Below are 72,089 nucleotides of genomic sequence, written 5' to 3' on the forward strand. Positions count from 1 at the left end.
TATCTGAAATCTCATTTATATGAAATATAATAATGGACACAAACTTCCTCTCCCCCTCCTTCCCATTCAGCACGCACCCCTTAACAAACACGTACATGAACTAATGCCATTTGTGCCGAGCAGTACTTGACATTTCCTCACATTAGTTATACTCCCAGTACTTTTCCATTGACTCATGCATGCACTTTGCCTGAGCCCAGAGACCCTTCACTCCTTCCTCCCTTCCTCCAAGCATGTTTAAATCTAACGAGGCCATGTTTTACACGTTTGCATACCCACACACACACACACACACACACACACACGCACGCACGCACGCACGCACGCACACGAATAAGTTGGAATGCTCCTCACTTTTGGATCGTAGCATCTTGTACAGATGGCTCACCACAGATGGATTTCTACGACATTTCAGTAAAGTTAGTTTTCTTATTTAAGAGTCTGGATACAGGAAATGACTTCAATGGTTCACACTATGGTTCAGTGTTTGCCATGTCACATACATTTCATTGATTTGGTTGCAAAAACTGTAAATAGCTTTCATTCATCTACCTATACCTCTGGCTGCAGGTGATCTTCTATTATTGCTTTGAATGAAAAGAGAAAAATGAATAACCTTTTAATCCTCATCTGGGCCTATGTCAAGGGGCACCAACAATACTTCAGGCCAATGTGAATTACTGCAGTCAAATGGATGTCAACTTGCTGATATTACATGATCAAAAACATTGAGCGATCCTGGAATTGTTGGCAATTCATTTTCAGGCAGACTGAAAAAGTGAATGATCCACCTGGGACTTCAATAGAATTGACTGACATCAGTGATTCATTTTGGTTTCTGTCCTGTAGTTTCTTTTTCTTCTTCTTCTTCTGTCTCATCCTAAAATGGTTTCAGAAGTAAAAGAAAGTGATCTGTGGTTCGGGTTGATAGCACAATAATAGCAAGTTTATTTTCAATCGGTCATGCACTCACACATGAAACTGACTCAGAGAGTCCTCACCAGCCAAACTCAAACCGCATTTCCAGCTCATCAGTTGGTAGCAGCTGATATTATTAGTAGCTTGTTTCATTCCCTATTTCGTAACTGACAAATCTCATCAGGTTGTGTTATTCAATCTGATCCTCCTGCCAGCTCTCGCTTCTTCCTCTGCAAGCAGCACAACAACACATCTCCACTCCCGCTGCTTTTAATGCTCCATCTGACTTGATTAATATCATTTCTGTTGTCATGGACGCCTGCTCTGTTTTGTACACAAGGGGTAGGTGGGGCGTGGGGGGTGCTGTGCTTCTCCTGCTTGCGTTAGATTTCCCATGCTCACATGGGGGAGACAGAGGGAGTTGCAGAAAGGAGTCGCTATATCAGATCTAATTATTCGTAAATGAGGATTTAACTTTCTTTCAAAATACCACCAATGCCCCAAATTTACAATGCTGAAAATGTGCATCTGAAAGTAGTTCCATTCTCCTCTGCTGTAACAGGAAATTAAAAAATCAACTTAGATTAAATTAGAACAGAGGAAATTAGAATTAAATAAACGTGTGACCAATTACTTCATTCATTTATGTTTTCATTAGAAACAAATGGGCTTGTGGCATCGGCGGTCGTGCGGTATATTGTTAAATGAAGCTCTTGCAAAAGTAAAATCAAGGAGGCTCGTGGTTTGCACATTTGTATATCTGTTGTTGTTGTTGGAGACTGCCAATGTAGACATCTAATAGTCACATCTGTGCCATTATAATATTGTGTAACACTGAGTGGGTAATAGCCTGTAATAGCCTGTACTAGATGGTAATGGAGTTAATAGTACATCAATAGGCAAGAAGCCAAATACTTTCTGATTAATCTGACAAGTTGTTTCACAAATGTTAGCAACAAGGATTGAAATCTCTGTTGAAATCTGCGTAACTTGGATTGCGGCACAGGTCTCTTCATGCAAATACAGTATCTAGGAAATGAATACCAATGAGAAAATAATGAAAAAAGTGATAAGTAAAATCAAATAACACACAAGAAAGGGGTAGCAAATGGACGGTAGCTTTGAATGTATAATAAAAAAAAGCTATTCAGCTATTCTTCTTTGCACCTAGCAGGTCACGCAGGCTACATGATGAATAGTGAAATAGTGCATCAATGCCAGACAAAATAGGCAGGAAACTGCTGATGACTGCAATAAAGCACAATTACCTTCCATCCGTGACATATAACCGCACACCGACCGACCCCAGTATGCTTACATCATGGCAAAACACTTATTTTTAAAACCTGTTTTTAGCCAGAAACAAAGTGAATGCCATGGTAATCATCATATGTCATTTGGCATCCTGCAGTTAGTGGCTTCCTTGAATGCATTTAGGTGTATTCTCCTTTGTACGATTCTTTGACCATAAATATATGTATTTAAATTCAGAGTTTTGGGGTATACTAATATACATTCAGGATTTGTTTATTTTTATCATTCAAATGTAAGAAAATATCTGTTTATGCATTTTGAATGCCCAGACTTCACAAATAAATCAGACTAAATTTACATTTTTCTCCATTCCTGCCGCTTGATGAAACCATTGCTGTGAGAACCTGCTCAACTACTACTTATGCAGGTTTTTCCTGCACGCCTAGCCGGTATCAATGTCACCTTTCAGAGGGTCTGAGCATGCAGCACACCCAGCAAAATGATAGCAACAAAGGACTCTTTCAGGAGGGAGCCTTTTCTCCATGCTGACCTAAATCTCCTCCTTCCCTCCTCGCTGTTTTTTAGCAGCTACTGAGACATTCAGCCTTCATCCAAGCTTCACAGGGAGCAGAAATGTGTGCCTAGTCAGGGAATCAACCCTGCAGGGTAGAAACGTGGACCTCAGAGGTGGAGGACAAGTTCCTACAGGCTGTGGGTTCTGAGAAGTAATGGTTTGATGGCAAGGCCAGAGCTCAGTTGGTCGTTTAAAAGTGAAGTAGGGATCTAAAGTTTAGGATATACTTTAGAGGATTTTCTTCGTATTTAAAAGTTGGTCATATTTAATTAAGTTTGTTGCAATTATGCATTTTGTTTCTCTAAAAGAAATGATAGTGTCACATAAATGAAAACAATATTCATGACACTAAATGTGACACTAAATAGTCACTTCTTTCTGGAGGATGATAAGCTCTCTTTGGGCACCACCCTCGATCCATCCCCCTCTACTCCGTAATCATCCTGACATCCAACCATCAGGAAGTTTCCAAAGCACGCACACGTACACACAGTTCTTAAAGTAAACTGAACTGCATCTGCACTGGTGGAAATCATCACACCACACCTAAACACGTCAGTGCTGCTCCCAGCAAGGCTCCTCCAGGACAGACCACGTCCGTTTTTAAAAGTTGTGTTCAGAGGAGAATAACTTGGAGATTAATTGTATAAACTTATCATACAATTGAAGACTGTCTGCTGTGTTGAATGATTATTTCCAGACGTTCCTTTTCTTCTGCCAGCAGAGAGGACTTCATGCTGAGTTGTTGATTATGTGATGTTACTACTTGTGGAAAAGTATCTAATGAAAGGCTTGTACTTTAAATTCAGCAGCATTTTAAAGATACAAATAATCACCAGCATAACAAATGTGTTTTGTTTAAATAAAGATTTTTTTTATTTATTTTGACAATAAGTTAAACAACTTTGTTGGTTTTTGGTTTCAAAGTCCATTCACACATCTCTCAGGAAAAAAACAAACAACCATTGCAGTGAAGCTTTAGGAAAGAAAAGCAATAAGACCAATTTTCATTAGCAATAAAGGACAAAAAAATAATAATTACCTTAATTCAAACAGAATTCATATTAAAGTCTGCAGTCATGTTTTTCAATCCAAAAATAAATGTATTTTTCTTTTTGGCAAACTTTCATTTAACTGACATCACAAATCTGATCTTATGAAGGCAGAAAGACAACTGCCACCCAATAATGACTTAACAAGAGACTTTGAACTTTAGAAGTGGTATTGTTTGTGTACTTATCGATGGTTAGTGTCTTATTTAGAGTAGATAGGAGATGAAGATTCCTTTTCTATTTCTTTCAGGTGGCCAAAATCTGAGTTAATGCACTTACTATGGATAAGTGCTTCAAGCAAACCCACTTCAAAATACCCAAACTATTCCTTTAAATCTCCTAGGAAGAAAAATATGGATTATTGATTAGCACCAGTCATTCAAGAAATGACAGTTTTACAGGATAACGGAGATCAGTGATATTTTACCTGAAATACAATGAATCAGCCCAGGCCTCAGGTATCTACATGCCGCACTGTAGGTGGTAGCACAGCGGCCTGTTACCATAACAGTGTTACTTGATTGATCAAGATCATTCCTGTTAGGATGATGTTTTGCGTGGAGAATAATTTGCTTTTAGTGGATGCAGGAATGAGACTCCTGCCAGAAGATACTTCTTTCTTATTGTGCCAATTTGCCACTTCCCTTTTTACTACGCTCTGTTTGACAGAGAATATTTCACAGCAATCTATCATTCTTCAAAAAGCAATTGCTTTTAAAATTCATCTGCGTTGGCAAAATATCCGAGGCACGAGGCAAAGGACAAAACAAAAATCAGAATGACAAAAAAAAAAAAAAGCAAAGCAAAGCCAAAACACTTGAAAGTTCAAGGGTCGATGAAGGACACTGCAATGTACCGGGTGCCGTTGGTCGTGGGCAAGCCTTCGTGGAGGTGAGTCAGACGTCCTGGGTGCATGAAGCTCCATCCCTTCCTTGGTGAATCTATGGAACAGTTATACCTATGGAAACGGCAACCTCCACCCTAATGAGGAATAAAATGAAGAATTATTTGACGTATTGTCTTTTCAAGAAGTCATAGAGTCCATAAGACTATGAAGAATATATTTCAAGAAAAAAAAATTGTGATGGCATACAGATTCTTCATCTTCTTACCTGAAAGTCTGTGTCTTTGCTGTTGAGGGCCACATTGATGGTGAAGGTGGAGGAGTCGTGATGGGGCCTCAGGTATGCTTGCCTCTCAGGTGTGTATTTTACCACAAAGTTCATCACAGCATAACCCTATGATAAGAGCACATGAACACATCAAGTTACCTGACAGTGAGTCATCCAATCGATGCTACATCTCACATTTCACAGAAGAATGTCTCGTGCCGTACGTGTGAAAACAGGCTCCAGAGAGAGAGGCTTTTTCTTCAGTTTAGCTTTTGGGCAAACATGATTCAAATATAATATATTGCTTTTGCTTCTCTGTGACTTCGGGCTAACCTTGGTGTAGTATCCAGAGAAAACCTTCAGTGTGATGGGAGATATGAACTCTCGGATAAAGTGCAGCCACTCTTTATCAAAGCCGATTTGCTTCATATGAATGTCATCTGTAGGCACGGTCTCGTAGCCGCCGGAGATCCTCTTGTCCTGACAAAAAAAAAAAAAAGGAAGGGGAAGAATACAGTGGTGTGATTAACGACGGAACGAATGACCCACCACCATCGCTGTGTGTGACCACAGTTTTCAAGGTGATGATGACAGTGGTGCTTCTGCCAGAGCGTGTGCAGGCACATACGTGTCTTTAAAAATGGAGGGTGCACTGTTGTGTGCCTATGTGGGGCTAATGACCCATCCAGCTTCAGCAGCAGAGTTCTTCAAAGTGTGTGTGTTTGTGTGTGTGTGCATGTGTTTGTGTGTGTACGTTGGGGCTCATGAGCAAACTTTTCGACATGTTGCTTACCAATTTCAACCTACATAAAACAGGCCACATGAATTAGACACCACAGACATAAAACACAACATCATAACCATTTACTTGGCTATATTTAAACGACCTGGAGAGGACGGTCATAAAATTAACCATGTGTGTAAAAGTACTATCAGTACCTGTCATGTTTGTGTGTGTGTGTTTGAGGGAACAAATGTATGGCATATAAATTCAAAAAAAGTTGCTTATGGAGGACAATGCATTTGCATCTGGCTGACATTTGACCTCCCCCCACAGAAAGGTGTTAAAGGCACTTAAGTGTAACAGCTCATCCAGCCATCAAAGGCATGTCTGTTACAGTAAAGTTTATGAGGCCATACTGAGTAATTATTTCCTTATGTCCATGTCTGGTGTCTGGGTTTGATTAATTAAACACACAGAACACACACTCGGCAAACACTTGAGACATGGAAGCCATCGTCTCTGTATTAATTTACTCAGTAGTTATAGCATAGCAAACAGCTTCAGCTTATAAAATGAGCTCCATGTGCAGCCATTGCTGGAAATGATGCCAACCTCCTGTAACAAACCTGTAGTGTTATTTCAAACAAAAATAATCGCTGTATTGAGAGACTTATATTTAGCTATGTATTGTTAATCATGTTATGGAGAGCATGTCACGTATTAGAATATCTATGCAAAAGCTGATCCAGTTTAGGTGGAAGTAGCTGCTGCACACCACAACATTTATATGACGTCATTCAGACTGAAATTAGATGTTAGCCATGGAATCCATAGAAATAATTGGTTAAAGGCTATCAATACAACTACAAAAAATAATCCATATGCAACATAATCTGATAGATTAAGAACCATTGTTTCCCTAATGAAACTAACAAGCAATTATAATTTAATTGAATTAGAGAGTTTCACACCAACTAATCAGCCCAAGTGACCATGTTAACAAGTTTATGTTTCAGTTAAAAGTCCAACAAAAAAAAGTTCAATGATAGTACAACTAGCAATATTTCCCATCAATAATGTTACTCTTACCTTCATCAAGATTTGTGAACATAACCACGATATAAAAAGTGCAGTGTCTGCAGTGTGTTGATGACAGCATGGGGTTCAGTGAAACTATGCTAACAGTACTGACCTCATGTTTACCTCCGGACCACGATCCATAGTGTTCCATCTCCTCCACTATTTCATCACAGGCCTTCTCTGTGAATATTGGGAACCAGAACACATCTGGACAAGGCTGCAACACACACACACACACACACACACACACACACACACACACACACACACACACACACACACACACACACACACACACACACACACACACACACACACACACACACACACACACACACACACATACACAGAGTCAGACCTGTGAGATTTTGGACTGCACCGTCACCTTGAGCAGTAATGGATGTAATGTAATACCCATATGTGTATAAAAACAGATGTTGGGATTTTCTGTCCGGTCTTACGTCATTCTCTGTCTCAGTCTCAAACACAGACACACACTTTTACAGACCTCCTCTGTGTAGTCCTCTGTGAAGATTCGGCTGTAGTTCGGGTGGATGTATTTCTCCTTCCAGTCCTACAAAGAGAGAGATTTTCAGATTAGAGGGCATTTTTGGGACTGCTGACCTGCATACCTAACAGCACTAATTCTCTTTTCCATGGGGGCAAGTCCCAACATGTTGTATGTGGTAATAAAAAGAACTTAAATCAGGAGTCTTATCACAGAAAGTCTTTACATCAGGTCTCTGCCAGCCTGTCACTATGGCTAATAACCTTTACAGGAGTTATATCCGCTAGTCAGTAATAAGAACCTTTTTTTAAATCATAATAACAAGGGATCATAATGACTTACCACAGGGTTTTCAAATATCTGCCACAAGTCATTGTTGTAACGGGATATATTATAATTGGCTGTGGAAATAAGCCTTCCAAAGTCATGCCGGTTTGTTATGTACATGAAGACTCCCTGCAACAAGTAGGAAAAAGTTCAGTCAGTTTCACAGAAACAACGCTTTCAACCATAACACAGTCAGATTTACATGACATAATTTCACACATTGTAAATGGTAACTATGGAGGCTGTTAATGACACAAGCTGCTCATGGCAGACTGGTTAATTTTATCAAAGTGAAAATGAAGTGTGATCCAAGTGCACTTCAACTCACTGAAATCAATTACATTCTACCTTGGATAGAGATGTAGGTACCGTATAAATAATCTCAGATTATTTATGGGTTGTAGGCTGCAAGGGGTTGTCGGGTTGGGAACAGGAAGGGGTGGGGCAGAGAGGTGAAAGTAGTGGGAGAACAGGAATGGAGGGTTGTTTGGGATAAAGCAAATCCAGGAATGATATTCCTTCTACAGTGAAGCAAAGGGAGGGAACTGTGTGGGGGCAGGATTTAGACTCTGTCAGACTAGGCTTTGGTGATGACCTCAGAAAATTTATAAGGATTAGTTTTTGCAAATTCGATCCAACTTAGTAATGAAAAAGGTCATAAAAGTTCTTATTTAGACCAGATGGTTCAGATGCATGAAAAAAATATTGTTGGAGCCTAGTCTGAGATCAGTCAGTGTGTTTAGAGGGAGCAGCTGGTTACGTATGTTGTCTCTAAAGGTTGGCTGTTCGAGGTAAAGCATCAGGACAGGGGACTTGCATGTGAACTGACTCTTCAACCATCTTTCTCCTCCATGACCTCCTCTCGGAACAAATAATAAAATTAGGACAGAAAGTATATCTTTCTCTGTCTAGCTGCAACACGAATCTCCTTCTAAACTGAAACTCAAGCAAAATGTCAACATCAATTTCCAAAGAGCTGCCTGAGCTCTTTTTTGACAACATCGGCAGCGACTCAGAGAGTAACTTGGTGTTAAAATAGAGCTTATGAGGCCAAAATTCTTTTGACTTCTAAGACAAATTCTAATGTGAAATTACCTCCAAATTTACAGGTTAATACTCAGAACTGTGTAAAAATCCTAAATAAAATTAGGCATAAACTTTTGAACATTTAAAGGAATGAGTCGAATTGACTTCTAAATGCTAACCCATTGGAAATGGATGTTTCATAAAACAGAATAATCAAAAACAAATGGAAACCTTTGGGGGCCTGAGCATATGGAATGATTCCGGAGAAGGAGAGTCTTTTTCTCTGTGACTGGTCTAAAATAAAGGAGAAGCATCATGAAAATATTATAACATAAATAACTGTTTCAGAATAAGACATGGTGACAGTTGACACGTATAAATAAATAAATAAATGTCACATACATAGCAACTTAGGAGGAGAAGAAATGTGCCTGCATGAAAAAAGAGGCAAGGTTCCCTCTGAAACTGATGTTTTTTGTGGGTTAATATGGGAGCTAATGCATGCTAGGGCAAAGGTAATAGCAGGCAGAAGCACATCGAGCGTGCTAGTAGTGAGTGCAGCTGTGTGGTGACGCGTCAGTGATATGAAACAGAGACGGATGAACAGTTAAAAAGTGGAGAGGAAGAACAGACAACATGACTTTTTTGTTGGCTAATAACACAGGCATGAAAATGGATCCACTGAACTTTAGTGATGTGGCAACATGGATGAGAAAAACGAATGATTATTGGATGATGAACCTTAAAGCACAAAACAGCGACCATAAACAGAGCAGGATCATGCCTGGAGGAAAGACAAGGACATTTCAAACTGCTTATACTTGCCAGTGTTCAGATCCCGTTGAGCTGTTGACTTTTGTCAGCGTTATGATACATTGAATGTTTTAAAAGTTGATCTACTCAATCTTTTCCATGTAAAAATGCAGATTTTTTTTTTAAAAATTGCCTAAAATATTAAGTTGTCATGAATCCAGACTACTTCACTACATGTTTACTAAGTCGTGAATCGCTCAGAATGGGGGCTGGGCTGTTCTTACCATCTCTCTGGCATTTCTACAGAAAGCCATGTCAGGGTCAAGTTTCTCCAGAACAAAGTGGTTCTTCTCTTTCAGTTCATTCCTCAAGGCACTACCCTTGACAAGGTATACATGCGCCATGTAGGGAATGTTCCACACACCTCTGGAAACAACAGGACACGAATGAGAGGAAGGAAGCGTACATGACCTCAGGTGTGTTGTAAAAGGTGTTAGTGGAGGCGAAGCCAAAAAGGACAACATGGCAAATTGGGTAAAAGATTGTATTTATCTGCAATTGGACCAATGTCTGGTTGATGATGATTGGGTTAAACTATAAACTACATAACTTCCAGAGGTTTTAAAAGCCTGTCTTTCCTCACAGATTAGTTTTATTAAACTTCGTCTATTATACCAATTACGTTTCAATTTCATCCTTTGTTTTGGAGGGTTTTTTTGTCTATCTACAGATCTGAACCATCTTTTTGGACACACCCTGACACGGCTATAATTTGTGCTACCAGAAAGACCTGATCCCTTACTGTCTTCCTGCCACAGGTCCACGGGTGATTAATCCTGGCTTTCTTCTGTGGTGGGTGCTTGTTTTTTCCTTTGTACCATCTGGTTACCATTTCAACTTATTTTTAAACGCTTAAAAAAGTGGGCAGGTCAGAGGGAGGAAATGAATTTGACTCTTTTGCCACCCACCACTAAATCATTGCTCAAATGTGACTTTAATGATGGCTTATAAATTTATTCTAAGATTTAGGTCTTAATGACTGCATTCTTGTTGTTTATGGCTGAACATGGGTGATAACTGTTTCAGCCCAATAAGAATCATTTTCATATTGGACATGAGGTGCAATTAAAAGTGTATTTTGAACCATCAAGGTGAAGCCATTTCTGCATGCAGCATTATTGCACTTGTTACTTACACTCGTTTTCTCTGGACAATGTCGACATAATCTTCAGAGCGAGCGTAATAACCATCCAGGCTCAAGGCTCCCCAGAAGTTGGACCATAGCTTGTTATGACGGGTGACAAGGGGACCAATTATTTTTCTGTCAGGAAGCAAAAAGAATGGAGATGGTTATTCTGTTACAGCACATGCGACTCAGGGACATGTCGCGCACAGCCAACCACCAAATGTGCCGGATCTCTGAATGGTGAAGGCAGAAGGCACATTGAAGACATCCACCTCTCTATGGAAAGATATGATGATTGCCAAGTTGCTAAAAGATTGTACGGTATACAGCATAAAGCAAACCAGACCCGTGAGTCATACTGGACTGAAGTTGGATAAGTGTAATGGCTTACTGCAAGCGTCTGCTATTCTAAACCCAAAATCTGGTCTACTTCTTAGAATTTGCATAAATAAAGGAACCATATTTTTCCACTGCTGCTCCCTTCGTCTTGCAAAGCAAACCACGATGAAAGGATTGTTCTCCATTATGTGAAATATACTTGGCAGGTTGTAAAGAACTGAGCCATAAATCACAGTGTTGGTTGATATGGATGTACTACAGGACTATATACTAATACAGAATTTTTTTTGGTTAACGTATATTGTCATTTTGCCCCCACAACGTCAGCGCCAGCAGAAAGTTCTCATACTTGTCTTTAAATATCTGAGGAAAGATATTTCCTTTTTATGCCTTTACCAGATCATAATACCATACACTAGCCACAAAGACATGCAGTTCATGGGAAGGTTTCTTGAAATTCACAAGCTGGCAAAAGGAAAATGGTTTGTTTTCCTATAACGCAAAGTGGCATGTGAAGGTCGAGGCAATAGAGTAATTCTGTGTTTCCATGTGGCACAAAGACAGGAAGCCAGAGAGGCTTATTTTTAAACTTTCGTTCAATCTGCTTTAATGTCCCTGTGGTTTTTTTGGCTGCTGGAGGGATAAATTCAACAGTTCAACAATCATAACATATTCCAGTTAGAGAAGCTTTTTGAACATGTGATTTCTGTCCCATACCTGTTCTGCTCAATGAGAAGCTTCAGCGTCTGTCTGTTGGTGAGCATCACGTCTGAATCTATGCTGAAGTAATAGTCGCATTTGGCATTCTGACGGCAAAGATCCCTAATGAAATAACACAGCACAGGTACAGCAGGGGAAGAAGACATCATTCCATCCAGACCTGATAACAGTCAAAGAAATGCTTCTACTGCTAGATTTTCACTCACGGCATTTAAACTTCTAGTGCATTATGGGATTTTACCAACATTAGAGACTGCTAATAAACTGTAGACATCTTAATTATAGGGCTGTCCTGACCAAAGCTTTTAGGTATGCAGGGTTTCTCATAGGATCTCTGTGATGAGGCCTCAAAGATGAAATTATCACCATGACAACAGAGTAACACAGGGCTATAAGTGAAATGGCACAACATTGGGGGAATCCTGGAGAAATATAGCACCTGTCATAGAAGAATTCTGACAGCTCCAGCTGAAATGAGGCACATTACCTCATGTCTGGAGAGGAGCCTATTGAGCTGGCAGTATTGAAGTCATTCTACAGATGCGTAAAACATGTTGTTTGACATGTTTATATTGTGTTTCTGTTTTAAACCAAGGGATAGTGATTGATGGAGGAGTTTAGAGAGGAGGGATCCATACATGCCCATGTTCCTGGCCTCTCCTTGGCTAAGATTCTCTTCTGGTCCCACAACCTTGAAACTGTGGAAGGTATTCCTATTCTCTTCCCAGAATTTTTGAATGTGCTTCTCATGATAGACCTCCTAAGAAAAGAACGAAAATGAATACATTAGAGGCCACATATGTGGACCCATGCTTCCCAGAGGTCTACTATAGCACTAAACCTAAATGCAGCTGCAGATGTATTCACTCACATTATTGTGGACAAAGAGTTTGATTTTATCCTTGGGGTAATCCAGAGTCAGCAGCTGCTGGAAGAATTCAGGAAGAAATGGAGTTGGCTGCTCAATGAAGACTCCAACCAGCACATTGGGATACTCCTGTTTATATTAAATGAAAGATAAATGAGTACCTTTTTAAACAAAAACTGCTTGGTCATGAGCACTGTTTAACATAAATCACCAATTATTTGACATTTCCCATCAGACATAACCAAATGTTAGTTCAGGCATTTGCATTAATGTCACTGACTTGCTCTTATTAAACTAAGGTGACATGGGTAACCTTCTCTTCAGTCCTCCTGAGAAAATGATGCTTTAATAAAATCCTAAGTGTTTACATTGAAAACTTGTATAACCTGTGCTTATAATGAATAGTCAGCTATGTATAACTCTGTTCAGGGACTGTCCATGTAGAAAAGTAATCCTTTTAGGCAAGGATGATATAAAGAGGCATAAAGGAAAAAAAAAACACAAAAAAAGAGATGAGGAAACATTTTCCCATGACACTCCAGCTCCAGCCCACACAGCTCTGTCTGCAGCCCTGATCCTCTTGACCAGTTCAAGGGAAAGGCCTGGATCAGGGATGAAAAGGGATCCATGGAGAACCTTCCAATTTGCAAGTTCCGCTATGGTTGCTTTTCAGACTCGAGAGTATTCATGCATGTCGACAGATTGAGTTTAAATTGTTACAGACATACAGAGGACAGACGGCAGCAGGAAATGATGTAGGGAAGTATGACGAAAACTTTTATTAAAGTAGACTGAAGCGACAACTAGACTCTGATTCAAAAACAAGAGACCAAAAGAGGCAGTGGATGGTCTGGGGAGCTCACAATAGGGCTTTTTGGTGAAAACTCAGTGTCTTTTTAAGACCTGGGCTCAGTCCCAAAACCAAAGTACACAAATAGCGAAGCTAGACTGCCAGTGACCAGGGTTTACCACAGTGTGACCAGCATTTTACAGTGGAATGAAATATCGTTACCAAGTTGCACATTATTGAGAACCAGTGTTTGATCTGCAGACGTTATGGAAGGTCACTGAGAGCAACTTTGACAAATATGGCTTTCATTTCACTGAAGCACAATAATTCACACAGCTTATATGGTAAATCTGGATGTCTCAATATCACATATTGTGAGAGACCTTGTGCTGTTTGTCAGTTTGAAGACCTTGAATATTTGTATGTTTGCCTTCTCTACCCAAAAAGAAAACAGCATTTGGTGGGAATCCTGCCAGATAGACATTCACTGCCTAGTGCCTGCCATTCCTGCTTCCCCTACGTCACCGGAGTGCCTGAACTCCGACAAATTTTCAGCATAACCACTAAAACTTTTGTGGGTAAAACCAATACTGAGAGGCCCACTAAAAAACAAGCTGGTCAATGGTGACGCCCCTTTAAATGAGCCTTTCTGAAAACCCCAGAAGCCATATCTTGCACCACAGCAGTGCAGCACTTCCTTTTCCCCTCAAGTAGTTAGGTTGATACACAGATAGTTATCCAGTGAGTATAGAATTGTTGCTGTTGGAAATGTGTCCAGTATCAAGAGTCTTATCTGTTGAAATAAGACCAGGAAGCTCCATTTCTCTTGTCTAGACAGAAGTTAAGCTGGCGGACTAATGTGATGGTTCCTACAGTATACCCAGAAGAATGTGCCTGAATACATTCCTCATATACACTTTAAAAGTGAACCAAAGACAAACAGAAGTAAAATGAATGCAGTTCAAGCACACTTACATTTAACTGAGACAAATCGATAAGATCTTCATCACAGTGTCCACAGCCATGTTCATAATTCCATGCATTGGGGACATAGTTGGCTAAGTAGTTCAGGTACATCTGTAAAGCAAACATAACAGCAGGAAGATTAAAATGAGCATATGCAGTACCTCCTTTTCGCACTTACAGTAGAAAAACATTTTCCTTTTACTATCCTGATTTGCTGTTGAATGTCTAACTTTGGATTTAAACTGTTTAACTGTTGCAGATTTACTGCAGAATGTAAGATAAATATGCCCAGTAGAATCATTTTCAAACTGAGGGGGGACTATAATAAATACAGAATCAATAAATTACACCGATTATACCCAGTGAATAAAGACACTGGCGACAGTGTCTCTCATCACAGACATAATTATTTTAAACTGTGTGTACATTTGTACCCATATTGAAGTTGGAATGAAAACTGGAAAGAAGGAAGTTCACTAGAGCTCATACTTCTGCCAAAGTAAAACAATCCTACATAAGTTGATTTAGGTTAGCGGGCCATTTTCACTTGATACCCTCCTCATCAATTTTTGTGGAGGGGTTGTAATATGAAATCTGAGTAAGTTGGGAAAATATTAGTAAAAAGACAAGTAAAGATAAAGATAGTTGAAGACAGTGGAAAATCTTTCCTTATATCTAGACCAAATCAAACTTTAACAGTGTTTTCCATGGTACTTCTCAAATCCTTTCACCAACATGGATAAAAAACATTTACAATGTTAAAACAAGTGAAAAATTATCCTTTTCTCCTCATCCAGCTTGAAATTGTTTAGCCCAACCCTCCCACCAAGCTTCTCCTGCAGATGGTGAAGCCTTTGGGAAGAATGACTCAACAGTTTGGCAGATTTGGTTTGTTACCAGAGAAGAGCAAAGACAGACGGTTGGTGGTGAACCGAGACTTGTAAAAAAAATGGGGAAAAGAACAGGAGCAGAACTTTCAAAATGGTGGTGGTTTTGTGAAGACATCCTGCTTTTCGTCTGGCTATGACCATTGCTCTAATAAACAGGGACTAAGGCCCGAAATTAATAGGAGACATCTGGGCAGATGAATTATAAAGTGATTTTGCCTTTTGACTTCTTCCCTGAATTGAATAATGATCTGACTTCTGTGGCCAAGGTTAGTAGAAAGTATCACGAAAACAAAATACATGTATTTCATCTATTAAATCAGTGAAACAAAATCTGTCATAATTAATTTTAGCTGAATAAAAGTCTAAAAAGTGTGTGGAAGCAGAAACTTATCTGGATATAGGAAAGATGAGTTAAATAACTCAAGCCAAAGCCTGTGTCCTTGATGAAAATGATTAGCTTAAAAGTGTGAGCACGCTGTGGTAGGTAAACCCAAGGAGTCCACTTCTCACTCACTTTGGTGTACACGTTGCCATGGACAACCACTGGCAGAGAGTCATACACAGTGTTTCTGACTCTAACACGATCAGTTCCAAACTTGAGAAGCACTTCATCTGCCAAAAAAAAAAAGGGAACAAGAAAAATTCAGGCCAGGTAGTGAAAATCGCTTTACAGCATGGATGAGAGCTGTACAGGTTTACCACTCCCAGGTTAAACACAGATAATGCTCTTCTTATTCCTTCTGTCTTAAATTGAGAAGCCTAATACTATAAAATATTAAAATTTGCAATGAACTGGATCAGCAGTGTTAAATTCTCACCAACAGCCCCATTCAGGTTCTGGAAAATCTGGCACTTATGGTCCAAAGTCATGTTAAGAGATTGCTGTGAGACATGGACACATGTATTTTAGCCATCTGACATATTTTTCTGGGTTTGCATTTTTACACAAGTTTTAACACAACATACTTACTCGCTTTAAAGGATCTAAATATATTTTAGTGTAGAAGAGCTGGTCGTCATCGTTGTCGTGGAGGTCCCATTGTGAAACAACTCTGTTTATGTATGGAGCATAGCCCATTATACCTGCAAGTAAACAGCATGAAACACATAGTCAACACTTAAAGTACAGGTTTTGGAGATGTTTACAAGCAGGATCATATAAAACTGCTAGACTTTTGGTGACAATTATATTGCATCTGCTGGCTCCTTCCTGAAGCGTGAATGCCTTCAAATGACTGAGAATTTTGGCCACAAAAACCAAGGACTTTCTCTTCCTAAAGGTGGTTCTGGAGCAGTGTGTGACAGTACTGTATTACAGCAGGGTGCAGTGTCCTCTCTAAGTGCAATCTCTCCAAGTTTCCCCCACCTCGTCTTTTTTTTTTTTTTTTTCTTGCTCAGTGAACCTGACCACTAAAAGAGATTGCAGGGTTTGGCTTTGTTGGTTGTGTGCACCACTTTGCATCTCATCTCTAAAAAAAGCCTTAGACACTGTAAACAAGTCAGTGGAAAGACCTGACGTAACCGTGACGGGTAGACAAAAAAAAAAAAAGTTGACAGAAAATCGCAACGTTTTTCTCACACTGATAAATTATTCACAAAATAATGGATTTAAGAACAGATTCCTGTGATCTAACACCTGCAGGATGCTCTGCTGGAAAACACAGTCTGTATTACTCTGAAAGTTAATTTGTTAGAAAAAAAACACTGAGCAAAAGAATAATATGCATCTGTTTTGACAGACAGTTTAAAACGGAGAAAGTTTTTTTTAATTTCCCTATACAGTACGTCAATATTGGGAAAGTAGCAATTCTATTATCTTGGCTGTGAATTGAACATGAGAACGTACCATTCCTCTCCTTTTGCAAAGAAGGCTTGCATATATTCACTGTTCTTTGCCACATAAAAAAGATTTTGCATTATTGACGTCACAATATACCAAGAAACATTCTGATATACAGTATAACGCCCGCCAGAGACAACTTGAGGAGTGTGATTGCTGAAGTCTAGGGCGTTCAAAAAGGACTGTGTCTGTAGCTAAAGTTAAATGAATGGGCTTCTGTCACCCACTGTCTGCAGGAAATACCTCAATGAATCCAGTCCTTAATGAAAATATACTTCCAACTTACAGATAGTGGTAACAATGAAGGTCCTGTGGTTTTATATTTTAAAACAAACACCTGCCTGTCATTATTCCTTGAAGCTGCTCCAACTCTTTAACCCAACAATGCTGAGGCCTGGCTGCTTGAATTCCAGACAGTGTCGACTCTTCTGTTCATTCAACTGATGGTGGAATGTGAACCAGTGTGCAACCCATTTAATTTATGTGTTTAGCATAGCAGTAGCTTCACTTCTTCATGTAAATATCCACAGGGTGTATTCAAATTGTATATTAGTGTACGTTGTCCAAAGATCGACATACACATATTCTAAAACAAAATCATAATTGGATCTTATTTTGTATTTCTGGAACTCACCTCCAGAGTTGAGGTAGCGTTTGCCACTCCGGATTGAGGGGTACTTGTCAGCTAGCCGTTTATCTGGCCATACTAGCCCCTCAGCAGCAAAAAGCACTTTGTGATTGGCTTGTTGGAACTTCTTGAGTATCTCCTCAGGCCCAGCAGCAAAGATAAGATCATAGCTAAGAGGAAGGAGATACGACAAAATGTGATCATGAATTTTTTTTTTTCTTTTGAGGCATTCTGTTTTTGCATGTGCTTTGCCTGTCATCATCTCACATCTTCACAAACTAGGCTGCCACTTGCTTGAGGTAGATATGAATCTAAATGTAAACACTGAAACAGGAGGACATTTGTACAGGCAAGCATTCCTGCCTCACATTGTAAGGTATTTCCTAAAGATTCCTCTCTTTTCCAAGCAGAAACCCATAAAAACACACAAACTACATTCATCCATGCACAGACAATGGAGTTCTGAGACAAACCCTTGAAGTGAGTTGGTGCTGGCGCATTCAAACTAATACTCTCATTCATGGGGCAGATAAATTGTGGATGTGGAAAGTCTTTTATGTTTCTGGTGATTTTGTTTTATTGGGTAAAGTCATAACAGTAAAAGAGCTGATTCATTATGGTCACACCAATTCCACAGAGTCATTGACCATAAAACAGCCGATTCCAGATGCAACTATGATTCTGCAGTCCTCTTCTCCATATCGTTATCTCTGCACTTGCAGACAAAGGGAGATAACCTATCCCACCTCAGCCAGGCATGTAATGAAGATATTCTAATAAGAGTAAGGAACCCTGTAAGCCCCACAATATCCACATTTGGCCCACATGTGTTCACACAAGTACAGCATTTCCCTATGTTGCATTAACTCATTAATTACAATTGTAATTATTGCTGAAATATAAACTAAACCCCAGACCATGATAAAACACTCCGGGCAAATTTTTACTATGTGAAAATAAATTGAAGACTAAGTTAATCTGGGAATTAACTGGTTTTACATTCGCGTTGTGGGTTTTGGTTATGTTACCATTTCAGATAATTAATTAGAGTTTTCTGCCACTGACACGCTGTTGCTCATAACGTCTCTTAATGGGAAAAAAACACACCTGTTTCATGGGTGTGATAAATTTTCTCTGCAATTATATATAACATTATTCATGTCAGGTTGTGCATTCAGAACAGTAAATATTGTTTTATCTGAGTCTGCAAAAGAATTGTTCCTCTAAACCACTGAGATTGTCTAAGAATGACTTTCCTTCTCTCATGGGATACTGAAGGGGATCACTGAAGAAGGACTAGTATAAACTTAGAAGGATAATGGTGAAATAATACTTCCAGATACATAATCATACCTATCCACAGAAAGGACAACAAGATCCTCCTGGTGAGCCAGATCCTCCATGGCCTCCTTCAGTAGTCTGACTTTTTGCCCTCCGCCAATAGAGCGGCCCACATCACCACCCTTCCACGCTTCTCCCATTCCTAACACCTGAGGCAGAACACAAGGAGACAAACCTGTAGAGTCAAACATGAACCGGCTTGACACAAAACAGCCAACAGCTTCATCACACATTTTCCTTTTCTATGTCTGAAGACCAGTCAGCCAGCGGGAGGATACCACTACAGTACGTTAGATCTTTATAGGTACTTTGCAAGTCTTTGTAAATCGGTTAAAACACAGTAATTATTTATTTATTGCTGAAGTCTCATTATGTTCTTTCTACAGATATGGTTGTACATAAATCTTGGACAACATATTAATAAACTAATTTAAACAAGAATCTCCTTGGGGTCCAGAAGGCTTGCAAAATAAATCACAATTTTGTACCTGCAGGAAGTGAAATGCAAACTGGTGTAGAATGCAGACGTACTTTTTACAGCTGTCTTAAACCAAAGAGGGAATTATTGACCCAAAGTGAGGAGTGCTCCTTTAAGACCAATATTTCTGTAGCTTGCAGCACTTTGCTTTCTTTAACGGGCGTGCGTGCATGTGTGTGTGTGTGTGTGTGTGTGTGTGTGTGTGTGTGTGTGTGTGTGTGTGTGTGTGTGTGTGTGTGTGTGTGTGTGTGTGTGTGTGTGTGTGTGTGGTATAATTTACCAGGATAAACTGCACATTTAGGGGAACAATTTTCAAACATGAGAAGCTCTCACCTTCACAGTGTAGTTGAAATAGCTCGCAGACTGCATGAAGCGGAGGAAGCCATCTGTTTCCTCTGTTGCTACAGTTAGGACGAGCAACTTTTCTGAAAAGAAAGGGAAACACGTTTACGCAAGTTTTCAAAGGTCACAGGGATGTCAGGAATATACTCCTGCAACTAAAAACTTTACTTTTTCTAATTATGAAGTGAGAGATTTTTGGAATGTTTTCTTGTTTTTATTGAATGATATCCACAATATGTTATTGCTGTGTGCATAAACACAGTACTTGATACACTCGGTTCAGCAAAGAACTTTGCCGTGACTGTGAATATTATAATTCTGACGCTTATCATGATTTAAGTGAGAAGCTGAAGCACATTTTGGAACTTGAATGTAATTCTTCCTGGTTTGAGGAGGGGTGAGACCAAATTAGCTCTACAGCCTCGTGTGAAGCTCAAGATATGCATACCAAACACACCAGGCTAATTTCCGTTTGTTCTGGGGTTTTTTAATAGCCAATTTTGATCTGTGAGTCAAGATAGGAAGTATGCAAATCTCTAAATCTGGCTCATCAAACTCTATTTTTGCATCAAAGGAGAATGATTGTTCATTTAAGGCGTCGTTTCAAAATATTACAAGTTATTCTGTGCTAGTAAAGATGTTCACCAGCAAGTTAAAGACACTTTAAAGTGGTTCTAAGGTACCACTAGGCCATTAATCCTGCTTTCCATGTTTCAAAATCTAATCTGTCTTCTATTCAACAAAGAGCACAATGTTCCATTAAACCCAGTAAATTCTTTATTGGATATTTTAGCAAGAGGGACTGGAAGTGTGAAAAATAATCTGAATTTCTCTCCGTCCCTGAACACATGTTAAGAGCTGTGAGACTCTGGAATACAAAGTTAAAAAGTATTCAATGCGTCATTGTGGAAAAAATCCTTTTAGGCTGGTTTTGATTTTGTTTTGTTTTTGGTTTTTTACTTCGCTGCAAACCACATTGTAAATATTCTGACTGAAAGTATACGAAGCATATGCATCTCACCTGTAGTTATCATACAAGCTACAGGCAGACTGATTGATCGGTTTGGCTGATTGATCTGTATCATCAGCACAATTTGGCTCTGATAGTGGCAGATCGCTGCACAGCCTCTAAAGAAAATGAACTTCTCATCTGGAACTACTTAACATCTGGGAAAGCTGTATTTGAAAAGTGAAAAATGCTGTGTTTCAGATTTTGCAATAATATTACTTTGACTTTGGCGTTCAGTGATGCATAATTATTAGTTTATTGACTGTTATTTGGCCTGTAACGCAAATCTACTGCGGTTGCATTGAAAGGCCAAAGAGATCATGGTGATATGAACAATCTCATTAAAGATCTTGACATTTTCTATTTGTAATCACTTTTCACACTGGTGACATAAACTAAGATAAAAAGAGGGAACACAAAATCTTTGTCCTACTGTATGCTGAACCATTATTAAGAGTAAAATCGACATGAGAATTTTCCCATCCAGTCACCCTGACTCCCTTATGCTACAAGCAGCTCTTTTCCATGCAATCCTGTCGTCGCTGTCAGTAAGCCATCCTTCTATTCCTGTCTAGTCTTAGTCATGTCATCCCTCTAACAACCAGTCCAGAGCTGTCCTGTTACAGGTAGGAAATAGTTCCCTGTCTGCCTCTAACCTGGCAGGATCAGCTGAAATACGGGACAGGACTGTACAGATTCAGGGTGTATGAGAGGGGAGGACACCTAATATATCCACAGTTGTATCCTTGTCCTTGTTCTTGGCTGAGAGGTAGAAGATGATCACGAAAAAAGCAGGATAGGGATGTTTCGCACATTTGGAAAACACATTTCCCCTGCAGGTTTGTAGAACAAGAGGTTTTCTGATGATAGGAAAAGGGACAGAACCACATGGTAAAGTAAAATTCCTGCTCTGGCCAATTTGTTTCAAAAAAATTACCCTCGCCCTAACCCTAATTCAAAATTTCTTTTCCCTCAATTTCTGAATTTGGCAGCTTATTTTGTAGCTGCTAAATATGGGACACTCTTTTAAGAGCTCACTCCTGGAAACAATTCAGAAAGCCAAAAACAAGCGCCTGAGAGATAAGTTCATAAGCTTTCATCATTTGTTTCTACAGCTGGCCAAATTCTGTTTGGAGAGATTGTGAGTGTCAGATTGTTGGTTATAGAAAGGTTCAGATATTTTTCTACACAACTCCATGCAATATTAGAAAAGCGTAAAAAAGAGTGGAGTTCTGAAGTCAATGGACCATTTGATGGGTGTATCTAACAAATTATACCGACAGCATCTCATTTCATAATGTTGTGATTATAGCCGGACACATGTTCCGTATTTCTCACAATTAATTTTTATATACAAATAAAACCCAAACTCATCCTTTTTGTTTGTTTTCATGAAATCCAGCATCAAAGAACATATGGTGGTCTCTGCTCTGTTGATTTAACACAGCTTACTGGCTTACACCAGTTAACTATTTGTGACTTAGCCATGACCTTATGGAAACCCCCATTTCCTCTTCTTCACACAGTCACATTTCCTTGCCATCACGCAAGATTCTAGTTAAGAACAAACTTAGGATTCAAACCCCCTTCTGTTTGAAAGATAGACATTTTTATTTTCTGCATTACAATTGTTGCTTTAACAGTCACCAACAAGTCTCATCACTTTTCCATCAACAATCCATGAGGGAAGAAAATCCATCAGGACTTACGATGACCTCAAGTGAAATATATTTGGAAACCTTGGCTGGTAGCTATGATAGTATCTCCAAATACAACAAGAAGGAAACATTTGGATCTTCTTAAATTGTACATCTAATGGCACAGAGGGAGTAACCCTGCACACATTTTGATGATGGATGATGATAATAAGGACGTGTTTAAATTACTTTATTAGGCCAAAAAAAGTAAAATAAAAGTTGTAATTGTGAAAGCTTGAGACCAAAGTGGTCTTATTAAGAACTGTGAGTGTAACTGAAGCATGACTTGAGTAGGGATACCCCATATGTCTCCAATGATCAAGAAACAAACAACTTACTTGGAACTACAACTAATTTCATTCATCAGTTTCTCCTGACAGAACTGTAAACATAATCGCATTGATAATAAACTGGTAACTGAGGAACAGACAGCACTAAACAGGTGAGATTTTTACAGCCAAGATTTTGAGGGCTGAGTGTCCAGTGAGAGCAAACACTAAACACTTTCATGCGAGATCTGTGAGACTGGCCAGCAAGAGAAGATGAATATACCTCATAAATTCCTGCTGCAACTTCTCCAAGAAAGGCCTGGATACTCAGTGGTCTTGCCCTTTCCCTCTGTATTTGCATTACATAAGGTTCAGGCTTCCAGGCAAACTTTCATACTTCACTGAGCAACAGTTCTAACAGGATCACAAAGCTTACAGGAGGAAAGCATTTCCTAAAGAATAGAGAATTTTTTCAATGGAGTGTTGGTTTGCCTTTCTTGTACGAAAAACAGGATATTTCCCCATTGGAAAATAGACAGAGTGTACATATGTGTATCTATTTTAGTCATCTCAAAAAATAAACAGTTCTAAACAAATTCAGAATTTGTTTGGAAAGAATGAAGCGATGGTAGCTCAGTGAATAGTGTACATTCCTTTGTCTTTGCATCTGTTGAACTGATCTCTAGGTGAAGAAAGGACACTATAATAGGCCAGATTTCGACAGCCATGAGAGAGCAGCAGAGTGATATTTTGTTCAGTTTTTTTATTGGAACTTTATGTGGCATTCCCAAGTATAACCACAAAATGACCTTACCCACTGGTTTGTGGGCAAGCCTCGAATTTGGCATTGTCACACTCTTGGTTTATGAAACCAGAGGCAACCATGTGTGAAAAGGTCTTTGGCTGCTTATTGTTGTCTTCATTCTGACTGGATCTAACAACGAATCTGACGAGAAATGTCAATCACAAAGAAACCTATTTGTTTTTGCTCTAAAATGAGCATCATGTTTTACCGAGGAAGTGTGAATGAGTCTATGAACACATATTTCTTTTCTTTTTTTTAGTGGAGCCCCTTCTGTCCATCCACATTAATGTTGAATTGAAGCTTTGCTTCACTTTTTCAATATAGCAGCTCCTTCCACCAAACACTGTACAGTGGATGAATATTTCTTTTAAATCTACACACTTCATCAACTGACCAGGGAGCAATTTAGAAAGACTATAATTAAATCTTCTAAAAGCTTTTTTTTGTGCACTAGTGGGCAGGAAAAAGCACAGCACTGACACATCATAAACTTCTGTGAACTTGTTAGCAAAACAGTTTATTGTTGCACATCAAGCAGTTTCAGAGCTGCTAAATGCTCCACTACATCCACCAGCCGGTCACAAACTGTCTGTCTGCTGGTTGGCGCTGAGCAGGTAGAACACAGCAGGTTTATAGAGCAATTGGAAACAGCTGCCTGAATATGAAGCCACAATTCTATAGAGTCATCGCTTCAAGTGACCACTTTCAGATTTTTGCATGTTTTTCATTATGTCACTTGATATATTCTTATGAAAATACCAATTGCAGCTGCTTCACAGTCTAGGGGATGATTATTCAAAACAAGCGACAGAAGCAGGTGTGTAACATCTGGCTGATCACTGTGTGAAATAGGTACGAATGTCTGGTTTTTGGTTTTGGAAAGTTACAGAACGGCTTGGCCACGGTCTTTCACCCTCCCCGCTCTAAATCTGACACTGGAAAAGTGCGTGGGATATGAGTTCCGAAAGCTGTTTGACTGCTCAACACGAATTCTCGATGAAGCATATTACAAGTTTAAGAACTGTATTCTACAGAAGGACAGAAGAATACATCTGTCGTCTAATTTTTTCTGACAAATAGCCCTCACACATCTAATTTGCAATGAATTAATTCTACAGATTCCTGTCTAAAAACTTGTGTAGTCACCATATTAGTGGGATGGATGCTCAAGTGACAAGAAGACCGAATAATATAACAGGCTGGTTGGTTCAGTTGCCCACAACTAAAATAAAGTTATTTTCTTTTCTTGAGTTTTGGTGCCACCATAATTGACAAAACATACCGTACCCATAATGAAAGAATCCTGCTGGGCAAGAGCAGCAAAAGGATGTGGTTCCAATTATATACGTCTAACCACAGGTCCTTCAGCCTTAGGATGTGGCATGATGTCATTCGATCTGAGCCAGGAAACAATGTTGTAGTCCTGTGTCATTTTGAAAAGATTATTTACTTTAACCAACAAAAACCAATGCATTGTTGAAAAAATAACTAATTTAATCTGATTTGAATCCTGCGAGGTTTAGTTCGGTGAAACGATCGTAGTTTAGATAGAACTTGAAAAAGCTGCATTAATAGGGTTTTTCGTAAAATTGTTTTTTTAAAAATCTGGATGTAATCTAGAATTCACATAAATCACTAAATAAAAACAATAATTTTAATGAACATTTCATCTCCAAATCAAAGAAAACAGAAAGAAGCCCATGTGTCTCACTAGGGGTAAGCATAAGACTGAATATTTTTAGCCAGTAAAGCTAACATTCAAGAATTAAAACTGCACAATTTCATGCTGTTTTATTAATACACTGCAGTTTTTCAAAGATTAACAATCAAACAAACGTTGAAGGACAAAGGAATACATCCCAAGTATTTTAATCACATTTTAGCCACACACTATTAACTGGAAATGGAGCCTGTTTCTCTACATAGAAAGTGAAATGAAAATGCTTTAAAGCATTGGCCAGTTTTTTTTCCTTTTGGGGACATTGAAGCAAGCATGAAGAAAACACATGTGGTAAAGTTGAAATACAAAATAGTCCTCAGATCCAAGGTTTCTTTAATTGTCTGATTGTAACTCTGCCCACTTTTCTCAAACAGTGAAATATAATTAATAAAACTATTGCAACCCCTCAAAGCGCATTTGGTTGCTCATAAAAAGACCAAATGGCACCTAATCCAATAATAACCTAGAACATTTTTGGATTCTATCAACTTGTTTCTGCCACTTCCAACAATTGTAGGATGTTTATTTTAGAATAATCGTTCACATCTAAAAGCTGGTTCATATTGTTAAGTTAAAGTAAATATTCCTATATGTGTGTCTATTTTCGAAATTATTAACACATTGTCAAACAAAGGTTTTAGTTTGAATGATATTGAGTTTGACAATTTCCCGACTACACCCTGTTAGCTTTTATAAGAAGAGATGCAGCCAGCTTGGTTCTTCGTTGGGATAAACAGCTGCTCAGTTCCCATAGTGAGACAGCCATCATTTAAAATGACTTGCTAGTTGGAACAATGGGATATTTTTACTATAGCCATTGCCTTGACAGAGCTAAACTGCCCTCTGTCTTCAGTAGCACATTAGAGGAAGGCTTCATGAGAACTGTCAATTTGATGTCCTGCTTTTTTGGCAGGGTTTTCTGGCAGAAAACATGTCAGGATGGAGCTTAAATAAAGAGTACAACATAAAAAAAGCAGTCCACAAACAGCATATGGCTAGAAACAAGGAAAGGATCCAGCCTTGTGGTGATATAGTGACAAAGTTCTAAGATGTGATTACAGGCTTGGCCTGGCAGCAGAGCTTGCACTATTACACAGGAGATAGGACAACTTGAGGTGGAGTTTCCTTTTCTTCTCTACAAAATGTTGTCTGCTGACACGTCACTGACGTCTGGGAAAGGTCTACACAGGCCTATTCCACAGCGCAGCAGAGCGGGTCATACTGAGTGATGGTGTTAATCATAGTCTCCCACACAAACACTCACCACATTATAACCAAGAGTACCAGCAGTTCATTTAGAATGAAGGGGGTCACGCACTCACATATCTAGAGGCTCGGATTCCAACACAAAAGCTGCTTATTAAAATCAATACACAGATCTGTCAGAGGTGTTGTTCACACAGTCAGTCAGAAAACAAAGTGAAAGGCCTCTTTCACACAACCAGACTATGTGTGTGTGTGGGGGGGGGGGTCTGCACCGGCAGGCTTGGGCAGCATTCCAAAACTAACTAGCCAGCAGCCACGTCTGCAGTTCACAGTACCAGCCAGGTGCACATAGGTGAGAAGGTGGGCAGAGGTCTGCATTCCTATTTCTTCTTCTGATATTCTTTTTTTTTTTTACTGCTGAATCATCACATTAATCTGAACCAACAGAGGAAGAGTTCCTACAGCGAGACTCTCACAGCTGGAATTCCACACAAATATTGCAGGAAAACCTGCACACTGCATATAAATCCAGTTATTAGTTCCTTACCAATCATTTGTGCCTTGCTGTAATGTTTTTGGGGTTTGTTTCGGGGTGGGGGGTTCAGACTGAGATACAGTTGGGGTCATGCTGACCTCTTGGGTCTCACTCATCAGTCCCGCCTTGTTATAATGGTTAGCATGTTGGCTCCTCTACAGGGAAAATCACTCCAAAACATTTTGTGCAGTTTCTTGAAACAATCTTGTTAAAAATGTGAATATGCATGTCGACTCTATTCAGCATTTCTTCCTTCGAATGAAAAGTAAGAAGAAATTTTGCTTCTGAAACTGCAACCAGTCCACAAAATGGCCGATAACTCGTGGACTAAAGCGTTTTATTGTTGCAGTACGGATCTGTCAAAATATACGTGGCATTAAAAAAACTTCTGCAATAGAACCTTGACATTCATAAAAAGTTTCATTCTGCAAGTAACATCTGGAGTGTAACAGATCTTTCAAAAATAAAACATACTCTAATCATGATCACATTTTGCTCTTTGTCACACTGAGAAAATTTTCCCCGGAAATATTTTTGGTAATCATTGATGAAAGTCATAAATAATTTACTTTAATAAAATGTTATTTTGACAAGTGAATTGCAACCAGTTTGCATGGTCTCTTTGCATCCCAACAAGCTGCATCACTTGTATGTAAACCCCTACAGCTGAACTAACAAGGCTTTCATAAGCAAACATTTTACCCCCCCCCCCCCCCCGTAAATCTGGCCACTGTTTGAAAAACACCAAGTAAACCCCCATAAACCTGGACTATGTTTGAAAGACATCCAGTTAAAAATACCAGAGCATGGGACAAAACAAGCGACTTACTGACTGACTGCAAAATGTATCATTAGAAAAACCTCTGGTTTAACTTAAATAAATCTATTATCACACCAATGCTTGTATAAAATAGACATTTACATCCACTTATGTTGTTGTTTGCAAGTTTTTACAAGGTGTGTGTGTGACTATAAAAGGAGCTGTGTTTTAAGTTAAATGCTTTTAAAGCAACGCAGCCACAACAGCATACTACCAGGGAAAGATCTTTTCAACAAGTCAATAAAACCGTAGTGTGGGGGGGGGGGCTATTGGGGAGAATAAATACATACTTACACTGTATATAGGTTGTTTGAGCACTCAAACAGGTTGTATCTGGCAGTGATCCATGCAGCTCCCATTATAACAGGTTTACAGCTGCATCTCGTTGCGTAATTGAATGTTTGCTTTAACATTAAATGTATTTCTGATTCAGATCTATGGTAATTCGGGGCTAATGTCTGTATGATTACCTTTTTTTTCCCCTTATTATTATTAAATTCAAGTCTGAATGCAGAGCGTGAGAAAAAACTACTGAAACCATCAAAGCCTCGCCTCCGATTGCTTTATAATTTCTCGCACCGTCGTTTCACAGCCTGACATCTGCGCGTAAAAGCAGAGGCTGCACGCAAACAAACAACATGAAATAAAAGCAGGATTGCGAGAAACCGCAGACGGCTCTTGTGCGTCAAGCACTATCATTTGGGTGGATGCTCCAGTTTGTGCAGGGCTGTATTCACTGGCATGCAACAGTGACACCATGTAAATCTTTAGCAAATGACATCATAGAAGACCCAAAGTTATTTGCCTACACATTTTAATCGTGGGGTCAAAAATGTAAAATGTGACGATTATTACGGAGTAATAGAAACAGGGATAATAAAAAATTATTTTTTTTAAAAACGTATTTACCTTTGGGAATAGGTGCAGGAGCCTGAGTTGTTTCGGTGAAGACAGAATTTGCAAACTTCAGCCAGCATGAAAACACAAAACAAAACTTGAGGTACTCCATTGTGCGCGTTCCCGGTGGCCGACTGTCCCTTTACCTCCCGGAACCAAAGACGCGCTCAGGACCAAGGCGTCCTGTCGCGATAATAAAGTAATGAAATAATAAACAGGTTACAAAGCAGAGGAGATCGCTTCTTCTGGACTGTCAGCTCTTGAAAGTTCTCCTTCGCTTCGGGCGAGGGGGTGTATAAGTAGTGAAATGCAGGGGAATTAGTGCGCAACAGGCGTGGTTCCTTAATTGCAGCCGCTCGGGCTCCCGGTGAAGTCACAGCCCATGAAGGAGAGCCGCGGAGGGCAGATAACGGTACCATTCACTCCCTGACGTCCAAGCGAAAGTGTGACTAAGCAGAGCTGTATTTGAGCCCCCTCCCCACCCACCCCAGGCGCCTGCACCTCCCCTGGTCCCCTCCCCCTGAACTCCCAGCGCCTGTATGACCACAACGCTCTCCCTCCACTCCCTTCCCTCTCTCTCCGTTCAGATTCATAGGAAAGAAAGGAACTGATCATATTTTATACACGGACACATTCTGGAAGTCTTTATATTCTCTTTGCATGGATTGATGTGTTGATTTTCCTCAAATCACAAGCTGCTGCTTGACTGTTTCACCAAGTATGGTGATAGAAAAATGCCTCTGTGTGCAGAGAAAGAAGCAAAATGCCTTACTCAAGTTAAACTAGAATTACAACTGCAAAATGGATAAGTTATTTAAATAGTAATATTATACATGGAAATGACTTGAAAACCCTTTTTCCTCTTCTACAAACTCCAGTGTCTCGTCACCGTCTAGTATGGTGAGAAAGAGAAAGAATGGGAATACGTTCTCCACCACTGACAACACGGAAGGATAAAACACTATTCATTTAGAATGTTAAATAGATAAAACTGTAATATGTTAAACGTATAGATTATTAATTAATCTTTAATTATCATCTATACATGTCATGGTTTCCAGGTTTCATCTGGTGTTGATTTGAAAATATTAACTGAAGCTGCAGATGTTGGAACCATTCCTGCTTACAATCGATACACAAATACACTCACACACAGACACACAGACACACACACACACAAACACACACACACACACACACACACACACACACACACACACACACACACACACACACACAATGGAGGAATGGAGGAGGAAACAGGAACCAGATATAAAATCAAGTTCTCATTTGTCATGAGCTGGACCTCTATCTCTCTGGCCCAGAAAACAGTGTTTTCTGTCACTTCCATCCATGATTCTTTATTTGCAGTATTAGACTTGCCCCTGGTTAAAAGCTATTCCTGCCTGGCGTACACTGTGGAGAGCAGTCTCGACGGCCGCCAGTGCCCAGATTGTTTCACTTAATGACATCACCGGGTTCATGGTTTTCAACACTACCGGAATAGAAGCCAAGCTTCTTTATGGGACCCAAGTGAGGCCCCCGGGGAACTCCGCAAACTTGAATTTCAGTCATTTTTTAAACTAGACTGAGCACTGAGCAGGGACATGTATGGAACATTGGGTGGTGAGAGTTGACTCTAAAGTTGCAAAGGTGTCGATCCTTATATTTCCAATCAAATGGATCCGTGGCAAATAATTACCAGGGATTTTCATTTTTTCACCACGAGGTTTTCTGAAGGAAACTGCTTTCATCTGGAAAATATAAGCGCCTACAGCACAGAGCCTCATGTTGGATCTTGGCAGGATATGATAGAGAATATGCACTGTCTTGCTTCAACTGGCTCAAGTCGCAAACACTCACCAAACATTTGGAATAGTCGGTCAAATGTGCTCTGGATTTGATTACAGCCTGACAAAATGTTCAAAAGTTATACGAGCGCTTTAATATCCCATCAGAGGCCTCTGCTTGGAGACCCTGGATACTAGAATGTGATGGTGTTCAGTCTTTAAGCTTCAGGATTTGGAGAAGTGTTTAAGTTTTAAGCCTCCATTGAGGTGGCAGTGGTGCTGACAATTAAATCGGTATGCATGTGGTCTTGGTGAGAAAATTACACTTAATTGCACAGAAATTGGCAGATACAGGAGCTGGGAGACACACGGATGTACAGCTGAATGCAGCTGATGATCAACATTAAATGCAAGCACAGACTGCATGGAACCTTCTAACTGCCCGAGTGGGGTACTCTTGAGCTAGCTGTTTCATTTTGGCTTATTCTTGGGCCAAATAAAACCCACTAGACTCCAGCCAACATCTTGCTTATGTTGGTAAAAGACTAAACAGTGTTGCTTCACAATGAGGCCAGACTGTTCATAGTACAGACAGTGGGTGTTTAGGTACAGTTTGAGTTGAATCAGAATGCATGATTCCTTAGTTAGATACAATAGAGAAGCTAAACAGTGAATGGAAACATTAAAAAGAAACGGGACATGAGGAAAAAGACAGCTTCAGCCCTCCTGTTGTGTTTCTTTTTAACTATTTTCTTGTTCCCTGTCAAAAATTACTAATCTATTGTAAATGATTACAAATCCATAGTCATATCATCACCTAATATTGACTGGAGTTCCAACTCATAGACTGGAGCTAGTTCAAGTAATTTCTTGGTTTTCAATCAGGATGATACAATTAAAATATCGCTTTTACTGTGAATAGAAGTAGTCTTTAGTACTTAAACAGGAAGTAGATCACCAAGGGAAGCCATCGACTGGATTAGGTCTTTCCAGTATGAATGAACCCAGGAGACTTGGGTTGAGATAGATCGGGTTGCAGATCGTGCCGTACCGGAAATGACAGATGAATGACATTTTTAGAGTTTGATAGCTTGCAAGTCATCGGAAAACAGGAGGATGTGACAAGTTGTATCATGTCCGGTACTTCATGTGGTCATCACATTGAAGCAGAATGAACTGTGAGCAGACCAGACATACCAGAGTTGTGAGAAAGGTGTTTGTATCATTGAAACATTGTTGTGTGTGTTTTTGACAATTGCCAACAGGTGTGTTTGTCATAGGATTGGAAGCCATTAAGGGTGTGAGATGAATGTGTTTGTGTGTTGAATCAGAGAGATTTGGAGACTTGGTACTTAAACTTTATTATATATTTATTATTCTTAATATTCTTATTGGATACTTGGTACTTGAACTTCATTATGTACTTCTTATTCTCATTGTTCTTCTTATTCTTCATATTCTTACTCTTTTATTCTTATTATACTTGATCTTGTTGTTGTTATTATCTTTTTCTTCTTCGTCTTCTTCTTTTTCCTCTTATTATTATTATTGTTGTTGTTGATAAAATGGTGCCGTGTTCAATGAAACTTTAAAACTTCAATTCAATATAGCTGAAATAATCCTCTGACATTTTTCTTCTCTCCTTTATTTCTGATTCATTTGTCATGTGACCCTCTTTCGTGGCACAACTGAAAAGTTCTGCAGTCGCATTTGTGAGTCACTTATTCCTCCTTATCCTGCTTGAGAACCCGCAATTGTACAATGATTGTAAAAGAATGGGTTTTTATTTTTGGCCCATGCTTTGATCGCTCCATATAAAATGTAATTACTAGTCCAGATCAATGAAAAGGGCAAAGATCCTTTGTAGCGCTCGGCTCGTCTTCACGAGAACTGATCTTACGTCATCCTTTGCTCACTCCTTATGAGGCCACAAGACTACCATTGGTCTAGGGTGTGGCACAGGGGGTTTCTGGGAGGGGGAGATGGAAAAGTGTTTCATCAGAAGTGCATTTAATCATAGACTAAAGAATTTTAACAAGCGCAGCAAATTAATTCACCTTGACTTATCTTTGACTTCGGCCCATCTTTCATCTTTGGTTCAGACTGAGCCTGAGTTTACTGAGAAGAGCTAAGCAGTTTTATAAACATATTATGTAAAGTGGAAGATATTTTCAATTTTCAGAGTTGCATGAGTTCAGTCCTTTGAGTTTCTGCTGGATAGACTTTTTAGGGCTGTGCTCCTTGAAAATTACACACAATGACTTTTTTTTTTTGCCAGCCTTTCATTTGACTGTCATCATTGGGTGGCTTGTTAACCACAAGCCTTCAGCAAGTTTCCTGAAGGAGTGGATTGAGGCTCACATTAATCTCATTGCAGTGCCACCTTAACGCCTTAAAGGTCCCTTCCCATTCAAAAATCGGTTTCTTTTCCTTTCCTTGAGTTGAATTTCGTGTTCAATCATTGAGTGAACTGTTTGCACTTTCAAATGCTAAAAGTGGAACATTTGCCTTTACTTAACAGCTTACTAGCATGATTAGTGACATCACAGTTAACTTTAAAGTCACTCCTGATGCAGTATGTTAAAACATTGAGAATTTACTTCTAAGTTAAATTCTGTGTTGAAGAATTAAACAATCATAACTTCATATTCATTTTGTTTTTAGAATTTTAATGATGTGGGAGGAGTCAAATTAATTTAAATAATTTTCAGTTAATTAAACTTCTGTAGAAGCTATAAACTATCACGTTTTAAAGTTTACTGTATATAAACACACTGTAAAACCGTGCACACATTGTCTCAACTGTTACACTACTACATTCCCTCAAACTCACATGGCTCAGCACACCAGTGTGTGAAGGCAAACAATCATCCCCCTTTTTCTGGTTTGTGTGTGCTCCCTTTCTCTCAGTTGTCTATTTTTCACTGGCTTTATTTGGACATTTGTTTCTTTAGCCATTTGTTGGTCAAAGAAGAACTAAAGCAAAGATACCAGAAATTCCAGCATCTGCTTTCTTTAGTAAATCTTTGTTTACCTCAACATTAGTGCCGGGCTCCAAACGTAATCAGAGAAGTTTGCTTTTTGTTCCATTTATGAAACAGAATTTATATACAGGTAGTTTCCTTGACACAAACAGGGACCTCACTCAACATCTCCTGAATGTGTCCTGACTGCATGACAATACATGGCTGGTGGCTAACGTGTCGTTGTTGGCACTTGCGATATTAACTGTGCGTGTGGAAGACACGTTTCAATTGCTGCAAAACAATGTGTTGCATTATCACAAAATAAATCTCAATGGAGGAAATATCTGTGCTCTCTCTACAGCAAACCTCATCTGCAATGAAGTCAACAAGACAATTAATGCCTGGTTTAGTTTTAATTCAAACCAAATGGAAGAGAATTTTATGTAAACATGTTTTACGATGAGACAATTTCTTTATACAAAAATAATACAGAATAACCATACAGGGGCAATTCACTCACTAAAAGGAGTTCCTACAGAGTCAACGGTTCATCTTATCTTTGCGGACAAAAGATGTTTCTACATACTGTACTTTTGTTTGGAGAAAGCTTCCAGTGTCTTAGTAGAAGTTTGAGGTCAACAGGGGTTCAAATGTACCCACCAAACACCAAACCTGTTTGCTGTACCTACATTACAAGACAGTGTAGAAATTGGGGATCAAGATACATTTCTACATTAAAAGTGCAGCTTAATTTACTGTTTTTTTATATTAGAAAACTGTAAAAATAGAGAAGAAATAAGAAACTTTTGCTAAATACTCATGGCACGTTTAATGTCATGTATATGTATATTATAATGTTTTGCAAGTACAATATTTACTGCATTTGTCATCTTAGTTTAGCATATTAGCATGCTATCATTTGCTGATACAAAACAAAGAGCAGTGTAGGGTTATGATATAACACATATTTGATTATAAAAGTCAAAACAAATTCTAAATTAAACTTAATAATGACCGAAAATAGTAACTCAAAGCTGGACAAACACGAACAGCCGACTGACTGTCACGGTCTTGCCTGGAGCCATGCTGCTTCTATTAGTGAACTGGGAAAATAAATAAATAAATAGATAGATAAAAATAGAATATTATTCCATGTCCTCCCTAACCCTTCTTGGTTAACACTGTTTTCCAACCAGGGTTTTATTAGATATAATGCTGCTGCTGCATAGATTCAATGCAGCAGCTCTGGATCAATCAGGGTAATTATAAAATCAATCATTATGGCAAATGTGATGTTTACTGTGAGTCATAGACGTTCACATCTTAAGGCTGTCTGATATCAGCCCCACTTAAAATGTTGGAAAACTTTCCACAGTAATCTTTTTTTTCTGCGCTGGTGTTTATATATATATTTATTTGTGAAAAACTGTACCACTTCCACCAGAAACAGCCACACTCATTGACACCCCCCCCCCCACACACACACACACACACTCACATACCCTTAGTCACTCTTTCCTTCAATGTGTGATTTAAAAAAGCTTCAAAGCCCATTTTAAATGTGAGTTCTCTCAGTTCCATCCAAGGTTAGCTTCAGGTTAATTGCTTACTTGAAATGGGTGATTATTAAAAGGTCTTGTTTCACTTTTCATAATATCACTCAGGGACATCTTTGCTCAATATAACTGGTCAATCCAATTAGTGTAAGAAAACACATTTACATATCATAAAGACTGTTTGAGAAAAAGGCTTTGAAGGCTCTAAAATGACGGCACTTTTCAACTTATTTTACCAGCAAGGCTCACTGGAATTGCATGACCAATTTACAAGGTCTGGCCACCACTCCACTCATGGTCAGAAACTGTACTGAATGGATAGCAGACCCTGATAGCAAGAGCTATGGATTTTTTTAAAAAAAATTTAAAAGTATTTTGTGTTTATTTCCCAAAAGCCTTTCATGAAAAAATGTCAAACAAATTAAACACATCACAATGATTTTTTATTGAAGTGTTTCCAAGGATTATTTGCACAATTTAAGCTAACTTCACAGAGTTATTTGCATTCATTGCATGACTACATTTTCTCAGTTCACAGTATTAGTGCAAAAGTAGAAGAATAAGTACTTTATTTTCAATATATGTGATGGAACAGCTAAATTCCCCTCGCATCACGTTCTAACTTTAATATTTGGCTTTGAAACACAATCATAGAGCCAGGATGTAGCACCAGCATCTTATACTAGCCACAAATTCAACCAAACAAGACGTGCCAAGGATCAATTTAATCTAATGGCTGGAATGCAATTCAGATTTGCCTAAATTGTACTTTGTAAATAACTTGAGCCATGAAAACAGAACATACTTATTAAACATCCAACTTAAATACTTTATTGTGTATTTAATCTTTAGATCAACTGCTGCTCGAAAAGAGAGAGATAATTCCACTTAAGGTAATTCCACAAACAAGAGTCGATATATTAAAAAGGCGGAGAAAGCACTGCAGGCGCAAGAAACTTTAACTTAACACTGGAGACATGAGTTTTTCCGACTAGCAGCAACAACACTTTCTACAAAAATAAAAGCCTCTTAGTTTATATCTGTTCAAAAAGGCTCAATATGTTCTTATTCAGCCTACCAGAATGACAAGCAACACCATTGAGAAAATCTTTTTACCGCAATGCTACAAAAGAGCACAAAGATAATATCTTTGCTACAATACTTGGCCCTAATGAATTTTACAACAGAGCATGGGCCATGGCAGTATCATCTGCCGTTTAATAGAAATGCAGCTTTTCTTTAACTTTTGCATTTTGGATGTTTGTGGAGCTGCCACAGTTAAAAATTCAACTTGACCCACCAAAATGTATGAAAATGATGGATAATGTGATGATTTATTGTATAATACCTTTTCCATAATAAAATCTGATCCATATATATTATCTGGTGCAGGTGTGTGATGCCTGGAATCAGCAGGACTCAACACAATAATACAGTAGCATGCATCAACCTGAGTTTGTGCAAAAATATACTTTCTCAATAGACATAAATATTAGAATAAAATTGATGGTGTAGGCAGAAACCTGGGAGTTTGTCGATTTGGGCAGCGTAGGATCGTTCTTAAATGTAAAGCTGACTCCCTCTTGTGGACAGAACTGGTATTGCATATCAACCCACAACCCGTATTTCCAAAGAAACAAGCTCCCCAGGCTTGACACCAACTTCTTACGCCACTGAAACACGTGACTGATCGTTTACACTCATAGCACACACACACAAACACACAAATTAAGCAGTGCGCACACATTGCTCTGTTTTGACATATTTTCAAACAAACTGAATTAAAGAATATTGACTATCAGAACTATAAACTACTACAACATAGCTACAGGTAGTGATCTGTATAATTTACACCATCACTGTTTATATGATTAAGATACAACTGTAGTACTATTTGGCTGACTCCTTTTGCATAACATCCATAATGACAACAATCCTGCCTAAACTAACTACAGGACACCTGTCGTGGTTTTAGCCTTCCTGTTCGTAGCATATTAATGTTAACTCTCCTGTAATCTTTAACGTTTGTCTTTAATACTGTAGCTTCTAGACCTAGACAGAAGATAAATGCCCTCCTAAAAATATTTCCTATGTAAAGACGGCACTACGCACCCACACTCTGATAATGTGTTTTCACATCCTGAGCAGCAATGCAATACATAAATAAATACATAAAATCTATTTCATTGTTCATGCAAAACTAGAACATTTAGGTACCTTTCGGTACTTTCTTTAAAAACTTTAACATATCTGAAACTTTCCCTCAACCAGAGCATCTGAAGCTGATCATTATGGTTTCTTGGCCTTGTCCATCCTGGAATGTTGTACTTCTACATAGACGTTCTGTTTGACTCTCAGTTAGTTGTTTCAAAAAACATGAAATCCTGTGTAGGAAGAACAAGAAAAAAGTGTTAATGGAAAACTAACAGCATTAAATTTATACACACCGAATGCCTCTAACTGCAGTTAAACATATCAGCTAAGGTGTGAAAACTATGCACTTACATGCTGCCACATTGAAAACCTGCTGAGATCAGAGTATTTTAGAGCACCAGCGTGGCTCTGCAGTATAAGGACAGGCTGTTTCATATTTGTAGTGATTTAAGTGGTCGCACTGCCCGCAAAATGTGGGCTAAGTTTTAAAACGAGTGGTTGCTATGCAAAATGTTTGACAGCTAGTGAGGAGGAAAGTTCCCCACAAAGGATGGGTCATGTGAGGCTAAGTCTGGATCTGCAGCCACCACATCTTGGCAGTGGTTTCTCTCCTTTTTCTATGACAGAATCCCAAACGGGAATACTACGGGGCTTTAATGTAAAGTAATTATGTCACTATTCTGAAAGCTCACAAACAACTAAACTATAAAATTGTGTGTTACTTCACTTACGATGAGAAAACAGGCACCGATCATCGTAGCCTTCATTTTCACATCCAGGTCCATGGGGAACTTGATGCCAAAGTTGTCCGAATCTGTGAAGGCTTCCCGAAGAAGTCCTGTCCATTGCTTACTGATTTTCCCGATCTTACTGGTTTCATCCATTGTCAGAACCTGCAGAGAGAGCCATAAGGAAAAGAAAATATTAGCATGTGTTGTACTGGGATAGAGATCAGTCCCTAACTTCTGTAGTTATTGGAGAGAGATCATGGAACAAGTCATAACCCCGTCCAATTGCATCCATTTGCCTGCTGCCTACTGGCTCCAGAGCAGCTCTGGAAGACTGAGGACAGTAATATCACGCTTCAGTTATCCCCTCTCTGGGTCCGGTAAAAGGTCTGCATCACTGACCCAGATCTCCTTCACAGCTCAGTTTAATAAAATCGTCTGAGCCGTACAACGATGGCAACACTGTGCCACACAAGAATGCGGCAAACGTCTCCATCCAAGCTACAGCCGACTGTGATTGGAAACATATTTTCTGCTCCGAACCACACGGAGGTTCCCTTAAAAAAAAAAAAGATGTAGTTTTGTTTTTTGGGGTTTTTCTGTTTGCATAAACTCACCTCAAAATCAACATCTGGAAGGCAGCTCCAGCCGCAGAAGGGCCCGTGGATCTTCAGCACAGGCTCGTTGTGTTCGTTCGCAACTATGAATTTAGGGGAGAACGGATGCCACTGTTGTATAACGTACCCCACTGTGTTACCAGGGGGAGACTGCACCTCCAGCTGAGTGAGGGATTGTGGGAGAACAGACCATGTAAAAGCTGAACCAAAGTCACTTTGTAATTTTACGAACGTCGAAAAAGTTATGTTCCGCTCACCTCTTGCAGACAACAAGGGAAGAAGCAGGACATGCATTTGAGCGGCCTGGTGACGGTGATGACTTCCTGTCCGTAGTTATCGAGGACGTGGATGGTGAAGGGGCGCATGGGACCGCAGCACTGTCTGTTCAGACAGTCATTCTCCTCCACGGCGTAGTAAATATTCTGACCCATGACGTTACGGACTTCGTATTTGTTATTGCTTTCGAAGCCAATAAGAGCTGCACGGAAAAAAAAGACACGTGTGAAGATGTTGAAGCTAAACAGAGCCGGCTAAATGTTCCACATGCACCTAAACGCTGATGCCAAAAAAACGGTGGGATGCTGGAAATGAAACAGGAAGGGATTGCTAGTATACAAACTGTCCATGCCTGACTGAAATGAGTTGATGACATCAAATTTATAATACATTAAGAAGGATCAAGATGAAATCAAACATTAAAGTTGACTACCAACTTTTTTCAGGTCAGAATCTGTGAATAAAAAGGGTTGAAAAATTGTAGATTTTTTTTGTTTTATTGATATTTTAAATACCTTTTTTCAAATCAAGGTTTAAAGCACACATAAATATTGCTATAAATCTGTGTGTGTTTCTTTTCTTTACCTTCAACAACCTCAATTTTCTGTTTGATGAGCAGCTGATCCACCTGGAAAACCAGACGACAAGTACACATTTCTGTCATTTAAAGGTACAGTATATTTTTAGAAAAGGAGCTTCAGTTTACTGCTTGACCAGCTGGTCAGTATCCTAAGAATAGTGACGCAAATGAATATTTATAGTAAGGAAAAGTGAGACTTGTTTATTCCTTCTCTTCATGAGCAAACAAACAAACTTTCTGGAGGACTGGACTGACTTGAACTAACATTTATCAGCCACACTGAACAGATAAGATAAGATAAGTTTCATTTAAGTAGAATCTTTACAAAGACTAAGCCAGAGGTCCTGCTGATCCATCAGGAGGAGGATTATTAATACTGGTCGACGCTCTTTTGATACATCATTTGTGTCATCAGTGAAATAATTATCCATGTTTCTGTCATACATTACTCACAAAATGCCATTCTTTAGAGATACACTACTTTAAAAAAATGAAGTAGTAGATTTCTGAATTGAACTTTCACTAATCAACATGAAGATAAAATGAATAAGGAACTAAAATACCATTTTTAATCCTCATATGAAACAAAATACAAAAAAACAACCTTATAATAAACACACAGTGGTGCATTTTAAAATAATATTATCACTATTTACTACTATTACTATTGTTGTTATTCTTGTTGTTACAGTTGAAGTGAAAGAACAACTAACGTAAGCGGACTCTTACCTGAGTCAGGTACTCTAACCCTGGCGGACAGCCTGGTATACTGGACACGGCGTACATATTCATCCTGCCAGCCTGGCGGGAGAGACCTGTCAACAGACGAGGCGTTTCAGGCCACAGCGCCACCTTGTGTTCATCTGCGTGTCACTCATACACAGATGGAGACAGATGGCTGCAGGAGATCAGCGGTTCTTATGTTTCTCCGCCTTTTCAAATGAACAGAACCTCCAGGAGCTCCACCATCGTGTTCGGTCCCACGCCCAGGCTCACAGCCTTGGGGGAGTGTGTGTGTGTGTGTGGGGAGGGGGGGGGGGGGGGCTGACGCAGACCTGACAGGGTGGGCGTCACAGATAATCTCGGTTATGTCTGGAAGTGACGGGATTCTAACGGGAACGCACCTCCCTGAGAAATCCGTTCACGCAATAGGCCAGTAAACAACACCACCCGTCTACGAAATGTAGGTCACATCAGCACACGTCTCTGTGAAGGTGTGAAGAGTTAAATCCCCTCATCGATAAATGTCCTGTCCGACGGACAGGAGCGCGCTGAGGTTAGATGCGCCTACTTTTTCATTCAGAGGAATTAGCGACTTTTTAAACGTGACCATTTGTCAACGCGCGATTAATATACCGAAAATTTAACACTGGCCCTTGAATAAATGGATATTTTATTGTAATCGCGATTACTTACCTGTATTTCACTTGCTGCTTAAAAGAAAAACAGGCCACTCTGAAACCAACACAATGGAATAAACCTATAATTTCATTGGTCAACGTCATTTCCATGCGCCAATGACAAGACGAGGGTCTAGAATAGAATGAAATAGAATAGAATAGAATAGAATAGAATAGAATAGAATAGAATAGAATTGAATAGAATTGAATTTACCGGACTGTCATTTCGCAAATTAGTATTTACTTTTGGCGAGAATTTATGTTCAATGGACGCACGCTTGCAGGATAGTTTTGTGTGTTTCAGAAGATTCGTCGGTGATATATTTTTAAAAATTATTTTTTTACAGAATAAAGTTTGTATTTTTGTGAATTAGGTTTCATACGCTGGAGTTTTTGTTTGTGTGATTTCCTTGGAAAAATTGTCTATGTATTCTCCATATAAACGTCATTCATCGTTCATTCATAGTGCATTCTCCTGTACACTTTCATTAGCAAATATCCAGAGGACTTCCAGAAAATAATCAACTATATTGTAGGTCATAAAAAAATGATGGCAATTTTTAAAAGGTAATCTGATCAGATTGTACTACATAAACGCAATGGTAGGAGAAGTTAAGATAACGACAAAAACAGTTGAAGTCACCTGTGGGATTTTGGTGATGTGTTTACTGTCACGGATCAAACATGAATTTATTAATACAATTTGTCAACGCTTCCCTGCGTTAGAAGATTTATTAAATGTGAACTGATAACGCATAAAATATGTAGGAAATGTAAAATCTCAGAAAAGATTCAATGTAACCCAAAGTAATAATAATAATAATAATTTCACTACATAGTGGGCCTGTTTCACAAAGCAGGTTTAGTGGTAATCCTGGCTATGTTAACCCTGAAATCAGGTGAAAACCAGGGTTTCTGGTTTCGCAATTGGAGGCAACTTAACCCAAAGTCAGAGGAGTAACCTTGACCTGTTTCATGAAGCAAGGTAAACTGAACCTCTGAGATTGTTACCATAGTAACAGACTTTGAAGCTAACCTGGTCGGGAGCAGGTTTTATTCCACAAACCCAGGGTTTCCTCTGATTCTGCCCTTTCACAACCTAATCTATCCTCACATCGGCAGTATAACGAATCACAGTCACGTTTTCACATCCCATCAGGTATTTTGTGTAGCGCTACGTTTAGTTTTTAGTTTTTTATTTTCAAATTTAGTTCTCTATACAACGTGGGTGATGCTCAGTGTGGTTCTATTTGAAACAGCTTTGACAATTTGGTCAATTTTCCTGAGCATAAACCCGTCAGTCATTAAGGAGTTCCACAGGATTACAGGTGAATGATGCAGACATCTGAAAAATGAATTTGAAATTATGTTTTCTTAATGGCATTGTGCTGCAACCTCAGAATTGTATTAGTAACTTTAAATTCTTTAGAATTTCCCAATGTGAATGGCTGCAAAGATTGAACCCACATTCCAATCAAAGGCCCCTCACATAATGAGGCTAATGATGTGAATAGGAAGTCTATTCACATCATAAATGTGCAGGTACATGTAAAGTGACTACTGTTTCAACATGTTAGAGACTACGTCATAGATGAACTAACACCTGTCCAAATCACGTGTGATTGATGCTGCAGACTACATTTCTGGGGTTGCTTCATGACTCACAGATATGTGCTGAGTCTTACCTGAGGAGCAGACCTTGCCATGGTCAGTAAAGAAAATATTTTCACAATAATTCACTTGTCACTCTAATAAATCCAATATACATCAGAGGAAACTTTGATAGCTTTTATCTGGAGGACACAGATTACCCAGGCAACCGAGGCTGCTGAACCCTTAAGAGAACTTCAACTGGGTTTCACTGCAGGATAAGAATCCAAGTGGAGATGACCATAGCTCCAGTTTCCAGTGCTGATTCCAGTGCTTACGTCACCTCAGAATGATTCCTGCGAGGGTCACAATAAAGTCACAATAGACATTTAATTTGGTCATCTTTATTTCTTATAAATACAAAGTTTGTTTTTGTATCATTCCAAAAGTCAAGATTGTCACAGTTAACATGATTCACCATCACCCACCTCTAATTTGTGCTCCAGTATATCTATTTCCAGATATGCACTCCAAATCTGGAGGTCCAAGTATACCATTTCTTTATCTGTTTTCTGTATTTTTTTTTAAAAGCGAATTCTATAACGTTCTTTAACAGATAGCTGAGAATACATGAGGCGGACATTGAAACATACAATTACATATGAATTCCACCGAATGAACCCCTGGTGTTTATTGAACATCTTTGTCACTTGGCAGTCAATGAACAGGGATCCTTCTGCTACTGTCCAGCCTTGCTGTTAAAAAAGCATGAGAAAGTCTCAATACTTCAGTGGAGGCTAAATGTCGCTGTTTTTCACCAGAATGTTAATCAATGTAAAAGGAACTGTCAGTAACATAAAATATTAGACCACCTTGTTTTCTTCAATTTCTTCAATTTCTTGTTAATTTCTTTTTCTTTTTATCAAATAAGAACTCCTGTGTGTATCATGTAACTAACAGACTTTGAATGCCTAAAAGCAGTTACAAGCAGTACAATGCCACAGCTATTGATGTAAAAACTAAAGCAGTTTTGGCTATTATCAAGAAAACCATGCAAAATGGCTAGATTTCACCTCTTGATTTCAGTTCTTATATAATATAGGTATACGTAATGGTATGAATATTCTTGTCAACTGTTTGTAATGTGCATATGCCATTTTACTTTTTTATTTATATACATTAGAAAATTTTAAATAGATTTCATTTTTAAACAGAACTTGGTTTTACTCAGGGTTTGTTAACCCTGCTTCATGAAACTGACCCACTGGAACTACATTCCACACAGTTGATATGCACTTGAACTTCATGTGCGCGTCATTCCGCTGTCTTTCCTCTAGAGGGCAGTGTTGGGCTGGCGATGCTCAACTCCATAGCCATTACTAAGACTAATGCACAAATTGCCTTTTCATTGCAAAACAAAATGGTCACATTGACACACACATACACACACACACACACACACACACACACACACACACACACACACACTGCCCTGCGCACAGTTCGCACACAAAAACATTGACTACTCCGTTACAAATGACATGACGGCGTTAGGTCGGGGTATATCCTTATTTGCGAATACAAATTACCTGATTTCTTCAAGCGCTACTGATTTCTCCAAGAAACCCTAATGAGAACAAATGATGACTCTCTCACAGATCTGCTGACACTTCAGGTGCAGACAACTAAAAACATGTTTTAATTGATTCATCTTACGGTAATTGCCTATGGTGACCTGACATAGCCTAGAAAATACTGCGTGCGCTGTTAAGTGGTGTGTTTTCTCCTCTATAAACAAGCAAACGCATTAAATAATGCATCAATAATTGCTGATTTTTTTTTTCTTGTAATTGGTGTATATTAATATCTTTTTCTGCTATTTTATTAAGCTTTGAAAAACACTACATCACAAGTGAAGTAAAGCTGAACTGTTGGTAGCAACAGGGGCCCTCTTTATCACCCCAACTGCTCGACCGGAACACTGAAACTTATGTTCTTCATCAGTGAGATCAAAACAAAGTGCTGCAATGACTTTGAAATGGCTGCGTTCTGTGCTCCCATCTGAATAAACAGACTGGACAGTCAGGGGTCTTTGAAAGCCAGTCAGACTGTCTTTCTGACTCCAAGAGCACAGTTACTCCCACCGGGGGTTTGTGCGTGCGTGTGTGCGTGCGTAAAATAGAAGGGGGGAAAAAAGAGAGAGAGACAATTGTACAGTCTCTTCTCCCTACATTCCTACCTGTTTTGTCTGTTTGTGTTCTTTTTTTTTTTTTTTTTTTTTCTTTTTTTTTTGTTCGTGAAGGTGGTGCTCTTTACCCGCATGGGTAATCTTTCGTGCACTCCTAACGAGGTTGTCATATTCAGCGCATAATGAGGAGCCTAAAGATGAATGTAAAAACGCCTCCATTACACCGCTTTCATCCTCTTGTTCATTAGGTTAGCATAAGGTTACAATACATTACACCAGTCCCAATGTTCCCCACGCGAAATTGCATGTGTCACCGAGGTTGTGTGTTAGTTTGCCATGATAATGTTTCATGCGCGCACAAAAACACACACACACACGCGGTTACTGTACCCGGAGCTGCCTGGGCTTAATAATCCTTAACTGGACCTCAACATCAGGTTGATACTCATCTTTAATCTGACTTTTTGTTCTCACAGATGTCCACGTCACACACAAACACACACACACACACACACACGCAAATCTATTTGTCATGTTTTCAATCATCTGTGACATTAGCCGCATTCACCGGTTTAGTTATTCCGTCTCTGTGTCTTCACCTCTACCCATCCCTCACCTCCCTCCCTCCCTTCTTCTTCTTTTTTTTTTTTTTTTTTTATCACTCCCATTTCTGCACCCCTGTCAAGTGCTTTGTTTGCCGTGACTTTCCACGGCGTTATCTGAGCGGAGACAGTATGCCTCACCCTGGCACAGGTCCTCAGTTTCCACGGCAACTTTATAATTGTTTTGGACGCGTTCCAAACGCCACTGGATACCGAGGCATTATTGATGTCAAAGGAACATGTATGAAATGAGGAGATGTGGAGGAGTCCATATGGTTCCGTACACAGCCTCACGCACAGCCATTTAACCGGGGTTTTTTTTTTTCCAATGGGAGTTTTGCGATACTGCTGAATAGATCCCACATGTGTCGCATGATATTTCATAATTCCACATCTTTCTTTTACCACAAAAGGCATAATGGCACCGCCATACAGGCCACTGAGCTGAGAGATATATCCTGTATTCATATCTTTAAGTCATTGTCACAGTATGTGCCGCTGGGCTTGAGGATGGTGACCTTACAGAATACAATACGGTCGTGTAAATTTTTTTTCTTCTTCCTTTTTTTCTTTTTTTAATTCGAAATGGGGAAAGTAAGAATGAAGTCCATCTGAACGGAAGAAGGGGAATAAAAGACTGTGGCATCAAAAGCTTTTCGCTTTTTTTTTTCTCTCTAGACATAAAGTAAGTCGCTGCTGGCTTCATTCAACTCAAGTAGTCTTTGTTTTGAGAGGCGCTATGAGTTATCCCAGTGTCACCATAACCATATTTTGACTCCTCCATCCCATCCCCCACCATTTCTCTGTCTGTCTCCACACACACACACACACACAGCTTTGCAACACCTCTGAGCCATGAGCTGTGGCCGCATTAACCACTACACTGCAACACTCATTAAAATAACATATAGTGTCAACATCACTGTGGCCCAAAGTGGTTTTAGACCCCAAAATGCTCCGTCTCAACTCACAAATCCACGTCCTTCCCTTAAAATCAGAGAATTATCCTCCGAGCTGCAGGTTTTCTTCTTACTCTCCTGAAACTCGGACTCTTCGGGAGCGAAGATATCGCATAATGTGTGATAAAACTGAACTTAAATGAGGCCCTGACTGATCTTTTTTCTCTGATCTCAAGCCTCCCCTCCCTCTGCTTAATTTATGATCTGCGAGGAGGAACCCAGGGAGTGAGAAGTGAGTGAGGCTGGTGTGAAAGCCCTGAATAGAGCCGGGGCAACAGGCCCTCCAAATAACACAAAAGAGGCACCACAGCTGTTTGGAGGCAACACAAGCCTTCATGAGGCACTGTCTTGTGCTCCGAGCCCCCCCAGACTGGCAATCATGCTGACTTTGCGGGGTGAATAGTCAAATGAATACTGTAACACAATCATCACGTTAGATTTTATGGTTAAAAATCCTTCCAGTACAGACAGAATAAAGAAGTGACGTGTCCAGATTATAGTACGTCAATGTTATTTGATTAAATTCCACCGTTTTTTTTGTCACTGATGTTAATGATTGGCCCTTAGCGGCTCACTAAAAAGAGCGTTCATACTGTGACATTTGCCTTTGAGTTATTTGACCTTTATTTGATGCTAGCTACCGAAACAAGAAGGATGCAAATGAGGTGAGAAAACGGATTGAGCCTTCTGTGTTCCATAAGGAGAGCCAACCACAACAGATCACCTCTGCAGACGGGCCGGATCGCTGGAGGAGCCTGCTGAGTGGATAGAAAGTGTCACTGCGAGCTCGCCGTCGAGCACCGCTTACTGACCGTCAACTGCAGCTAAAAATGATTTCAGAACCCGGGGTGAGAAGTTCAAGGCGCTGTTTTTTTTCTCCACCAGTCCGAGGGAAAGGTGCTGTCACCATTTCTGGGCCTGTAATAATTTATTCCTCCCTTTGCAAAACGCTTTGGTTTCTAGGTCCGATGTCTGCTTCTTAGTTTTGCGCTGAAGCCCATTAGTTGGCCACATGTAGGACATGTGTGAGCTTTCAGAAGGATGAGGCTCGTCATATAACTTAATTGCAGCCTGCTTTCACCATCAGGACGATGTCGGACGAGACAATAATGTGATACTTCCTGTCGAGCATCTTTTTGTGTTTTTGGTGTGCCAGTTCGGCAATGCGATTGTGCACTGGAAACGGTTTTAGATTAGAAATTTCACACTCAGATTTCTAATACATTTTCCTTCTCAGGTGCAAACAGCTTAGACTCCTCTTCCTCTCATTCTCCCCGTCTTTCTCCCATCCATCCCGAGGAGCGCATCCGGAGCCATCTGCAGACCACAATCCATCCCCAAAATTCTGGAGATCACAAAGGTGCTATTTTTCAAAGCTGTCCTCATCCACCTCCTGCAGAGGGTGTGCGGATGCGGTTCAAGGGAAGATGGAGAAATTCTGAGGCCTTGAATCCCCCCCCCCCTCCATCACCAGCCTCCTTGGGGGCAGCCCTTTGAGGGGTCTGTATAACATGGGGTTACTGCTGATGGTGGTTGGTCGATGGAGCATCAAGCAACCGTCTTCTCTCGAGGTTTCTGTTAAAATTCTGGTGATGATAAAATCAGACAAATACAGATGCAGCAAAGGGAGAGTCTGGAGCGGGCCTGCATTTTGATCTGTGATGGATAGAGGGTGCTCAAAGTCTACGTTTGACTAAAGAAGGTTCGGGGCAATGCAACCCCACACTGCTGCCTTTCCTTTCCCTTCCCCCCCCCAAAAAAAGAAAAATACAATCACCCTCTCCATTTTAGTTGTTTGTTTTTTTGGTGCTCTATGCTTGCAAGTTGCCAACACAAAATGAGTCCTCCGTCCAGTAATGTGGTCTCTGTTAAAAAAAAAAAAATTTAAATTAAATTAAAAAAAACTAAAGGAAGGGAGTGAAAAAAACAAACATGAAAACTATGAAACGTCCAGTAAATGGATAAAGCTTGCAGAACATGCAGCTGTTGTGGTGCCATCCCGTTGTCTGGCAGGTTTTGGGGGGAGGGTGTATGCAAGGTAGAAATGGGACAGCCATGACAGTGTGGTGGTAATAGCATGAGAGGGTTCGCAGCACCTGGTACTCACCTCTTTCTCCAGAGGGTCCCCGTGGACACGGTGTCCTGCCGGCACACTGTAAAACTTGATTATGGAAAGCACCACCACGCTGAGACTGATAAAATGAAAAATAGGGGATGTTTTTATTTTCAAATTTTGGCTGTGACAGCAGAGGAGGGGAAGAAATTGTTGCACAAATAATATGTTTATTTTGAGTTTCCTCCTAGATTTCAGACAAATGTTTGCGGTCCAAAAACTTTTTTTCAGTTCTGAATAGTAAGTCGCTCCCTTTGTGGCATCGATGGATGATTTTATAGCACTCAATATTAACAAATGTAAGTTTTTCTTTTCGTTCAGGGTCTAAATGATGTCCACATTATTCATTTGAAGAATCCGTTGGGATTTTATTTTAATAAAAAAAGAAATCATTACCTTTATGCAGCGGCTTGCATCTGAAAATATGACATTTAAAAATAACAGTTCAAGAGTGAAAAAAAAAAAGTTTATTTTCAATTCAGTGAACATTTACACAACTTACTATAATTTATGTCTGCCTATCAACTTAGGTTGTGTTATCATTTCACCTTTTGAACTGATGATGATTAATGATTTTCTATGTCTTCGCTCAAACAAAGCTCCTAACAAACAGGTCAGTCTGCTAGTCTCTTCCGCTGTTGAGGAACTGCGTTGAACGCAGCTCCACCAGATGGTTACAGCGAGGCGACCACCTTACCCGGTGTGAGTCTGTGCCAGTGCAAAAGCGCAAAGGTCGGCACAGTTCAGAACTTCTCCTCGGGCCGTGGTACGTGAGCCTCAGCATGGGTACGACGCGCTCGGGTCGGCCCAGAGGAGCCTCAGCGCCTCACAATGCTCCTCTGTTTTGTTTTTTAATTTTTTTTCCTATTTCATTCTGTCTTTGTCTTTATTTCTGTTCTGTAAACACACACACACTCTCTTTTTCTCTGACAAGCATGCACAAACACACAAACACACACACACACACACACACTCACACGCACACTCATACACGTACACCGAAGACTTCTCTCCACGCTGTTGGAAAGACAAGGGTCACTGACTGGATGCTCCCAGCTGAGTACTTCAGTTCAGCCCTTCTCTGAAACACACACACACACACACACACACACACACACACACACACACACACACACACACACACACACACACACACTGTGTTAATGTCTTTTTCCATGCTGGCACCCTGTGCAAAAGCTCTGGCGAAGCTGCAGTCTACATTTGTCTGTGAAACTCGAGGATTATTGAACGTGTTTCCTTCCAATCAATAAAAATGTTTGAGAAATGCGTCTTTAAGCAGAGGAGTGAACGTTTCCTCCGTTACTAAGCGCAAAATTCTTAACAGTCAATATTGTCAATATTTAGGTAATCTTTTGCAAATTCCAATTAAAATTGCATCCTCTTCCAGAATAAAACCAACAGACGGTGTTTCTAATTAAAGCAAAACAATAAAGTCCACTTTTGCCGTTGCTCTTATGCAGTTGGAGATTATAATGTCTCACAGAACACACAACTGAGATCAAATTCTGTCTGCATGCAAACCCCAAGCGCAGCCTGAGTAATGACTTCTTTCTTTGTGTAGTTGTTGTTTTTTTTATATATATATATATGTATTTATTTTTGCAATAAGTGCAACCGTTAATGTTTCAGGAATATGGAAACCAGACTCAAGACATTTGAAAATGCGGTTTATGCTTCAAATGGGTATTTCCTTTGTGCTACAGGGAACATCCTGCAGGGACTTCTTTCTTTATTTTACTGCTGTTAATGTCACATGTGTGTTTATTTTTATGCTGTGTATTGTTGGGGTTTTTTTTCTGATGAGTAGTGTTGTGTTCTTAATTAAGTGGAGGACTCTAAATAAGCCTTTAAGGCATTTTTCCTCTCCTGCAGTCTGATTGCTATCAAATCTACGTCTCTGCTTACTTTGTATTAATAAACTGAACTAAAACTGATGAGCCGGGAAGCTCATAAAGGTACCAAGTTTCACTTTATGACCAGGCAGACGTTTTATTCTATAGCAAATCGTAATAAAATAATGTTTAACTAAACACAGACATAAAGTATTGAGGCAGTGGTTAAATTCTACTTTAGTGATGGCTTTAAAACTCACAGAACTTCTACTTCAAACTGATGGACCGTGCTTGGAAGATGATTCGATCGACAACCTCTCGATGCTCCAGTGAAATAATTACAGCTGCGATGCTGCAGTATCGATCAAAAAACACAGTGATCCCGTAGCCGTTAATCATTTGTGTCAAAACTGGAGAAACATAAGCCAAGCAGGCAGCACGGGGGGTGTGCAGAGGAAGTGGAATGCATGAGAAACGGGGGAGGTTGATCCCTCGGCTGTTTGACGTCAGGCATCCATCTACTGGTGTTATTCCTTAATCTGATTCACTTGGCTGCTCAACAGACCAGCCTTGCCTGTTGGAAAGGTTTCATGTGTGATGGATGCTATTGTCAGAAATGCCAAGGTCAATATGCGACGAAGTCACAAAAAAAAAAGACTTTCTTATTTCAAAAGTGCTTCCCATGTATCATCATCTCTGCAATCTGACCTTGGTTCCCTCTGTAATAACATTCAGAGGGAGGACAACCGCTGGGTGCATGATCATGGGCTGGCGTTGATCTTTAAAACGGGTCACGGCGCGCCGGAGAAGTAACCCATGTCACTCATGACAGTATGCAGGCGTTTTACTTACAGTAAAATAGATTTGGAAATGTACTGTCTGTCTGGCATGAAAGCTGGAGGACAATTATGTCTTGATTTGAACATCTTAACAGAGGGGCCCAGCATTCGACGGCACGCTGTCTGTGCGACGGCAATTAGCTGATATCAAGGCACATCATCGAATCATCGCGTAAACAGATTTACAGTAATGAAATGTTAATTTTAGCAAATGACAAACAATAAAGGAGAACTTATCGCATAAACAGGCATGAAATTTAATCGAAGTTTGTCAGTTTGACTGACAATCTCAGCCATATACTTCACATTATAGGATTTACTCAACCACAGAACCATTATAACCTAATCATCATGAGTAGTTATGAATGCCGTGTAAATAATCGGGTAACTTTTGACAAGAAAAAGAAGTAAAAAAGTTAGATTTTCTTCTCAGTGCATCCTGAAATAAGAAGAACATGTGCTGATTTGATCCTATTCATTTCAAGCTTTAGCAGAGCATTTTAAACACCCTGATTATGAATGACACAATCTTACTGCAAATAAATTAGTTTTTATGAGATTAAATAATCCATATTTCTGCAAACCCTGCAGACGTGTTCATTGGGTGAAAGATGGTGGAGGCCACTGTTGAAGACCGCCTCAAGTCACATTATAGCATCTTTGAAGTAAAAAAAAGCACATTTTAAATTAATCATCAGGACAATTTCTTCACTAAGTAACTTTTGTGTCTGTCTTAACAAACATAAAATTGAAACATCAAACAATTGGGCATAACTTAAATATATGAAATATAAGTGTGTCTAAGAAAGTTTATGCATCTGCGGTCACTGAGGTTTATTCTGGCCGTTGGATTCATTCTGGAGAAGGTCAGAATGACAGCAAGCAAACACATTTTGTGATTGGAGTTACTGGAACCATTACACCACAATTCCCACCTACCACCACAACTAATGACTTAATTGCTGATTGTTTTAATGGGACTGTCTGATGATAGTTTAAGAATCGACACATCATTTAGGGTCTGTTATCAGCCAGCGGGACAGACTTCACATTACGAGTCCGTTTTTTTCCAGAATTGTGTCAGGAAATGGTGTTTCCCCCGTGTGGCTTCTCCTACTGTCCACTGACTCACCTCTCTCACAAGGGAAAATGACCTTTTCAGACCCCCCCCCCCAACACACAGATACACACACACATAGAGTTAAATATGCTCACAGGAAGGAAAAAGAGAGGGAAAAATCTGTCTTTAAGACTCTATACCACGCACGCTGTTTCTGCTCTGTCCAGTTTGATTTTTTTTTTTTTCATAAGGCCAGGAGGAAAACAAAGATCCCAAGTCTTGGAAAATGACTTCAATTAACCATAAAGTTAATCACTATTGCTCAGAACAAAAGTCAAGCTGCGAAATCCCTTGATGGAAATTGTTATAATTGCCCTAACAACTGGAGTGAGTATTTCTCTGTGCTTAATTACATGTGACTTAATATTTAAATATACCATTTGCCGGTTTTAAAGTATCTTAATCACAGTCATTAATTTTCGGTCTCTAGCATTTGGAGTAGTGGGGAAGCAGACACACACCTTTTACAGTGAGACTGGTTACATGTGGCAGGTAACGTTGGTAGAATGTCAGGTATGTATTATGCACGAGGAGCTGCTGACAGGTCCTGTGTGCCCAGACGTGAACAGGTAATTGTGCTTTCCTCGTACAGTAGGAGGTGGGGAGAAACCGGTAACACGCCAGCCTTCACGATCTGGTGGCTCTAAAGCCTCCATTATTAATATATGAATATAGTATCTAAAACATGTTTAAAAGCGTTTTCAAAATATGTAAATACGTGTGAATATATGTATGTCATAGAATGGAAATTTTCATCACTACAAAAAAAAACAAGTGTAAATTGTTGAGGTAAAAGTCTTTTTTTTTTTCCTCTTTTATTTCTATCAAATTCCGTTTAATTAGAAATGAAACAATCAACTGATGATTTGGTTTGCTGACCGGATCAATGTTTTTAACAAAATTTGTAGATTTAGTTAATTTGTTGGCATCATTTCTTTTGTCGCATTGCCAAACATCAGCTGTTTTTACTTTATAAAATGCGACCATTGACAGGTTGTCTGTTTTTACATTAGCGTAGTTTTAGCTGTGCTAAAAGTGTTTTTTAATTATTATAAAATTTTATTCTTTTTAACTGTCAGTTTCCTTTATTTATTTATTTTAAATAAATGTACATTTCAGATAAATGAACGTAGTACTTGCCATCAAATGTTCATTCCCTCTTCATCCCTCACTGCGGTTTGGGAACTTGTGGAATGGCTTCTCGGGGTTCAGGGGTGGTAACCCCGGTGTCCTGGCCTGCAGCCAGCGGCGACACTCCCGATCTGGCCACCTAAATCACCGCCTCATCTAATTGGCCAAATCACCCGCTGTTCTAAGACCCCACTTGGTGCGTGGCAAAGGCCATCCAAGGAATCAGACAATGTTTGCAAACTGTTAATGTTGTGTTTGGTCAGTGTTCAGAGAAGGTGCAGTTTGGGAACATAGAGACAGAAAACTACAGAAAAAACCAACAACAACAAAAACAACAACAACAACAACAGGGAGTTGTACAGAAAGAATAAGTTTCAAGTTTCTGAGCAATTACTGAAATATACACAAATCAAGCAGACACTGGGAAGCTGCGTTTCAACATGCTGTCACTTATCGACAGTTGACAATAAGCTAAAATGCTGCGGGGCTAACAAACACACACACACACATACACACACAAACACACACACAAACACACACACACACACACACACACACACACACACACACACACACAAGTTAAGCAGGCCTTTGGGTCACGCAGTGTGAGTGAAAAACAGAGTGGGAGTGAGCGAGCAGCTGCAGGAGCCATGGGGTGGGTTGGGCCTTACGGCGAGCAGCGAGGGGCTGGGGGGAGGCTTAGGGGCTGGAGGAGGCTGAGGAGGCTGGGGAGGGCTGCGGGGAGACCCTGAGCCAGGGGCAGCTTGCTTAATTGGAGCTCATTTACACAGCAGTGGAGCAGGAGACACCTGAAGGGCCTTCACTGCCTTATTCAGCTAAATGGCTCCCACTTCCCGTCTTCCACAAGTCAGATTCCTCTTCTTATTTATTCACTCTTTTTTTTTCTCTCTCTCATATCATTCCAGCCTCTGGTAATCCAGACTTCTTCTGCGTACTCGCGTTACTACAAGTGTCAGATATGTTGGTAGTCGATGAAGCGCATTGCACGAAGATGATTAGACACATAAAAGACAGCGGCGGCGAGGAAATCCAGAAAAAACTGCTGCACACACAACTTTTTGACAGGCCTCATAAAGTGCCTTTTAATATATCAAGTTGTTATGAAATAATTAAATCAGTTTGTGTTGACAATACGAAAACCCATTGTCCTTGCCTTGAACTGGAGGTAATATGGCGGGCTGCAAAACAGGAGGGAGCAACAAGGGAGGGTGGGGGGGGGGTTATGATGAGGAAGAAGAGGAGTAGGAGGAGGAGTGGAGCCAAAAAAGGAACAACTTACTGTAATCATAGTCATGTTCAATCAGACACCTGCTATTAAGTTGATAAATACACTTTTCCCAGTGTGAGTCCAGATGCACTGAGTACCCCAAAGGCACTGTTCTGCTCTTTAACTACCTACTCCGCCTGGCTTCTTCACTCTACCACCGACCATTAACTCACATTTCACCTAGTCTCACAAGATGTCCTGAAATACATTCCTTATAGGGCACCGTATGATTGACTAAATGCAGTCCTCAATAGTGGGACTGAACAGATTTGAAAAGAGGATTTTCTGGCTGTTGGGGAGAGAAGGGAAGGGAGTTGGGGACATTTTTAGTCCATTAGTAAGTACTATTTTTTCCTTTTATTCCCTTCGTGCTTACTGTAATAAGAAAAAATGGGAGTAGGGTCTGTGTGTACGTTGTGGGGTGGGGTGGGGGGGTGGTTGTGGCGCACGGAGAGGTTTGTTGTGTTTTGTGACAGGGGGAGGATGCACAGACAGAAATCCTTGCCTCCTTAATCTCTCGTCTCTCATTTTGGGCTCCAGTCGGTGCCCCCATGCTGGCGACGGGGCCAAGAGGATGCCTCCCGTAGAGAATCTTACTCAGCACGGTGTCATGGCCGCCGTGACACCTGATAAACATCGAGCACAGACTGCGATATGTGTTATTATTATTGTTTATTTTATATCCCTTTATGTAGAGGCTTTTCTGTTTGTTTGCTGCCGTTGGTTGAAATTAGGGAACAATGCTGAGGCTTGCATGTCTGAGTGATGATTTTTCTTTAAACTAGAGGAAGTTATTTCTTTAAACTTGTACATGAGTAGCCAAATAATCCAGATTACTGTTTGGTGATTTGGGCACTTGTTGCTCTATTTTAGGGACAAAAATGATTGCAGGGTCCACTGCAGGGTTATAAAGCTTTCAATCTTAAATAATAATAATAATAATGTAAATAATCTCCACAACATTTCAAAGTAAAATACATACATATGACACTGGTACTGGCTTTACAATTATATGTATTTTTTTATCCTAGCATAAATCAGTGGTTGGGCATTCTCTAAACCTAAAGCCAAGAAAGTAATTAATGCAATTATTAACTATATTGCAAAGAACATTAAATATCCAAGTAAGATGAAAAAGAAAGACCCCCACCCCCAACTCCCCACTGCTTACCAAAAAACAAAAAAAAACAGCAAACAGTTTGCAAACTACACACAACCATCAACACTCCTCTATCCTCCAAAATCTTTTCAATCCCACTTGGACAAAATACCTTCCAGCATCTTTCGTCTTCCTTGTCAGGTATTACACCCCCCCCACCCCACCCCCCGAGCATCTGCCTCTGGCATGATGACAGACCTCGGGGGTGTATGTCCAAGCAAAGCCGATCCGATCGATGATAAGAGCGTGTTTTTGAAAGCTTCTAATTCTCCAGTTTATTTTGTGTCAAAATAAAGTTAGACCAAACCCATCCAGGAACAGAATCTCTTCCTGGATATGTGAGCTAATAAGAATCTTATGATCAGTGTCAGAATATTGTATGTAGGTCATCTAGTCTTCTTGCATCAATATTATGAGTGCTGTTAAGTATGAACTGAACAATCTTGTGTAAATAGTGTGGTTACAAGCCAGATTCCCCAATGTTATTGAAGTCCAAACTTGCTTTGAAACATGAATATCCTGTGTACATTTTCCCGAAAATATTTTTCTTCACTTCTTCTGACTTCTTAAAGAAAATTCATAACTTTGCGGTCAAAGTTCAAAACCATCCTGTCTAGAACATCTGAAAAGCAACAGTGGCCTAACATACTATTACCCTCTTAAAATTGCACACTGATTGAGTTGCAAACTGACTGGGACGAGAGGCGTCTGGAGACTTCAGAGGGGGGTTCTTGCTCCATCTTTCTCTTGCTCCTCCATCCCTTTCACTTCTATCTATCGAGCTGAGCGAAATTCATCATCTGTTGCGAGGGCGCGGTGCATGATAAGCATGCAAGCGGGAGAGCCGAGCCGCTATATCACTGGAAATGAATGAACGACCTCGCTTTGACCCGTGCATGGGAGGAAAACACATGTTCGGCTGGTTTTGGCTGGCTGGCTACCTGCAGAGAGGGATGGGAATTCCTTCATCGGAAGGGATGGGGAGATGGAGGGATGGAAAAGATGAGGAAGGAGGGGGAGGTCTCCATGTGGCTGTGGCACCCTGACATTAACTTGAATATTGTTGGCTTATTGTCCCTTTATCAGACACCGCTCGTGTCTTGTTGACATCTTTGAATATTTTAAAATGTATTATATTCAGGGGACTGAACAGACATAAAAGGGGAGGGTGGAAAAACCTCCAGCATGAATGGAGAGTTGTTGTGTTTTATTACGTGGGATGGTACATAGGACTTGTTACACGGAACAGTGTGAGAGTGGTAATCGTTCTAACAACTGCAGACTAATAGACATTTAACGTGACATTTATAAAGCTGCTAAGCTCTCTTGTGCTCTGGCCACACTGCAAATCCTGTGTTTCCTGCCATGAGTTCAGCAGGTCTTTGGTTACCTATTGTTTTTTTATTATGTGTAAAGCATTTTTCACTCTCTAAATCTATGGCAGAACTGGAAAACCCTTTTGTCCACTCGTGCCTCAATTCTGAATCACTTTCTATACATCCTCCTTCCGTTTTCCAGTGAAACGCAGCTCTGGAATTCATTACTGTTGAGTTTGTGCACGCGCCTCTGTTTGTGTGTATGCGTACATGAGTTTGTGCAAAACGCAGTTGTCAGATGTACTTGAAAGCCCTCAATTTATGTATCCAAGAGTGCCCAAAAAAATGTGGCAATATGTTACAGAGAATGCTCATGCATGCCTGTCTGCAGTGGCAAAGTATGTGCATGTGTGTGTGTGTGTGTGTGTGTGAGTGTGTGTGTGAGCGTGCACAAGTATTTTACACATATGGAGAAACACTGTTTGCAGCACCACCAGAGTTCATATACCATAGCTCCCTGACTGTGTTTCACTGTCAGACTGTTACAAACTGTGGAGAAGGGGCCTTGGCCTCATGTCTGGTCATGGAGCTGGAGAATGTAGGAAAGGCGGCATGTGGCAGTGGAGGTATGGATTGCTACAGAAGGGCGTGGTCAGCGGATAAAGGAGCCGATTCCTGTTACTGGGCTGTGGAATGAAGGGCGAGAAAAAAAAAAAAAAGGGGGTTGGTAAGGGGGTTGCTGGAGGCGGTCCACATCGCCCCTTTATTTACTTTGACCCTAGGCCTGCGGGAGGCCCGGGGAGGGCACATGCCAAACTCCCCAGGCGGGCAGCGCTGCCCTGCCCTCTCGCTCACCTCCCTGCCCGCCCCTCTGTCTCCTGTAAGATATATGTCTGCTTGGAGCCGGAGCTGCATCAGCAGCAGTGATACTCCTCTGTTCTTGTCTTAAGTATGCGGGTTAACAAAGTTGGTCTCGGCTGGAAGAAGACTGCTGCATCTCAGAATGTTGTTTTACACTTCTAGAAGGCCATGGCGTATAATAAAGATAAATTCAAGTTCTACTTGCTTTGCATGTACATTAAAGAAATTTGTTTCAGCTTTGCATTCTTTTTATTTAAGGAAATTATCCCTATGTTTCCTTACTGGTCTTTATTGTCTCTCTAGTTTGTCATATTTCAATTTTTGCGATGCTGTTCAACACTGTTATTTGTTGCATTTCATCATAAACCAACTATGATTTATCTCCTCTAGAATAGCTGGGGGATATTCTTCGACAAATTAATTTCGGCATGAGGAGCAACAAACGGGCATTAAACTTTAATCTTAAATAAATGTGACGCATGTTATTTGAGAATGCAATTTCACAAATGTGTAGAGCTAATTGGTAAATTATGCATACGGCTCATCAGTTGCTTCTTTAATAAACTCACAATTAGTACTATAAATGGAGGATGATGGGGGGAAAAGGGAGAAGGAGAAAGAGCAGTGGTTCTTAAGATGTTAATTATTCAAATTAGGCAAAGTGTACCTGCCTGATATCAGTGTCATCACAGCAGTAATTATTACCATGGTAATGCTATTGCCATGGTGAATCAAAGTGGGATTTATTTAGTTAAAGAAATTAGGCAGTGGGATTTGAAATACAAACATAATTGCAAATGTTAAGTGATTTTTCACTTTTAGTGGCCATTATCATTTTTTAAAGCACATTACCTCTTATGAATGTCAGACCTCCCTGCATTCATTGGAGCTTTTGAATATTTCAGTGCACATATGTCCATACTGTGATGAATGAAATAAAATCAGGGGTTGCATTTCTTTATATTTTTATTTGCAAAGAAATGCATTCATACTAAAGGAAATTAATGCAGTGAAAAATAGAACATCGGAGCCATTGCCAGTGCTTTATAGGAACAGTTTATACATGTATATTATTTTTTATTAAAAACAATGATTCTGCTATGCCTTACAACAGAGACTGTTGACATTATGGTCCGATTGCTTTTCGAGCTTTGTTTAGCATGGGAATGGTTAATTGATTGTCAAATCATGTCACGGCGTAGAGGGTAACCGAGATGACTCCAGGGCAAATATGTCCTCGTGATCACGTTGCCCTCCTGCCCAGCAAGCTCAGCGGAGTCAGTTGCCGCACAGTGGCAGTGCTGAAAATGTCACCCCAAGATAACAGTCATATTCTATTAAAGCCATCACTCAATATCTTCAAGCATGGCAAATTACAGTGTTTCAACAGAGCGTAAAGTCACAAAGGAAAAGCTGTATTGATATGGAATAAATTGGGAGCGTTGTCACTTTATAACGCTCAAACTGCACTACATTTGTGGATGTGATAGTTAATCGAGGTTTCACAGTAGCTCTACAAAAAGAGGGGAAGAAGTTGAAAAATGAAAATAGGCATATTTTGTGATGTGAGTGACATGCTGTGACACTCTAAATGACCCATTACTCTACTGTAACCCGCTCTGCCATTGAAAGTTGAGCCCAGTGACAAAATCTATCCAATTCCAGTGGTTTTAAGTACCCAAAATGTATTGGACCTCTATGGGGACGCGCGTGAAGCTGCTGGGCATCCTGTGAATTTGAGCTCCATCTTGTTTCTTGCCGAAAGGCTCTGACGAGGGCCTGTGGTTGCCAGGCGCCTCCTGAGGTGACTCTATCAGACCCAGTCAAGCCTGAAATCAATCACTCACACCCATCAAAGGCTGCCTTGCACCGCCATTGTGACTGAGCCATCTGGGCCTCAACACACTGTCTACATTTATCTCTATGAAATATTGAAATATATATATATTGAAATATTTATATATAGAAATATATATGTTTGTATGTATATGTACATATATGTATATGTATGTATATATGTGTGTATATTATATATATATATATATATGTGTGTGTGTATTTAGACACATGAGTGTTTGTGTGTGTGTGTGTGTGTGTGTGTGTGTGTGTGTGTGTGTGTGTGTGTGTGTGTGTGTGTGTGTGTGTGAGTGTGTGTGTGTGTGTGCGTGCGTGTGTGAGTGTGCGCTTGCTACATTAGCATATTTTTCTGTGTGATTGAAATCATGCAAAAATGACTATTGCACGCTGACCGTGGCCAGTTGTGAATGTTAGAGGGAGGCCCCAGTGTCCATCCTGCCACCATGCTTCTTTACACCTGTTCACAGCCTTCCGCTACAAGCGTCTCCTGCATGGCATCACCTGCTTGAACTAGTTTTCCTGTGTGGAGGCCTTTCTCCTTTGGCCTCGCTTTGGTCAGACTCCTGGTCTCCAGTCCATCCTGTCAGCGGTGAGAACTGACTTCTCATCCACCGGCAGGAGAAGAGAAGTCCAGCTCCACAAAGTGTGTGTGTGGCTGCTACCATTGGAGGGCAGTAGAGCACCAGCTCATCCATCTCCATCAGAGCACCCCCACAGCCCCAGAGGGTGCTTGAGTGTAAAGCACTACTTAGAGGGATGTTGGGAGCAGAGAGACAGGCTGGGGAGAATGTGGACAGGTCAGGCCCACAGTGGCCTCCGGTTACTTTATGGACTCTGTACAGTATGTACACTATAATATATGAAGAGGCAGACCGACTGGAACAAGGAAAGGACAGTAGTAATCACACTTATAATCAGTAACAGCCAAAAGGTAAAGGATGTGATATAAATTAATGGCACCATGAAATAAAATATATTGTATGTGTAGTCAGTAGCTCACTGCTTATCCTATTGTAAAATATTAAAGCGTTTCTACACATGAAAGGACAAATTATTTATAGATGCATTCACCAAGTTATCAAAAACAGATTTGACCTTCAAGATTATACGACACCTCTAAAATAATAAGTTATTACATATCCTATGAGCAAAAAATTAATTTTAAAAAATGTTTTTGCAAGTAAGCACTATTCAGCTAAAAGCACCCTATACTTTTAACAAAGAAAAAGCCAGACACTCTAATCCTTTACTCAACAAAGGTCCAGCACTGTCGGGATATTGTGGTAATATCCATCAGCTTCACCGTTATAGGTATTATACAAATCCTTTCATGTGCATTTGTTCAATAATTCAAAATGAGGTTTAAACCACGTTTAATGCTGTAGCAACACACTTTAATGTGAACATTCCCAGACTGAAAAATAATTCCCCATTTCTGAAAGAGCAGTCATAATAAGAAAAGAGGAAATATACTTTTCTAAAACTGCTTCAAAAAAGAGTCAAAGTTATTTAAAAGTCTGTTGTGAAATATTTTTTTTCAGAGTGAGGTGTCATGTGTTGAGAATTAAAGTGACTCCTTCAATGAGTCATTAATTTAAATTACATTTACAGTTAATTTTTCCAAAAAGTACTTTTTTTTTGTAACAGGGCCATTTTTAAAATTAATTTTAATTTCTTTCCATTATTAAAAAAAAACCCTCCATGTTACATATGGAAAGGATAAAATGTGAGGAAAATATTATTGACATGTTTAAGAATATGTGTCACTGGCAATATAAAAATTAGTAACACATTTTTAAAAGGAAAGATATAAAATAAAAATCTAGTCCAGCACTACATTTAAGTAATTCTCAAGTCACTTAACACAAACCATCCTGGAAACTTTCATCTTGGGAAGAAAACACATGTTCCTTGTTTTCTGCTTTTACATTAACGTCCATGTTTTCTCCATTCCATTTAGACCTGGAGAACTGGGATGTCCCAGTCCCGAGTGAAATGTCCCAGACCTTGGCTGGCTCTTTATGTAAACAGAAACTCCTCGCTGTGAAGGGGTCCCACAGTTAAGAATTCCACTTAGAGAGCACGATGAACTCTGCAGCGATATTGGGAGATTCATGTTCTCGTCCTGTGCTTTAAAGCTACTGCATGTCGCTCTAAATGTAGCCTCAATGCCCAGTTGGCTGAATATGAGTACAATGAACAATTCAGGTTCAGGTTACAACCTTATTTTATTCTATTACACTTTGCTTTGCAGTGGAACCTCCATTGAATACATTCAAATAAATATATGATTGCATCAGAAGGCTGTTGTTTTAATTGTTTTAGCCAATTTTTAATCAGTATTTTATATATTTGGGTGTGTGTTATGAAGATAACTGTAAGAACCTTTTTCCACTGCAAAATAGTGAGAAGTGCTGTATAATGTGAGTAATTACATAATTTCTTTTTAAAATTGTGTTACATGTAAATTATTTCACATTAAATATGTAAATTCCTCATAGAGCCAGTATATAAATTATTAATAAGAAAACTTGTCTAAAAAGCATAGATTTTAGGCATCATTCCTCTCAAATATGTATAAAATTTAGTTTGTAAAGCAAGAACATTCCCTTCATTTTTACACTTAGAGCTGATTCTTTTTATTTTGACAGGAAGTGTTGTTTGATCGCGTTGCCAGATACAGCAGGAAGCAAAAACTTTGCATGATGGTGACAGCATTTTCCAAACACTGTTTCCATGTTTACACCTGCCAGAGGGCAAAATAGGACCTTTTATTTCCCTCCTGCTAATTGTTTGATTTCCTGTTGCCGCTGGAGAGCTCGGTGTTCTGTAGGGGAAGAGAGAAGGCCAAGGTTGGCACAGGAGCCTGCACACTCTCACTTCATTTGTCTCAAACGATGCAATGGCTCCAGGCTAGCACCGCTCTCTGGAGCTTTGTAGAAATACCAAACAGTGACATCTGACGTTGCCCGTCTACAATTCCTTTTTTTTTATCATCCCTGTTTTTTTCCCCTTCGCCATCTCAAGCTGTTACTGACACCCTTGCAGTGCCTGTCATTGTTTGTTTTGCAGGCCTCGTCTCACTAATAAGGTAAGGACATAACTCCTAACATCCGTATGTTCATCATACAAGGAAATCGCTTAAACCGTGAAATGCACAATCATAAATCTTGGCTTTTAAAGGGTGTATTTTAGAAGGAGGGTCCCACCTCCGCTTGGTGTTCTGATTCCTACGCTAGGTTGTCATTATGGCTGTCTGGGACTTGTCATCAGTTAGTTTGCATAGAGATATGATCCTCTCATCCCACACTGATCGCCGTTCTTATTCCAGCAGGTGGTGGGCTTTAAAAGTTCTTGTTTGTAAGCTGCTGTGAGAGAGATGACACATTTACGATGAGCAGCGCAGGCCAAACTGCATGGATACAGCCAAGCAGGGGAGACTCCCGTCTTGTGGCGTGCAGTGCATTGTGGACTTCCCTTCTGGCCATAACACCACATTCGACGCAGGACTCACCTACCACTGTTTAATCTCAGAGGAGCATTGTCATGTAAATGCATGTTAATCAGTGCACAGGGAGACTGTTTTAATCGGATTGGTGTGTTGGTTTTTTTTAGTTTTGTTTTGTTCCTCTGCCTTCAGAACATGGGAGTGCATGGGGAACAAAAAGTGCTATTGTCAGGTGGCAGTAAGCCAGTAATTCCTCTTGCAGCTTTTTGACGTTAGCACAATCCCACCAACAGACAGATTCTCTGTGGGGATCTTCATAATGATTGGACTTCTGTGCAATCTCACCCCTGGACCTGGACACTGTCCTTTTGAATTAACTTTTGGAGAGGCTGCATAGTTGGGCTGCTGCAGCTCCTGCTTTTGAAAGTGAGCTGTGGAAGAGACAGCAGTAAAAAAAAAAAAAGTTTTTCAAAAATCAGGAAGACATTGTTTTCATGGCCAAATCTTGAGGCAAAGTTCCCATTCAGTCATAACACAACTCTGACTCAATGCAAACTCTCAAATAATTAAATCCAACTGCACTGTTGGGCACAAAATTAATAGACACAAAATAGAAATAACAAAACAATGTATGTTTAAGACAATTAACTTGTGCTTATAAAGCAGAAAGGCGCTCTTGCATCAACCTATAACGCTATACAATCGTTGTAAAAAGTGAATTAAAGTCCCAAGTTGATACAAATCTTGACTCTTGAAATGAAATTGCATTACACCATCATGTGATCAAGATGAGAAGAACGGCTGCGGCTGTCAAGTGACTGACTTGTGCCACATCGCCTTGGGTTTTGTGTGACGGATGCCCCTGCCAGTGCCAGTGCATTTCTGCCTGCCAGCAGGCCTTTAATCCCTCCTAATGGGGGTTGTCATCTCACCGCTAATTTAAATGCTCAAACTACGATGCTCCCCCACCTGGCTAAGATAATCCCAGTGCGAAAGGCCTCCTTCCCCACAGCTAGCCGCCTCGTTTTGGGGCCCAGGGGCTCGGGGGCCTCACCACCCTCCTACACAACAACAGCATCTTTCAATCATCTCTCCCTGATTGTATTAATCTTATCTGTGTTTAATTACATTTTTTAAGATTATTGCTGTATGCCATCTTTGCACACTGTGGGGGCCACAGAGGGCTGCTCATTTCACATGCATTTTCATTTGAGCACAAATCCGCATCAAAGACCGCCAGAAATTATAGGGGGCCTTTTTTTTTTTTACGATTTGGGTTTTTTTTTTTTCTAAACTTATCTTATGGTGTAAGTTTTGTGAGCTAAAGTACGGTTTACATTGTTTCGGTTCAGGGGATATTATCACGTAACATTTGCATTAATACATTTCATATATGTCATGGTTCAGTAGCAAAAAAATATTCATGCTTTTTAGATTGCTAATATAATAATGTATAAATACTACTTTACAAGTGCAATTACTACATCTAAAATTTTATTTGAGTCTAAATACATTATTGTTACCAATGCATTAAAGTATCCCAAAAAAAATCCATCCTCATATTGTATCATATGTAAGTGATACTAATTTTAGAAAATGAAATGAAATGTAGTAAAAAGTTCAATAATCGTATCTGAAGTGCAGAGGAGTGGAGGCACAAAGTAAGATAAAATATACTTAAGTTTAGTACTGACAATTAGAGCAAGTGTTTTCTTCTCTTAAGGTTTGATCACTGAGACACTTTTCTATTTATATTTCTGTGGCAGACTAAACCTTTTCTTCCCACATCATGAGCATAAAACATTCAGGTTGCAAAGGTTCATGTTATTCAGGTGTGCACCACCTTATTAAAAATTCAGAACTCTGTCTTGGATGAACAGTAAGTACTTTTGTTTGTATCTTTGTGTACTATTTTTTTCCACAATACCATGGGGAAAAGGCTAGAATAGCTAACAGAAATCCAGAATAATCCTTTATATGTTGACGTTTGGCATATTTTTAATTTGACAATTAAAGACTGGTGCGTGTTGGCAGATGCTCCAGGAGGTGTATTTAATTAACAAAGACTAATTCTCCGGTGTTAGAATGACACATCTCTAGACTTTACCTAGACATCATCCCGATTAACATTAACAGTGACTAACAGGTGTTTCCACATCTACGTTGTCATGATTTCCCAACTCTGCCTAATGAAGCTGTGATGGTTGAGGGTGATTGCAATCAGAGCTGCACTTTTTTCCACTCCAGTAAACAATCAGCCATCTGGTCAGATAATGATTTGTTGTTTGATTGCAAAGTCGATTCTGGTTTTCTTGGCACTGACCCGCTGCACTCACAACACCAATGCCAATTTATTCTACAAACTGAACAAATACTGCAACTTCTGCTGAGAATAAGTGCTTTTTTTTATATACATGCTTTAAGGATTACTGGTGTTTACTTGTCCATCCTGCTGTACAAACACTCTTTTGCTGCTTGTTTTTGTCATAAATTACACAACAGCTAATGTGAAGGTGTCACTAACACTCAAGACATTTGCATGCAATACCTATAAACTCTATCTCCAGCTCAGCAGCTTCATCTGTAATGGTGTTATGCTGTAGCTGTAAGGTTTGGAGCAATCAGCAGGACCTTGTGTACCACTTTAATATGGAATCCAGGTGACGGCAGGCGCACACAGAGCCTGCTGATGATTTGAATTTTTCTGTTCATAAACATCAGCGAGTGTTCGGAGGTCGACTGCGTGCACTCTCCTATCTTTGGGTACGAGTTAAATGCTTGTGGAGATGGAGCGGAGGCAATGACCGGAGGGGATCCGTCTAGTCGCTCCCCCTTGAACCCCTGATGCTGGGTTCTCAACCCGACAGGGGGCAGTGGAGTTGATAATTAAAATATTTTGAAAAAAAAAAGATTTGACGCTCAAAAGTGCGGCACCTGAAAAGAGGTGTGACTATATCCAGCTGGCTCACGCAGAATTACATGCACGTTATTGTCGATATTTTGTGTGATGCTATGAAATAACAGCAAGCCCTGCTCATTTTAGTTGTTTCAGGAGGGCAGAGCTGGATGTGGTTTTTAGCAGAGGAGACGGCAATCCAGAGGGGACAAAGGCAGACTTGGCAGCACATGAAAATGGTAGCATGACTTCAAAAATCCCAGTTGAATCAGAAACCTCATATGCTCAGCTTCATTTGATCTGTGCATGTCTCTTGTCATGTTGAGTGGATGCCCAACACAGCAAAATCATCCCAAACACTGATTTGCCATAACATCCTTTTTGCCTTCCAAATATCCCAGGTTAATGAGGAATATTAACATGTGACAACATTTTACTACGAGTCCCCAAACCTCAGATGGGGTTCAGTTCTCACAGCACATTGAGTCTTTGTAGCCATTACAGATCAGACCAATTCTGAAGCTCTATTACCAGCCATTCAGCCCTGACACTGAAAGAGGACAGCTAGTCCATGTGTGACACTGAAGAGGAGCCTTGTAATGACTCCCCGCAACAAAGAATCACTGATAAAAGGATCAACTAATTAAATTAACGGAGTAAAGTACTTTATAACTGTTAATTATGTGGTTCCCTTGGCTGCTCTGGGCCACGAGCACCCTTTGTTGGAAAGCCCCTTGTCTGTACTAATTGACCTCTGGGGAGCTTTTGGTGTGTGCGAATCTTTGTGCATGGTTGTGTATGTGTGCATGAGAGGATGCCTTACGCAATCAAATGGCATTTACAAACAAAGTGACAACTTGGAGTGGAGTGACACTTGTTTAAATGACCTTGAATGTGCCACCAGTTAATGATGCTTTTCTTGCAGTTGGAGGCCAATCTCATTTGCAGACAGTGTGATATATATATATATATATATATATATATATATATATATATATATATATATATATATAATATACACACACATATATACATACATATACCTGTATATGTATAGACACAAAAATGCTTTAAACAGTCGATAAGAGTGTGGGAAACGGCAATACAGATAGAAGGTGGTTTAATATCAGTATGGGGAGGGTTCATAAACATTTAAATTACCGTAAATAATAAATAGTTCGTCACTCTATCGCGAAATTCGTTAATCACATGTGGTTCCTGGAATGCATAAACCGCGAGGAACGAGGGCACACCATATATACATATACTGTATATAGTGTATAAGGTTCCTCAAAGAAAGCCATAGCAATTTTGTCATGGCCTAAAGTTTCCATACCATCACGTGGAGGCAGAAGTTAACACCCTTTTATCCTTGATGGTGTCCCGTCTGCCGCGTGGCCAATCACATTATTAATCTCCATGGTCCCAGTCAAAAGATTGATAGATTTGACCTACTCTCACATCCATTCCTGCCCAAGCCGGCTCCATCTTTTCCCAGTCATTCTTTCAAGCCTTTCTCTTCTCGCAATGAGCCAGCCCACCAAAATCCTAATGACGTCCTTGACAAGTGATCCATCAGTTGGCAATTACAACATCTGTCGCCATGACAAAGCTACCCTCAAAGATAGCTCCAGCACTCTCTGTTGGGTCAACTCTTCCTCCCCTGCGATTATGTCTGGTTATTGGGGTTAGGGGGTACAGAGTTGGTGGAAGTTGTGGGGATGCGGGTGGAGTGGGGTTGGTGGGTTGGCCACTTTGCGCAATAAAAAGAGGCTGCCCTACAACGCAGACAGACATGTTGACAGCAAACACAAACATAGCAAAACAAATGGTTCACGCCCACCTCTTTAGATTTCCATTCAAATGCACTCCACAACTCTGTGAAAGTGCTCTATCTTCTATAGAGGGAAGAACCTACCAGCTGCCATCGTCTCTGCTCACTATAAAGAGGACCTTTCACTTGGGAACAATAAGAGGGCTTCTCTTGTCTCTTGTCCCGGAGTCTCTGCCGCTCCGTGTTTAACTTCTATAGCCATAGATCAATGCAGAACAACACTCCAGAAGTGATAGGGTGGAACTGAATCAGTCAGTAAGGCTTTTGTGAATGTCAGCAAATATTCAAATAGTGATTCAGTGATAACCTGCAGTTGTCGTTGTGACATGCAGTATTTAAGCAGCGGGCTACTCATTTTCTTTAGTCTCAGAGAGCTCCCTAATCTGCCAAGGTGTGATTTGGGGAGGAATATGTCCAGTTTCAGGTGGATACATTTGCAGATGATGCCTTTCATGCTGTCTTTTCTGTGGCGCAGTGGGAGGAAGGTGTGGGACTTTGCCTTGCTTTTCTTTTGCCTCTTTAAGTGGTGCACCGGATAGATGGCATGACATCACGGGCCAAGCCGGCAGCACAATACAAAGGTCATGCAGCCCATTGATCTAGGGGGCCCCTGATAGAAACCCCCTGTATTATGGGTTCGTGCACGCGGGGTCTTACACACACTGAGCCATAGAAACAGACCACAAATGGAGCCTTGTTGTCTTCCCATTCAGGGCTTGCAATCAGCGGATTTACACTTTGATGTGGAGCTGAGGAATAAAGCCCTTTCGAGCGCTGACCTTTATCGACTGTCGGATCAAAATCCATAGCCTTCTCTTTCTCTCACTCTCCAAGCTACATATCTAAGTTACAGTCCAGCTAGCTTGTCACTGAAGCAGAGCACGTCTAATGCTGGTCCATTCTTTTCCTTTATTCTCATCTTTGCTCTCACCCTGACTTTTGTGTTTGGCTGTGGAACAAGATTTCTTTTCTTGTCAGGAAATGACTGGATGAGAATTGGTTTGACAGGTTTTACTCAGACACCAGAGAACCTGAAAAAGAAGTCACAGTCACAGCTACAGTTTACTGCCTCGTATAGAATCTAGGCTCCTTTAATGATCTACTTGCAACACATGCAGACAGAGATGATATCCGATATGATCATTTGTAGGGATGCTGCAAGCCAAGTTTTCATTTTCCAAATCCTACATTCAGGGTATCTACCAAAATGAGTAACTATCTAATATAAGAGTTACCATGTTCCAAAATGCAAAATCAGCAGCCCACTGTGTGGAATAGAGCTGCATTTCCACTGCATAGAACTGTCTGTACTTCAATCGACTCAGCGGTTTTCTGAGGGTCCTCTTTCCATTACGAAACGATATCTCCTTGGTGTAGATGGGATGCCACAAGAAACTGTGGTGTAGACTTCAATGTGACTCACACATTTTGAGATTTTCTGAGCTGAGATGTTTAACAAAGAAATGTCTGTTCCTTCTCAATGCAGCTGTCACAAAAAAAGAGGTTTTTAAAGTAGCTTGTCTATTTTTAAGTTTGATGGCCAATCATTTCTGCTTTGTAGGATACTCCATGCGTACTAGGCATTGACCAGTGGTCTGTAATGTTCCATGCGACCCTTAAATACCTGCTTGGAATCACAACATTTAACTTAGTAAAAAGCAGTAGCAGCACCAGGCACTGTTTTACCGATGGGCATGCAAAAAAAGACCAGCTAAGTTGAATCTAGTCGAGCATTATGTACTACGAGACTAAATACAGGTAAAATTAGTTAGACCAGAAATAATTTTTATAACGGGACTGAAAAACGAAGAGCATTCAGTGAGAGCTAGCTATGTCTGGTGTTCTTCATCAGATCAGTATTGGTGCTGAAAATGATTGGGTGTATCAGTGCATACTCATTATTTTCATGGATGGAAGAGAAATAGACATAAACTTGTACACTCTGTGGTTACTCACAAATGCAGCTGTCTCTTTTTGGCAAACATATTGTACAGATGGTTTCGTACATGAAACCATTTCTTTGGTGTTCAACTGCAACCACATAGTCCATTTTAATGGTTCCTAATGCCTGGCTTCCCATCTTTTGTTTTTAATTTCCTGATGCCGACTTGGACATTTCTCCGTCTGCTCTGGTCCCAGAGGCGCCAGCTTGAACCAAATGAACAGAAACAGAATCTATCACTTCTACGTCCACTATCAGGCCAAGTAGCTTTGATTGCCTCATTCTGCTTTGTCAAAAAACATGCCAAAGCCTGGTGTAATCCACTAAAAGGACACTTAGTAAACAAATAATGTCACGGTAGACCGATGGTGTGACGCACTTTAAAAATCTTGAAGCCATATCCACTTAATTCAGCTAGCGCTCTGGGAAGGCCCACATGAGAATTGTGAGACTGCCTGCAGAGTGAACCACCAGTGTTAGTGAGCATTACCACCGTGCAACAAAAAACAAAACAAAACACTATTTCTCACTCAAAAATACTAGCCTACAAGCCCAGCTCTCTTCTAAGTGTAATGAGAATTTGAGGCTGTGTTTATTGCAAGCATCATAGGCCCACAACACCAATTTGACGGCTTGATACCCGAGTTGCATTCTAGTAATTACTGTTCTGTTACTGTGAGCCTTTGTTAGAGAGTCATTAATTTGTTTGCTAAACAATCAGGGTTAAACACTAACTGTGACGTTAAAAGGTTTGGAGTTGTATAGACCATGAAACCATCCTTTGTTTTCAGTGTGCAAAGCTAAAGGTCTCTGAGCAAAACAATTACATCACACCACAACAAGGCCCTGAGTGTACAACAATGACAAGAGAACTGTGCCTTCAGGCGGAAAACACTTACACACTGGAGATGGAGAATAGGGGTTTTTTTCTGGTTGATGAGCATAAGGTACATGGTCCATTCAGACAAATGGAGAGAAAACAACAAGATACACAAAGAGAAAGCTGCATCAAAAAAGAAAAACAGAGGCATGAAATATTAATTGGGTATATTTACTGACAGGCCACAAGAACCTGAAGCTGTCTTGAGGGAACCCGAGGCGAGAGGGCTTATGCTTGACTGACAACCACAAGGTGCAGAAGAACATGCATACGATCAGCACACGGACACAGAAACACACTCATGCACACTCTTGTGAAATTATGACTGGACAGGAGCAAAGACAACCCCTCACATACCTCCTCCAGGACACTGAGAGCAGTCTCTCCCTGTATTCTGAGAATGTCTGTGACATGACAAAATGACAAGTGGCTGCACACATATGCTCTTCACAATATTTTTTTTTGCCTCCGCCATGTGCAACAAAAAACTCACAATTTGAGGGCACGGGGAATTATGTAAGCATTCACCATTTACTGACACACACACACACACATCCTCCCACGTCTTCACCCTCTTCTTCGCTGTCTCCCCTGGCTCAGCTCCCACATTCTTGCTCCGTCCCAGAAATTCAAAACTTTGCTTACCTAATTTTTGGAGCATATTTCTTTGCCACAGGAGGTGGTTATGACAAATTAGAAGTCTACAAATGTTCTGATGGTGTAAAGGCTCCAGCTGTCACCAGGGAGATGGTGATCAGGTTTCCAAGCTGCATGGTCTCTTGGCACCACAAAGAGTTCCATATGGTCATCCAAATGCTGCACCTAAATCTGCTCCCTCACTCTCCAACCGGAGAGGAGCTCTTCTGCTGAATTAGTCACAAGGCTTCTGAGCATATGAGGTACAAGACAGAGAAAATCATATGTCCTAAATGGAAAAATGGGGTTGTAGGGGCTAGGGGGGGGGGATGTAGAAAATGAAAAACTTGGTAAATCAGAGTTTATTAGCTGCAAAAAAAGTTTTGATTATCGTTAAAATGGAAAATGATCTCTGAAGCACAGAGTAAGATTCAAAGTTGTTTTGTTGTGACCGGTTTAAGTCACAAACTAGAAGACCAGAAAACAAAAGTCATTTCCTCACACCATCACAAATTACCACATTGATGGTGACTTATTAAGACCAAAACAAGAAATGTAGAGGATGACATCTGTTTTTGTTTTGTTCTCAGTTCATTTTCCCACTTAATTCAATCCATTTACTTGTGAGGGTTTACTTTTTCATCATATCCAAGCGGAATATGAATATTATATCCATGGATATCAGACATTGTGACAGAAATAAGAATATAAAACTTATGTGATACAAAATTAAAATTACTTGGAGTGTTATGATCTTTACCAAATAACAAGATGCTTCTTCAGAACAAGCTCCTCTCCTGGATGACCGGTGAAGAGTGAGGGATTGTGATCTATAA

General features: G+C 40.0%; 2 protein-coding genes across 3 annotated transcripts; both read right to left on the reverse strand.

The window, feature by feature from the left end:
• Positions 1-3,598: 3,598 nt before the first annotated feature.
• Positions 3,599-29,116, reverse strand: plod2 (procollagen-lysine, 2-oxoglutarate 5-dioxygenase 2). 2 transcript variants are annotated; one of them, XM_068343719.1, is made up of 20 exons: positions 28,687-29,116; positions 19,708-19,799; positions 18,909-19,045; positions 17,562-17,725; positions 16,058-16,170; positions 15,906-15,969; positions 15,602-15,699; positions 14,207-14,308; positions 12,445-12,570; positions 12,212-12,333; positions 11,571-11,675; positions 10,524-10,649; positions 9,613-9,754; positions 8,807-8,869; positions 7,565-7,678; positions 7,223-7,288; positions 6,827-6,931; positions 5,244-5,390; positions 4,911-5,036; positions 3,599-4,779 (listed from the first exon to the last, which is right to left on the reverse strand). In XM_068343719.1, the coding sequence occupies exons 1-20, from the start codon at positions 28,784-28,786 to the stop codon at positions 4,624-4,626; spliced, it is 2,268 nt and encodes a 755-aa protein (XP_068199820.1). In that variant the 5' UTR covers positions 28,787-29,116; the 3' UTR covers positions 3,599-4,623. The 2 variants fall into 2 exon arrangements, with proteins under 2 accessions (XP_068199820.1, XP_068199821.1); XM_068343720.1 differs by lacking the exon at positions 8,807-8,869.
• A 6,299-nt stretch (positions 29,117-35,415) lies between these two features.
• Positions 35,416-40,803, reverse strand: si:ch73-206p6.1 (phospholipid scramblase 1). The gene is made up of 7 exons (XM_068304033.1): positions 40,758-40,803; positions 40,071-40,156; positions 39,347-39,389; positions 38,743-38,963; positions 38,486-38,647; positions 37,872-38,033; positions 35,416-37,370 (listed from the first exon to the last, which is right to left on the reverse strand). Exons 2-7 carry the CDS (start codon positions 40,131-40,133, stop codon positions 37,341-37,343), a joined length of 681 nt encoding a protein of 226 aa, XP_068160134.1. The 5' UTR covers positions 40,134-40,156; positions 40,758-40,803; the 3' UTR covers positions 35,416-37,340.
• Between the last annotated feature and the right edge of the window lie 31,286 nt (positions 40,804-72,089).

The sequence above is a fragment of the Antennarius striatus genome, chromosome 20 (genome assembly GCF_040054535.1).
Source record: "Antennarius striatus isolate MH-2024 chromosome 20, ASM4005453v1, whole genome shotgun sequence".
NCBI classification, from domain to species: Eukaryota; Metazoa; Chordata; class Actinopteri; order Lophiiformes; family Antennariidae; genus Antennarius; species Antennarius striatus.

Coding starts and splice junctions, on each gene's coding strand:
- si:ch73-206p6.1 (XM_068304033.1), bottom strand. CDS start 40,133: ATGAATATGTACGCCGTGTCCAGTATACCAGGCTGTCCGCCAGGGTTA. Junction 38,964..39,346: donor GAAAATTGAGGTTGTTGAAG/GTAAAGAAAAGA, acceptor TTTTCCGTGCAG/CTCTTATTGGCTTCGAAAGC. Junction 37,371..37,871: donor TCGGTGCCTGTTTTCTCATC/GTAAGTGAAGTA, acceptor CTTCCTACACAG/GATTTCATGTTTTTTGAAAC.
- plod2 (XM_068343719.1), bottom strand. CDS start 28,786: ATGGAGTACCTCAAGTTTTGTTTTGTGTTTTCATGCTGGCTGAAGTTT. Junction 17,726..18,908: donor GTTGTCCTTTCTGTGGATAG/GTATGATTATGT, acceptor CCTTCCTCTTAG/CTATGATCTTATCTTTGCTG. Junction 16,171..17,561: donor ACGCTACCTCAACTCTGGAG/GTGAGTTCCAGA, acceptor GTTTACTTGCAG/GTATAATGGGCTATGCTCCA.